General features: G+C 43.6%; 3 protein-coding genes across 3 annotated transcripts; 2 read left to right on the plus strand and 1 right to left on the minus strand.

Moving 5' to 3' along the window:
- The first annotated feature begins 5,225 nt into the window (after positions 1–5,225).
- On the plus strand, positions 5,226–9,976 carry LOC125543809 (pectin acetylesterase 5). Its single transcript, XM_048707285.2, has 12 exons — positions 5,226–5,542; positions 5,733–5,815; positions 6,287–6,416; positions 6,994–7,073; positions 7,150–7,239; positions 7,790–7,914; positions 8,488–8,548; positions 8,663–8,713; positions 8,838–8,915; positions 8,995–9,100; positions 9,196–9,341; positions 9,709–9,976. The coding sequence occupies exons 1-12, from the start codon at positions 5,317–5,319 to the stop codon at positions 9,829–9,831; spliced, it is 1,299 nt and encodes a 432-aa protein (XP_048563242.2). The 5' UTR covers positions 5,226–5,316; the 3' UTR covers positions 9,832–9,976.
- Positions 9,977–15,784: 5,808 nt separating this feature from the next.
- On the minus strand, positions 15,785–19,690 carry LOC147988654 (uncharacterized). Its single transcript, XM_087535352.1, has 4 exons — positions 19,302–19,690; positions 19,116–19,237; positions 16,003–16,448; positions 15,785–15,877 (listed from the first exon to the last, which is right to left on the minus strand). The coding sequence occupies exons 1-4, from the start codon at positions 19,688–19,690 to the stop codon at positions 15,785–15,787; spliced, it is 1,050 nt and encodes a 349-aa protein (XP_087391478.1).
- Positions 19,691–34,220: 14,530 nt separating this feature from the next.
- LOC147988655 (uncharacterized) lies at positions 34,221–38,592 on the plus strand. Its single transcript, XM_087544591.1, has 10 exons — positions 34,221–35,218; positions 35,359–35,550; positions 36,337–36,444; positions 36,527–36,568; positions 36,685–36,780; positions 36,850–36,939; positions 37,049–37,165; positions 37,263–37,292; positions 37,977–38,048; positions 38,133–38,592. Exons 1-10 carry the CDS (start codon positions 34,361–34,363, stop codon positions 38,220–38,222), a joined length of 1,695 nt encoding a protein of 564 aa, XP_087400717.1. The 5' UTR covers positions 34,221–34,360; the 3' UTR covers positions 38,223–38,592.
- The last annotated feature ends 33,497 nt before the right edge of the window (positions 38,593–72,089 follow it).

Below are 72,089 nucleotides of genomic sequence, written 5' to 3' on the forward strand. Positions count from 1 at the left end.
TGCCAAGCTTGACTATCTTAATTTCATTTTTCATGAATCGAATGGACGCCATTAAAACTCGCTTTAAACATTTTCGAACCCATTGCTAGTTACCAAAATTAAATCATCGACCATTTTGGAAGGCGTTTAGTTTTTGCCATGAAATTAATGGGCATAAATCATTTAGCAGGATTTCCTAGCAAAATCTCAGTAGTGGTACCACCACAGTATCGACCACTCCCCTGTTTTTCGCAGTCGATTTCACGCGATCGGATCCAGCCGCCCCATGCTGCCGTCCCCCGAGAAAGGGCAATGCACGGTACCATAGAGGCTAGCAAATTACGGAAAGGTGAGAGTGCGTATGATCCATGGACTCACATTAGTCATAAAGAACTCATATACTTATTGCAAAAGTCTATTATCCCTCGAAACAAAGTACTACTACGCATGTCCCTAGAGGGATAGATTGGTAGGAAAAGACCATCGCTCGTCTCCGACCGCCACTCATAAGGAAAGCACTCAAAGAACACCCCATGCTTCAAATTTGTCACACAATGTTTACCATACGTGCATGCTACGGGACTTGACAACTTTAACACAAGTATTTCTCAATTCCAAAATTGCCCAACTAGCACGACTCTAACATTACCACCTTTATATCCCAAAATATCTATCAAGAAACATAGTATTCAATGCTCTCTATATGATAGTTTTTATCATACCCATCTTGAATGCCTATCATATTAGGACTAATTTTATAGCCAAAGAAAATTACCATGCTGTTCTAAAAGACTCTCAAAATGATATAAGTGAAGCATGAGAAATCAATAATTTCTACAAAATAAAACCACCACCGTGCTCTAAAAATATAAGTGAAGCACTAGAGCAAAATTATCTAGCCCAAAAGATATAAGTGAAGCACATAGAGTATTCTAATAAATTCCGATTCATGTGTGTCTCTCCCAAAAGGTGTGTACAACAAGGATGATTATGGTAAACTAAAAAGCAAAGACTCAAATCATACAAGACGCTCCAAGCAAAACACATATCATGTGGTGAATAAAAATATAGCCTCAAGTAAAGTTACCGATAGACGAAGACGAAAGAGAGGATGCCTTCCAGGGCATCCCCAAGCTTAGGATTTTGGTTGTCCTTGGATTTTACCTTGGGCATCCCCAAGCTTAGGCTCTTTCCACTCCTTGTTCCAAAATCCATCAAATCTTTTTCCAAAAACATGAAAACTTCACAATACAAAACTCAACAGAAAATCTCATGAGCTCCGTTAGTATGAGAAAACAAATCACCACTTAAGGTACTGTAGTGAACTCATTCTTTATTTATATTGGTGCTAAACCTACTGTATTCCAACTTCTCTATGGTTCATACCCCCGATACTAGGCATAGATTCATCAAAAATAAGCAAACAACACACGAAAAACAGAATCTATCAAAAACAGAACATTCTGTAGTAATCTGTAGGTTTCGAATACTTCTGTAACTCCAAAAATTCTACCAAATTAGGACGACCTAAATAATTTGTATAGTGGTCTACTGGAGTTGGAATCAGTATTTTATCGCTCTCTGGTTAAAAATGAAAAAATTATTCGCGTGAGCGCATACTTTCTGTTTTTTTCAGCAAGATCAAATAACATTCATCCAAGAAGATACGTTGGAGGCATATCAGCTATCAAACGTCACAACGTAACTGGGTGACTATGAAGATGCTCTACATGTGTCTCCAATGGTGTTTGTTGAGTTGGCATAGATCGAGATTAGGATTTGTCACTCCGTGTATCGGAGAGGTATCTCTGGGCCCTCTCAGTAATGCACATCACTATAAGCCTTGCAAGCAATGTGACTAATGAGTTAGTTGCGGGATGTTAAATTACGGAACGAGTAAAGAGACTTTCCGCTAACGAGATTGAACTAGGTATTGAGATACCGACGATCGAATCTCGGGCAAGTAACATATCGATGACAAAGGGAACAACATATGTTGTTATGCGCTTTGACCGATAAAAGATCTTCATAGAATATGTAGGAACCAATATGAGAATCCAGGTTCCGCTATTGGTTATTGACTGAAGATGAGTCTCGGTCATGTCTACATAGTTCTCAAACCCGTAGGGTCTGCATGCTTAACGTTCGGTGACGGCCGATATTACGAGTTTATGTGTTTTGATGTACCGAAGGTAGTTCGGAGTCCTGGATATGATCACAGACATGACGAGGAGTCTCGAAATGGTCGAGACATAAAGATTGATATATTGAACGGCTATATTCGGACACTGGAAGTGTTTCGGGTGATTTCGGAAAAAAACGAAGTGCCGGAGGGTTACCGGAACCCCCCGGGAACTAGTGGGCCTAGATGGGCCTTAGTGGAGAGAGAGAGAGAGAGAGAGGGGGCTGCCAGGGCAGGCCGCGCGCCCCCTCCCCCTTTGGTCCAAATTGGACTAGGAGGGGGTGGCGCCCCCCCTTTCCTTCCTCTCTCCCACTCTTTCCTTCCCCTTCCTAGTAGGACTAGGAAAGGAGGAATCCTACTCCTACTAGGAGGAGGATTCCTCCCCTCCTTGGCATGCCCTAGGGCCAGCCGGCCTCCCCCCTTGCTCCTTTATATACGAGGGCCGAGGGCCCCCTAGAACACACAAGTTGACATTGTTTAGCTGTGTGCGGTGCCCCCTCCACCATAATCCACTTCGGTCATATCGTTGTAGTGCTTAGGCGAAGCCTTGTTCTGGTAGCTTCATCATCATCGTCATCACACCGGCGTGCTAACGAAACTCCCCTCGACACTCAGCTGGATCTAGAGTTCGCGGGATGTCATCGAGCTGAACGTGTGCAGATCGCGGAGGTGCCGTACCTTCGGTGCTAGGATCGGTCGGATCGTGAAGAAGTTCGACTACATCAACCGCGTTGTCATAACGCTTTCGCTTACGGTCTACAAGGGTACGTGGACAACACTCTTCCCCTCTCGTTGTTATGCATCACCATGATAGATCTTGCGTGTGCGTAGAATTTTTTTGAAATTACTGCGTTCCCCAACAAATTAATGTTTATTTCCTTTGAAATACAAAGGATATGAACTAGAGGAATATGACTATATTCCTGCAAACCAAAGGGCTCTAAAGAAAATTTTCTACAAAAATAATTTCCTATAGAATTCGCACAAAGTTTTCTCGCAGAAAAGAAAAATTATTCGTACAAAATTCATGCAAACCAAAGGAGGCCTAAGTGTATCTCCATCCCGGGATATGTTTGAACTTCCACCTGACAATCATAAGTTCCTATAACCAAAGGATTTTTTTAGTGGACTACATTGAAGCCTCACCATACATTACTTGCAAACTATTCCTCCAACACCACTGCTTCGGGCCGTGAGGCAAGCTCCTTATCCTCGCCAAGGGGATAAGGAACTTTTTCATACTTGTGGAAAAATTCATGTGAATTTTATTTTTGTAATGACGAAGGAATGGGGTTCGATGAGTTTTTGAAGGTACAACAAGGGGATCCGCAACAATACCATGATGACATCTCCATCATCTCATTGGAGGGGAAGATATGGAGATCTTCAGCCTGAAAATTGATCAAGATCATAATGGATTCTAGTGATAGCTTACATGTTTTTCTTCACGATTTTCAAGGATTAGCTCATGAGCAAAGTAGTGCATATCGAATTTTGTACTTGTAGGGGATGATTTTTTTTTTCTTGTTTGGATCATGCTTTACATGATTGAACATTTGATAGTGAGATTCTTCAGGTAAATCTACAAGTTTTACCCATAAATGCAAGACCGATGGATCAAGATCGTAAGTTTGATTTTGGAAAATGTCGCTAAAGAATCAAGAAGTTTCATCATGTTGGCGCTTGCCCTCTCGTGAATCAAATTATTTCTCAAAATATTGTCATCTAAATAGACTAAACATTGAATCTGAATTGATATCATCAAATGTCTACATGGATCTACAACATTGAGGGGTGGTGGGATGCTCACGACCATACATAATTGCCAATGTGCCTTTTATGGCAGTATGTGGAACTACCTGAGGCGCATCTATTGCATGGTTGTTGCATCACATGATGGTGTGATATGTCAATTTAATGGTGCCCCTATTTAACTGTGGGAGAGAGATGAAATAGGATCAAAATAGCATATCATTCATACCTAAGGTACAACAAGGGGTAGAGCTTAATCGTTTGTAGGTCCAAACCGGAAGACATCACATAGATAACATACTCAACTACCAGACATCACATAGAGATTACTTTCTGATGCTATTTTGTACCCACAACATCCTAAGATTTGGAAGCATCGGGACATATAACCACTGAATACTTCAACAAGTTCGTACCGTACTATATAACTGACCATACTATTACTAAGGCCTCCTTCGGTTCACAGTGGAATGCCATAGGAATAGGAAAAGCTACAGGAGGTGAGATGTCATCTATCTCAAATCCTATGAATACTATATGTATCTCAAATCATGTGAACACGAGGAATCAACATCTCATTGAAGGGGAAGATATGGGTATCTTCAACCTGAATTAATCATGATTGATTGGAGATTGTAATGGACTCTAGCGATAGCATACATGGTGGTATTCCGTTTTTCAAGGATTAGTCCATGAGAAGGGTAGTACACAACAAAATTTTGAACTTAAAAGGGATTTTTTTTGTTATTGGTAAAATCATGCTTCATACAATCGAATGCGTGATCTTGAGATTCTTTAGGTCAATCTACAAGTTTTACCCATAAATAGTAAACCAATAGATCAAAATTGTAAGTTTGATTCTGAAAAATGTTGCTATAAATAGTATGTCTCAAAATGTGCACGCTTACCCTCTTTGGTTCAAGTATCTCTTCGGGTACTTCGCCCTCCCTGCACTATAAGAACTGCGTAGAGGCTTCTTCCCTCTCGCTGTTTCACTTGTGAAACACCGCTGACAGTTTTAGTAACATGCGAGACAATCCGTAACCCTTTTACTTTCCAATTTTAGAATCGTCTGGTTCGGACTTCTTACCGAAACCGAGCCGGACCTCTCTCAACAAAGGGAACATTTGCCAAGCTTGGCCATCTCATTTCCATTTTCCATGAATCAAATCGACGCTATTAAAACTCGCTTTAAACATTTTCGAACCCATTGCTAGTTACCAAAATTAAATTATCGACCATTCTGGAAAGCATTTAGTTTTTGCCACGAAATTAATGGGCATAAATCATTTAGCAGGATTTCCTAGCAAAATCTCAGTAGTGGTACCACCACAGTATCGACCACTACCCTGTTTTTCGAAGTCGACTTCACGCGATCGGATCCAGCAGCCTCCGGCCGCCCCATGCCGCCGTCCCCCGCCGCGTCCGCCCCGGCGAGCCGCCACCTGCGACTCTGGTGGCGCCGCCGCGGCCGGGCCGGCGCCGTCGCGGCCACCTTCGCCGCGGCACTCCTCGCCGCGGCCCTCCTCCTCTCGCTCTCCTACTTCGCCTCCCTGCCCCTCGCGCCCGCCTCCTCCTCCGCCCTCGTCGGCCTCACCCTCCTCCGCCGCGCCGAGGAGAAGGGCGCGCGTGAGTCCCCTCCTCTCAGCTCCTCTCTCCCCTTCCGTTTCCATTATCTGTAGTACACTTCGGTTACTGCAACGCTGCTTGCTAGCAGTACTGTACTCAGCTCTTAGTCTGCTGGTGCTTCTCGTGCTTGACTGAATTTTTTTCAGGGTTTGAGTGTGATTTCTGAAATTTCCTGCTTTGGATGATGCAGTGTGCTTGGATGGGAGCGCGCCGGGGTACCATCTGCAGCGAGGGTCAGGGAGTGGCTCTCAGAGCTGGCTCATCCACTTGGAGGTATGCAGATTATCATTACCAAATTTTTGATACAGAACCATGAGTTTTCTTGAAAGCTTGGTGTTGGTCAGTGCTCAGCTTAGCTTGGACAATGACTTGTTTGGATTGGTAGTCCCTGAAGAAGTTGTTTCATGTCTCAACAGTGAGGAGTGTTCAGATTAGGACAGTGTTGAAAAACAAATAGGCACTATTTGTATATTTTAAAATATATCGTTGGGTACATACATCATTAGTGTATAGGGATGTCACTTTCGTGTGGATATTGACACCACATGGTTATTCATATATAGTGAAACATAATGCTATGGCTGGTACCCAGAGGGACTATCACTTGCTAATTTGATGCGCTCAACTGTCAGTTACTAGTTTCCACAGTAGTTTATGGTGCTAGTGGTTGTTTGTTTGTTGCCATTGGTTGTCCCATGGTAATGCTTTCATGTTCTTAGATTCTCTATGTTGTATGAGCGTCAGGGTGGAGGCTGGTGCCGAAATTTGAAATCATGCGCTTCACGCCAGAAATCGATGTTGGGTTCTTCCCATTACATGGAACATCAGGTTGAGTTTGCTGGGATGTTGAGCGATGATGAAGATCAGAATCCAGGTAACTACGTCTCATCTTATATATAGATCAAAGGCCTAACCCCATTTTTGAGCTAAAGCTAAAGATTTGCTCTTTAAAGTTACATTTTATTGATGTGCAATGCCGCTAATTTTTTATGACCAAATTAATAAAAAGTTCAACCATTAGCTCAATCTTAAAGTAGTATTTGCAGCACCAAGTCCTCATTGATTTTTTCCATCAGTTCTTGAATTTTTATCTTGCAGCAGCAGATCATATTTCACTGATCAGTTTTTGAGAAAAATAAAATATTTAACTATCATGTTTGTACCTAGCAATGTGTTTGTTTATATCATTTGTATTGGAATGTTAAGTTATAATTGCTCTGTTTTAGTAGTATACGAGTTATACATTTGACCTGATGATCTCTGTTTCATTCCATATTATTCTCATTGACCATTTGCGCTGATGGGACCTTATGGAATTTCTCAACAAAAATATTAAGCTCCTTATGCCATATATACTTCACTAGTAAAGTCGCCATCTTAAAGTATTGCAACACTCTTTTCAGTTACCTATAATTCTGAGGTTCTCATTTAACATATGATTCAATGTGCAGATTTTCACAACTGGAATAAAGTGAAGATAAGGTATTGTGATGGGGCATCATTTTCTGGGGACGTTAAAGACGAGTTGCAGGTCTTCTTTGCCTATTTCCAACATATGCTGATTAATCACTCAACAGGTATTCTGAGAATTTTGTTATTCTTTGCAGAACGGCACAAAATTCTTTTTCAGAGGCCAGCGTATCTGGGAAGCAGTTATGGACGAACTTCTAATGAAGGGGCTCAGACATGCTAAACAGGTCATTCTTGCAAGCACAACCATTCCTTTCGATTTTCTTGTGGATGCATGATTCAAATGTATGAATCAACAGACATCTTAAAGATGTAAATCTGTTTCTTGCTCTTCATGGATATGCGTTTGACTTTAGCACCTTTGGGTTAACTGGATAGAAGTATGGAAGGTTGGATCTATCTGGTTATTATTTTGTGTACCAGTTGATATTGTTGTACGAAAATCATGCGGCAATGTTACCAAGAATTACAATTAGGAGTGATTTGTGGCACTGTTAAATAAATAGCATAGATCTACCAGATGTCAGTGACAGTAATATTGCTTTATTTTTATGTTTAGCGACATTATCTGTTCAGTCTTTATGACTGTTAGTGAACTATTATATTATTATTTCAATATTTTGACCGGTCTTTTTTCTTACTACATGATATGCACTTGCATGTTTACATAATGACTGGATATGATCTGATATTCGCATTATTTTGTCTTTTGCCCATACAAGCATTTTGAGTACTGTAGTGATGGTGTGATGCTGATATGCTATTTCCAGCCTTCAGGCTTTTCTAACAGGATGCTCTGCTGGTGGGTTAGCCACTTACATTCACTGTGATGGTTTTCGGGCACTGCTGCCAAAAGATTCTAGGGTTAAGTGTCTTGCGGATGGTGGTTTTTTCCTTGATGTGTATGTTTTCAGATCACCTTCGACTGCTTTGGATGTTTCTTCAAAAGACTTCTTTTGATACCATTTGCAACCCCCAGCCTTTATTTTGATGTCAGTTTTTCACATACATGAATGAAATAATTGATGGATGTCCTCTCTAATACTCAAAAGTACTTGCATCTGTTAACATTCAAATGTCAGCTAGCACACTCCAAACGTTAATCAAGAGTTTGAGCATAAAGACTTTGAAAGTACTTGAAAAACAAAACTGACGATATTCTGTACATCTAATTCTTAAATCATCAAATGAATCATCCCTGGGTGAAAGAGAGGTGACGCATGGGCCGTGTTTCTCACATATACTAGTTCATTTTGAGACATTGCCCATCAGCAAGCACCAAGCAGAAACATTGCATGTATCCGTAAGTTTAACTCTTATTGTAGGTCAGGAATGAGAAAGCATCTATATCCTATTATCCTTGTGGTGTTAGTCCTTTTATGCCGTAAAGGAAAACTGTATAGAGCAGATATTGTGCTGCTGTGCTGTTATCCTCATATTCTATCTACCTGTTTATGTTGTTTCATCCATTACAGAGAAGACATTTCCAAGCAAAGGACCTTGCGGGCTTTCTACAGTGACGTTGTCCGCCTTCAGGTCCTTTTCTCCTCGAAGAATCTTCAGTTTCGACATCCAAAATTTCTTCTCTGAATGCTTTGTTTCCGTATCTGAGAAGGAAGTAAACATTTCTTTTCGAAATGCTTTGTTCAGGATCTTAAGAGGAAGTTTTTGCACTGCAGTTCAAGCATGGATCCAGGCCAGGTTAGTCTCTGCATTCCTGGCAAATGACACTGCAACCATCCGTGACATTTCTATCATTAGTGTTGCAGCCCTGCTACCATGGAAGTTATGTTATGCTAAACACTGCCTTTATACTGTTTGCCAGTGCTTCTTTCCTCGTGAGGTTGTTAAAGACATCAGAACACCAGTATTTATTCTTAATCCAGCATATGATGCCTGGCAGGTATGGTCATCTGTTCCATGAGAAACATTCTATTATTGTGTTGCATTGTCATTATTCAACATAGTAAGTTTTGTTTCAGGTACAACATGTGTTGGCACCAGAAGCATCAGATCCCCAACATTCATGGCAAGACTGTAGATTGGATATTAGCAAGTGCAGTCCTGACCAACTTGAAATACTCCAAGGTTGATTCACCTTGCATCTTTTGACAGACAGAATGCACGTTGCATCTTTCAGGGTCTTCTTACATGTTTTCCTATGTCAAATAAAATCTTCGCAGGTTTTAGGGAAGAACTGCATGACGCGATGAGAGAAATCAAGCAGAAAAAGGACTGGGGTATTTTCATTGACTCCTGCTTTATACACTGTCAGACGTTGAACTCTTTGACTTGGCACTCTCCATCTTCTCCTAGAGTCAACAACAAGGTATCACTTCTATCCTCTAGAGATTAGAAAACAGAACGGAAGAAAAGTAAACATTATATTCATGTCAAGTTGGCAAAGTATATGTTATCCTGTGTTTCACAATTGTGTTGACCATAATCTGGCAGTGTTTTAGAGATTGTTGATCTGGGTTTAATGAGGACTCACGGTGTGTAGAAAAAAAATGCGAATGTCTTCATTTTTACACCAGCCCTTGATATGCCCACATGTTGTAGACTGCATGCCTGAACTTAGCTTACATTTTCTGCATAGAGTGCTTACCAAACCGATTATGACAGTAGTGATATTCTCAGTCTTCAGTCATGCAAAATTTACCAGCGAAACATTAATCATTCTGGTGAATATGCAGACCATGGCAGAAGCAGTTGGAGACTGGTTCTTTGACAGGAGAGAGGTGAAGGAACTAGATTGCGAATATCCGTGCAACCCAACGTGCCACAACTTGGTTTTTTCCAAGCCCTTCAAGGGATAAATTTACGATTCTTTTTTTTTAAATCTTTTCACGGTGATGTATCACCTAGCAGTTGTAAAAATAGCAAATTATACATATGAATATATCTGGACCGCAGGTAAATGTTACCGACTTTTCATAAAACAATATAGAGACCATGGCTTCATATGTTGTCTATTAGTTTTTTCTGTTTTCTGTATAGTTTTTAGTTGGATTATATCTCCTGTCCTGTGGACTATTCGCAGTCATAGGAGCCAATTTCATCATCTCAAAAAAGAAAGGAGCCAATTTCAGTGTCAAACGGAGAGGAGTCAGAAGCTGATTTTGGTGAATTCATTCCAGAGGAGCCGTATAGTGTACTGTAAACCTTTTTAAAAGATTTCGGGGTGTAATGATCTATATATAGTACACACCTTAAAACTGCAGTCTCTAAATTGCTTCTCCCTTGTGGGCCCCACTTGTCAGTGGGATACCTTTTTTCTTCTTCTCCTCCCCCTTCTCCCTTTCAGTCTTTCCCCTTCATTGAGAGAGGTGGCGGGATGCTCACGACCATACATGAATGCCCATGTGCTTCTTATGGCAGTATCGAACTACATGAAAGCATCCATCTCATGGTTGTGGCGTCACATGGTGTTAAGGTGTCAGCATAATGGTGCCCTATTAATTTAAGCATGAGAAGAGAGATGAAATGGGATATAAATTTCAGAGGCCAACCTTCGTACCTAGGGCCAACCCAACAAAGGGGTAGAGCTTTAATAGTTGGTAGATTCAAATAAGAACACATAGCATATGCAAGTATTGGACTCTGACAAGATTACTTTTTCGATGCTAGTTTTGAACCCACAAACATCCTAGGATTTGGAAGCATTGGGATTTATAAGCACCGAAGGTGCCTGTGAGGTTGTAGTTGCTCCCAAGATACAGCATCCGCGCGCGTCCTTGTGATCAAACGCGCACCCTCACTTGGGTCGTGGGCTTCATTCAGTCGCGGCCCATGTAGTGCTGCTAGGTGCTGACGACTTTTCTTTCCAGTTAGTTCTCCAATCGGACATTTCTTTCATTTCAACCAGTTATTTTTATTAAATATGTTCGTGAAGTCACAAACAAAAGAATTTGAAAAAGTTTCGAATTCGAATTTTTTGGGTAATTTGAAAAATATTTGCGAACACTAAAAGAATGTTTGCAAATTTAAAAACATTCATGACTTCAGAAAATGTTCGCCTTTGCGAAAAGATTCATGAATTCAGAAACTGTTTGTGAATTAGAAAAATCACTGAAACGTTAATCATGCTGATGAACGCAAATGCTCTCAACTTTTTTATAAAAAAGAATAGGTTTCGTATCAGTAAAGCTTTGGATGACTGGATATAATTTGTACTATTTATCAAAAAGAAGAAGAAGAAGAAGAAGAAAACTCGCAAAACTTTCTGACGAAACTGAATTTGAAACAAAGCAGGGAATGTAAATTTGAAACTAAACCTAACACAAGAGATTTGAAACTTTCTTCGCCATCAGGTAAAGAAGAGAATGCAATTGGATCCTTCCTAGAGTTCGCTGTCGAAGCAGATGAAGAAACAGCAAGTGGTGTCAGAAGATGAAGAAGGGCAGTAGCAAGGGGTCACAGCCGCTGTGTTGTACTTCCTCCTTTTTCTAAATACAAGCCCTTTTAGAGATTTCAATATGAACTATATATGGATGTATATCAACATATTCTAGAATTTAGGTTCACTCATTTTGCTCCGTATGTAATTCATATTTGAGTCTCTAAAAATGATTATACTCAATCCGTAAAGAAATATAAAAGCGTTTAGATCACTACTTTGGCATAATATAAGAGCATTTCTGACACTACACTAGTGTAAAAAAACGCTTTTATATTTTTTTTCAGAGGGAGTAGATGAAAAGGAGCAGCAGCATGAATCGCAGGTGATGAGACGGCCCAGCTAGGCGGGGCGCCATCAGCAGCAAGTTGGCGCAGGGGATCAGACACCCAGCGTGCCATGTCTGGTGGATGGCGTGAGCAGCAGCAGCAGCAGCAGGAATCGCAGGCGATGAGACACCCAGCTTCTTTTTTTTTTTAAAACGAGGCAAAAGATTTGCCATTTTTATTGAATAAGAAGAAGAGAGAGTTTTAATGACATCCCGCCCCGTGAAAACGGGAAAATTACAAAGATCTACTCTCGTGGCATGAAATTACACAAATGTTTAGCGCCCGCCAGAGCCCATAGAAAAGCCTCCTCTTTAATAGCTCGCACGATCACCATCACCCGGCGCTGCCTTATTCCTGAACACGCGTGCATTTCGCTCATTCCAAACCACCCAGCTTACAAGATGAAGAAGGGAGGCGAGGACTTTTGTCGACAAGGCATTGTTGGTGAGGACCCCATCCCACCAAGAATCCACCTTGTCGTAAATCATCCTTTGCGAATGCTGATGTAGTCTCCTCATGTATGGTACTGTGAATCTCAACTTCTGCTTCCGTTTTATTTTAGGAATCAAGTTGTAGAAATTTGCTGATAAACGGCCATTTAGCACACAATTGACATGAGAAAAGCTCCATGTTGGGGACTGATTCGATCATCTGAGAACAGCTTTATTTAGCAAGCTGTCCTCTGAGCCTCTGAATAATGATGGAAACGATGAGAAAGAAAGAAAAAAACATGGAACTTTTCTCATTTTACCTTACTACTACACGGTGGCGATTTCTCCCCGTTGCCAACTTACTTTTCCTCTACAAGGACGGTAACGTGTTGTAACTCAGCGTAATTAAGAGAGACTGATGACAGGTGAAAAAACAGTGTTCTTTATTCATGATCAACGTCAACAGCTCAAACACACACACACACACACACCCCACACACACACCACACACACACACACACAGTGAAGGGGTGCCTCAGGAGCGTCTCCTGAAGCATGGATTAAGGTTAATTAACATGTGTTAATTAACCCTAACAATTTCCACTGGCATGACACCGCGCCTCCCTTGTTACATGCAACATATCCTCGCAGAAAAAACAAAAAAGTTCGACCAATCTACAAAAATATATTGTGCATACAGCGACTCCAGCTGGCACTTGCGGGGGAGGCGCGAAACCAGCTTGTTGCCTTGGAACACCTGCACACAAAGCCAACGACAACCAGCCAGAATACCACACCGGGGAAAACATCACATGGTACCATGACACCACTCCTCAAAATTCAAATTTAATAAGTGTCTAAATTTTTTGAACAAATGTTGTGAGTGTTCACAAGATGCATGCTTACGACCCCCTGAATTTCCAGAACCAGATCAGAAATAGACACGGGAAAAACAAAAAAGAAAAATCCAGCATGAATAGTGCCACAAAAGGATAAAAGCACAATGTTCACTATTCACATATGGATTTTCCTTTCTGCTTCTCTATGTGTATTTCGAATTTGGTTTTGAAAATTCAAGGGGTTGCAAACATTTATCCTAGGAACATTCACACAAAAAAACTCATTTTTTTAGAAAGTTGCAGGTTTGAATTTTGAAATGTGGTATCATGGTATCACCTGATATCCGCCCCCAGAATACGCCCCCCCGCCCCCCCCCCCCCCCCCAATCCCGGGGCTTACCTGTCCACACGGGAAGCTACGAGGTACATATACATAAATAAATAAAGCTAAATGGCACAAAGGTTGAACCGGCGAGTACCCAAAACCATCCTCAAGCAATGCTACACAGAACAAGCACCATGGTAAGCAGTGAGCAGACTAAAAGGAGCGGCGTATCATGTTCACCATAGGCAATGAACTTCTCAAGGAGAACTAGTTAGTGATGGCTTTCAAAACTTCTCTGCAAACCAGCCCTCCTACAATAGCTACCATAAGGAGAGCCAATATCCGTGACTGGAAACAAAAGCAAACGCTTGTGTCCAACATCTCGTGTGGGTGAGCGCAGCAGCATATAGTATATCCATCAGTGTGATGCCATTTGAACCCATGACATCTACAATCAGCTACACAGTGATGGCTTTCAAAACTTCTTGCAAACCAGACTTCCTACAATCAGCTACCATAAGGAGAGCCACAACATGCGCGACTGAAACAAAAGCAAATGCCTGTGCCGAACATCGTGAGTGAGCGCAGCAGCATATGGTATATCCATACAGTGTGATGCCATTTAAACCATGACATCTCTCAGGAGACGGGTAGGTAGCGCGCTAGCTTACAGTGGCTGGGTGGTTCCTGCTTGCAGCTGTGTTAATGGTTAACCTAACACCTTAAATAGGTTAGTCGGTCTGTATCAGTAATCAGACTACCAAATTCTGTTGCATATGTCGGCAGATCATCAAGACCTGCAAAGTCAGTATGTTAAATCGAACCCTCTGCAGCTGGCCGGTGTCATCTACTTGAGCATCAAATGCAGCAGACAATATGAGGTACCTAGAACTGAAACAACAACACATATATGTAAGCTCTTGAAATGAAGTTTGCAGTGAATAGGGATGCATTCTGCTCTTGACTTAGCTTGTGATTCACATATAGTATACATCTGAATTCTTCAGCATGTCTAGAGATTGCCAGATACAAGATTTTGTACCATCGATAATTGATAATGTCTAGCAATTGAAGCACACACAATAACAGATAGAACCAGTTACTTGTTTGGCTTCACTCCTAAGGTTGGTGTCGTAGTTTTTAACTAAGGTTAGTTCAAAACTGAGACACTTATTATGGATAGGAGGGAGTACTATATTAACAACAGATTTAAATGTATAGTTAATTGAATTTGACAGCATGGTAGGAATTAAATATACTACTTGTGTAAGTGGTAATGACTAATGACTAATGAGTACTGCATGGATGAAATATAGAATATTAATTTTACAAAAATAGGTGTTCATTGCAAAGTCAAAGTCTTTTCAATATATGAAAAAAAGAACTACTACTGCTAAAACGTCAGAAGCTTGGCACTGCAACTTTTAGAATTTCTGTAGTACAAAAATAGGTGTTCATTGCAACTTTCATTGCAAACATATATTGATAAATACCTGTTTGCAATGAACACCTACTTTTGTACATAGGTGTTCAAGAACTTTCTAAAAATGTGTTGTGTTTGCTGGCCTAAGACTGCTATTCAGAAAGGGGCTGGAGGCATGGGATTTAGGGAAACACAGAAATTTAACCAGACTATGTTGGCTAAACAAGGATGGAGGCTTTTGACCCATCCTGGGTCTCTCTACGACAAGGTAATCCGTGGCAAGTACTACCACAATAAAGGGTTCCTGGAGGCTGGCAAAAAGAGGAACTCCTCCCATGTTTGGCGGGCTATTCTCTTTGGCAGGGAAGGCCTCATGAAGGGCCTATCTTCTGGAGCTAATGTGGTGAAGGCTGAGGAACTGATAAAAGAGGGCATGACTGAGTGGGATATGCCGAAAAATTGTAGCTAACTTCGGTGAGTCAGACGTGAATGCTATTGGTTGTATCCCCCTGGGTAAATGCTTTGAAGATTACTGGGATTGGTCTCATGAGAAGAATAGTTGTTTCTCTGTTTGCTCTGCTGTCTATGAATCTCTATCTCTATTAAGAAAATACATAAGGTTCCCTTTCCTGCCATCTGACCACGTTCTGCCGAGGTTTCATCCTCCACTCCGTCTAACGTACGCGAAAAAACAGAAAAAGAACAACGAACAAAAAAACGGCCTGGAAAGGAAAATCCCCGCAGCCCCGCACATCCCCACGCCCTCTCCTCGCACCCACGCCGTACGCCGCCACCCTCTTCCACCCATCGTCGCCGCCCCTTATGAGCTATCTCCTTACTCCCCGCCACCACCATCCATTCCCGCGGGCCCCTTCTTCCCTCTCTGTCACCACGCGCGGTTCCCTCCTGAATCCTCTCCTTTGTTCGGTACTCTTAGACTCATCATACCCCAACTCCATGCCCCACGTCTCCGGACTGCATCTGAACCATCCGGTGGAGGAATAGTACTTACATTGATGACTTAACTTAAGCTTCTAATGCCTCGTACAAATTACACCAGATGCCAGGACTCCATTGCTCCATATACCGGAGGAAAGATGGAACATCAGAACAATCTACCTGTGTATAAACAACATATGAGATAATGATAATCTTATACTAGTGCTAGATACATCGATTTCAGCAACAAGTAATTCCAGACGGAGGAAGTAATTACCAATTACATAATTTGTATTTACGCATACCTTCAGATATTTTGGTAGAGAGTCCCAATGTTTGATGACATTACGACACAGTCGCAGATAATCGTAGGGGTCATTGATTTTGTATTTTGATTTAGTCTTCCTTTCCTGATAGTTTCTTAGCATATAGAATAACCAAGGCAATTTCCCTGAACTGTTCATTGGCCAGTGAAAATCCTTAATGGAACGAACTTTTGGGCCCACATATGCCTTTCTACCAGACATAACGTGTAGAAGATATCCGACTTTATCTTCATCAGTCCAAGTATCAGGATAAGACTGAAGCTTTTTAGAACTAGCAAATCCTATGCACTGGAAAAATCTTGAAGTATCAGGATGAATAACACTTGTAGCACCAATTTGAACACAGTCTTGCACGACACCTCTCAACTGCTCCCAAATTAAATCCTCATGAGACAATCTATCAGATTCATTCCAAAATTCCACCACTACATTGAAAAGACAACTTTTCAGTGACAAATTAAAAAAAAATTAACTTTGAGCTGTAGACAGATAGCAGTATGTCCTAGACTGTGGCAAAAGATTGCACTGAGTTGTCCTAGTTTATTTACTCCCTCCGTCCCAAAATTCTTGTCTTAGATTTGTCTAAATACGGATGTATCAAGTCACATTTTAGTATTAGATACGTCCGTATCTAGACAAATCTAAGACAAGAATTTTGGGACCGAGGGAGTATTAAGTATTGGTAGCATAGTCGGTTTGGCTAGTCCTATAAAAGGACATGTACCCCTGTTTGTAGAAGTAAGCTTGTGCTACTGATATAAACCTACAGAGCTACATAGTAATTCCTTGTGTGCATGTGTGTGTGAGAAAACAGTGAGTGAATCCTGGTTTGAGAACCTGCAGTTCTAACAATTGGCATCAGCGCCCTGTGTATTAGCTTGAGTGAGATATGGAAAAAGAAGAGATTGCTTCCCTTAGATATCCTATGCTCACAAAGAGCAACTACCTAGCATGGTCCATCAAAACGAAGGTGTCCATGCTGGGGACGGCTCGCAGGAATCGGTTGACGATTTTGCTGCCCGGTTGACGACCATCGTCAATAAGATCAGGGCACTCGGTGAGAAGTTTGAGGAGACTTGCGCTGTCAAGAAGTTCCTGCGAGCCGTCCCCAGCAAGTTTCTCCAAATTGCTTCCACTATTGAACAATTTAGTGACCTCAAAAGTCAAAACCATGACGGTGGAAGAGATTATTCGACGATTGAAGGCACATGAGCCTCTAGGAGGAATGGGTGATGCTGGCCAGGAGCACTTGCTGCGCTGAGTGGGATTCCAAGTTCAAGAGGAATGGAGGCAGCAACGCTCTGGCGAGAAAAACCGCAAGTTTGATAAGGCAAAGGTTCGCTGCTACAATTGTGATGACTATGGGCAGTGGCGATTCTAGTAGGTAGCTTTAACAGGCTGAAGCCTGCCCTAAAAAAACTTTTTTTTTTTGCTACTACTCTAGATACAGCCCATGTACACACGGAGGACAGATACAAAATAGAAAAAGGTGCTTCCTAGAGGAGTCGAACTCGAATAGATATAGCTACGTAACAGCCAGATAACCAACTCGCTTAACTCACATGCTTGTCAAAATGGAAAAACTGCCATATGTGATTCCTTGCTACTACGTTATTAGTACACATAATATCTTTTTTATGCCAAAAAAACAAACACTAACTCTTCTTGGTATGCATGAACGTGGTATTTTTTCCAATCCTAAAAATTTCAATAAATACTACATGTGCCCATTTGTAATCTGGGAAAATGTGAGCTTATTTGTACAACACGATTGAGAGATAATGGCTATTTTAGTAGATAGAACCAATTTTTTGTTCAAAATTTTATATTTTTGAAAAAAATGGCAAACAATTCCAGTAAACAGTACATGTTCCCGTTAGTAATTTGGAAATTTTTGGGCTTAACAGTGTTTAGTTTACATGACGTTAACTTTGAGCCCACCCTCTATTCTCTTCCTGGATTCGCCACTGACTACGGGCATTTCTCCAAGGAGTGCCGCAAGCCAAGGAAAGAAAGCAATGCAGAGGCGTATTTTTCTCAAGCATGTGCAGAAGATGAAACAACCTTGTTCTGATTGAGAAAGGAGTTGTCCGGTATATTGTGTCGCCGGCAACGAGGAGGTAGTGCACCCGTAAGTTGTGCCACCGGTGGCACAAGTCTGTGTTCTTGTGTAAGTTGCGTCCACGAGACAAGTCTGTGTTCTTGTGTAAGTTGCGTCCACGAGACACTGTGTGTGGTTATGTGAGTCCTTGTGCTAGATGTGCCCACAAAATCACATGTGTGATCAAGATCTTGTGTCAGTTGTGTCCACAAAAATCGCGTGTGTGATCAAGATCTTGTGTCAGTTGTGTCCACAAGATGCATCTTGTGAGTTACGTCCACAAGAAGTTGAATTCTCGTGTCAGCTGCGTCCACTGAGATAATAGTCTTGTATTAGGTGCGTCTACATGACAACATGTTTCTTGTGTTAGTTGTGTCCACAAGAAACAGAGTTCTTGTTAGATGCGACCACTAGAAAATGTGTGTGGATTCGTCAAGGGGATGCCATATGCAGCAGATGTGATCATGCAGTATCAGATGCCCATCCCAGATATGCAAGAGCAAAGAAGATCCGTACAAGTGAGTTAATATGACAAGATTAGAGGGAGAATGTTATTGTTGATCTTTGTCATGGTCAGTTATGTGAAAGTTGTATCATGGCATGCAAAATTACCCAGCTATGCATATGTCAGCAATGAGCAGAAGCTAGACCCTTCAGATACATGATATAGCTGTCAGTAGTAAAAAGCAAAGTCTAATTTGACTTTGTTGTAATAGACATATGGCACAGTATGTCCTAGACTGCAGTATAAACTTGCACTGAGCTGTCCTAGCTTCGCTATTGGTAACATAGTTGGTTTGGCCGCATGTATCCCTGTTTGTAGAATTAAGCTTGTGCTAATATAAACCTATACAGTTTCGTTCTAATTCCTTGTGTGCATGTGTGTGAGAAAACAATGAGTGATCTTGATTTGAGAACAGTTCTAACATTATACTTCAATGTCAAGATGGAAAAAGAAGGAAATTGCAGAGACTTTGTTTAGTATACGTACCTTCAGAGATGAGAATTTTCACAGTTGGGGATGCATGATTAACAAGGTAAATATCGGCCAGTCTGATAGATTTAGGGTAGATTCCAATTTTAAACATACTTTCCAGAACATCACACATGCCGCTGTGAGAAGAACATATATAGAGGCCCGAGAAAGAACAGAATAATGCACCAATGCGTAACTTACATAACCATTTTTCTAAAGACCTTCGAAAGCTTGCTACTCATATAGGTTGACTCAAATGCCTTCAACTTTCGTCCTCCACGTCGCACTTTCAACAACCAGCTTCTTAGAGTTTGATCCACCGAGGACAGGACCATGCATCCATTACCATGTTTATCCAAATAGAAATTTTCAACAGAAACAATGTTCAAATGCCTGAAGTTACTGAGAACTGAATATGACATGAAGTTCGAGTGCTCCTTGACCATGCACTCAATTTCAAGTGGCCCAACTTTATACACCGCCCGATGTAAATCTGTCTCTGAGTTGTTGTTCTCCTTAACTGACACAGTAAATACACCCTCAAATGAAGTTTTCAGATACACACCCGTGTAATCTTCCATGTAGCCCATAGCTACAAAATTAGTCAAAGGTTATTATTAGTATATCCGAACAGCTTGTGACATAATCAATTGAACAGTATTGGCATGATTAATCCCCGAAAAATTAGTGAGAGGTGAAGGTGAGATATATATTTTCATGGTATTTTAAACATACAAGCAGGTGTAGGTAATTTTGAGCACAGTTGTGCCGAATTCACCTGTAGCTACCGTAATATAGTTTTTCTAACCATAATATAGGAAGTAGACCTTTCAACCAGAGCGCTTAACAATAATAACATCATGAGTGGTTTTATAGAAATGTGAAGTACCTTAAAATGAAGTTTTGTTGCTGACCAAGCCTTCTGATTGAGATCCTTGGGACTTAAAAACTAGAACAGCAACCTCCTCAGCACAATAAGTCCCAGGAAACCTTAACATAATATAACCAAACATGAGTTAAAACAAGCAAATCATACATACAAGAGGCTGGAAAGAAATAGGGCACCCCCAGAAAAGTAAGAGCAATAAGAGCAAATCATATTCCACTAAAGACCAACCAAGGAAGAGCAAGGAGGGGCAGGAAAAATAACAACATGACCATAAAAGGAAAGGAAGACAACCGACCATAAAAGGAAAGGAAGACAACCGACCATGAAAGGTGACCTGTGTCCTCACCAAGATTGGACTTCAACGATCTTAGATAATCTATCAACCGGCCTCTATACGGTTCGGTCCAAGCTACAAGATAGGGATACTCTTCTTTAACCACCTTCACATGCAGTATGTTTCTATGAGCACAGGTCATCATTAATGTCAAACAATGGAAATCATCTGGACTTTTTAGATCCATGACAACTCTAGGGAACACCCGATGTAGATTATCAAAACTTCGGCCTGAGGGCATCTTCAAAAAGCTTTCGGCCAACATTGAACTTTCATAAAAGCGAGGATGCACTAGCTGATAACGAAGTGTATGAACAACCTACAAATTCAAAACTTGCCCGTAAATCAAAGACCAAATTGTGAAATGGTATCTGATGCTGAACTATGAATACTACCCATGAAACTATTTGTACTACACGTTTGACTCCACTAATCATGAAGATGTTTGTACCTCGTTCCTCTCGTCTTCCATTATGTTCTGCCTTGTTTTGAATTGAAGACCGTTGCTTAGAGGCATCCAAACAACTGCCCCGAGCAGACGAAACTTCGCCTGCGCCGCATCATGTTCATAGGCATACAAAAAGTTACTGAATTTCAGTCTATGCATAGCGCTAATTATATCTCCGCAAAAAAAAGTGCAAATAATACACTATTATAAGCAAACAGAACAATTTTGCCGAATTCACCTGTAGCTACCGTAATATAGTTTTTCTAACCATAATATAGGAAGTAGACCTTTCAACCAGAGCGCTTAACAATAATAACATCATGAGTGGTTTTATAGAAATGTGAAGTACCTTAAAATGAAGTTTTGTTGCTGACCAAGCCTTCTGGTTGAGATCCTTGGGACTTAAAAACTTGAACAATAACCTCCTCAGCACAATAAGTCCCAGGAAACCTTAACATAATATAACCAAACGTGAGTTGAAACAAGCAAATCATACATACAAGAGGCTGGAAAGAAATAGGGCGCCCCCATAAAAGTAAGAGCAATAAGAGCAAATCATATTCCACTAAAGATCAGCCAAGGAAGAGCAAGGAGAGGCGCAGGAAAATAACAACATGACCATAAAAGGAAAGGAAGACAACCGGCCATAGGCCAAGGTTGGCCCAGCGTAGATGCAGAAGGAAGGCACAAACAAATGGATTAAACTACGGGCACAGAGAGCAGGCAACATGCAAAGCACAGGGTAATAATCATGTCCAATACAGAATGAAAGAAAGAAGCACGACATATCAAATAACATAACTATATACTACCTCCATTCCAAAATATAAGATGTTTTAGTAGGCTAAACTAGCCAACCAAAACGTCTTATATATTGGAACGGAGGTAGTAGAACGCATGGACGCGATGAAGTGTGAATACAATAAAGGCCGGTCAAACTGCGGCTGCAGCTAGCAGCGCTGGAAAGAACCTCTGGATTTTACGGATGCAACGCCAAGGCGTCCGATATCTCCAAACGGCAACATGACAGATGGCGGATGCTGCGCCGGAAACAGCAGAACGCATAGAATCAATCTTTACATACCATCGTACAATCATAGTTATAATCTCGAATGCATGGATACTTCACTGACCTCATGTATCCGTATTCGATACTGATACGTGGTGGATACGCATCCTGGAGTATCCAGAACTAAACGATTTTTAAAAAAAAAATCCGATACCTGTTGGATACTTGGCGGGTGCTTTTTGGATACAGCCCAGCCCACGTAACAAGACATAACAAGTAACCAGGCAACCCTAGCCCCGACGCCCCATCCTTTCCCTCTCTCTCTTTCCTCACGAGCTCCACAGAAGGCAGCTGCTGCTCACCCAGGAGTAAATAGCATAAAACTACTACTTTACGGGTTAGGGTTTCAAAAAACTACCGAATTTATTTTTCGCTGATAACTACCAAGTTAGGGGTTGGCTGTTTCAAAAAACCCCAAATCCTCTTTGTTCAAAAGTTACACATGTTTATGACAGGTCGGGCCCGCCACTAAATGCACCGTTTGGTTGACCATTTATTTAACCGTTAACTGACATGTGGGGTCCACATGTCAGTGTCTCATCCACAGATTTTTATGGATTAGCCCATACAAATATTTTTATAAAGCAATCGGGTCCCTGCAATCATTTAAAAAAAGCAATCAGGTCCTTGAACTGTCGACGCCGCGCCTCCAAAGGGCTCTGCCCGTGGTCGCCGTTGCGCCTCCATGGGGCTCTGCCCGTGGTCGTCGCCGCCATGGGCGGCTTGTGTGCAAGCCGCCGCCACCACCACCAGCCAGAGTAGCTCGAGCCCCTCCTCGTCGGGCACAGGAGCCGCAGCAGCGACTACCTCGTCGGGCACAGGAGCCGCCGCGCGGGTGTCCAAGATCCTGGGCCTGGCCAACGCGTGGGCTGGCCCATTCGCCGGCCGCCTCCGCCACCATGGGTCCGGCAAGGAGCAGCAGCAGCATTCGGCCACGCGGCTTCTTCGGCCTGGCCCGCGACCTGGCCGCCGGCGCCGTTGCTCAAGGCGAGGCCGGCAAGGAGCAGCAACAGCGTTTGCCCGCGCGGCTTCTTCGGCCTGGGCCGCGTCCTGGCCGCCGGCTAGCCGTCAGCGCTGTTGCTCAGGGCGGGGCCAGCAAGGAGCAGCAGCAGCATTCGGCCACACGGCTTCTTCGGCCTGGGCCGCGACCTGGCCGCCGGCGCCGTTGCTCGGGGCGGGTTGTGCAGCTTCTTAGGGACCCGACTTGCTCGGGGCGGGTTGTGCAGCTTCTTAGGGACCCGACTGCTTTTTTCAAAAACATATAGGGACCCAGTTGCTTTTTTCAAAAAACTTACAAGGGTTATTCTGGAAAAATGAGGAAGAGACACTGACATGTGGACCTCACATGTCAGTTAACGGTCAAACAAACGGTCAACTAAACGGTGCATTTAGTAGCGGGCCCGACCTGTCATAAACATGTTTAACTTTTGAACAAAGAGGATTTGGAGTTTTTTGAAACAGCCAACCCCTGACTCGGTAGTTATCAGCGAAAAAGATAAATTTGGTAGTTTTTTAAAACCCTAACCCGTAAAGTAGTAGTTTTATGCTATTTACTCGCTCATCCAGTGTGCTCACCCAACGGCAGCGGCAGGCGGGTGGCGAGCCGACGAGCAGCTCCTCCTCCTTCCTCACCGACTCCCCCTCATCCCAGCCCCACTCACGCAGCAGCCCAGAAAAATTTCATCGAGCTCGATCCCCGGCGGCAGCCCGACGGTTGAGGTCGGCACAACCACCAAGGTATGTACACTGAGCCGTTCAGCCACAGTAAGCAGCACTAGGAAATTAAACACACTCACACAATGTTTGAAGAATCCGGGACGAGGCAAGAACAATCGGTAAGCAATGCATGGTCGAGAGACAAACCAGTCAGAAAAGGGAGGACTTACAACTTGATGCAGCCGAGCAAGCACACCAGCAAAGGAAAGCAAGCCTTGGGGATCCTTGCAGCCCTGGAAAGCAAAGGAAACAATTGGAAAGCCGAACACATACACACAAGCAAGTAGGGGCAGCATGGAGCCAAGATAGCGCACCTGAATATCGAGTCACAGTCTTGCGGAAGAGGAAGAAGGACAGCAGAACACCACCAATCTTAGAGTTAGCAAGAGCAGCGTAGCGGCGTAGCCCTGCATGGCAGGCCAAGAAAAAGGATCAGCTACCAGAAGAACTGGATAGGCAAACCAATGCCAAGAAAAATAGCAGTCGACTAAGTACAGGCACAAAGGAAAAGTAAGCCTGCGAGATTCTCGCAATTCTGGGGAGCAAAGAAAAGTATTGCAAAAAGTAAACTAGATGTCGAACACATACAAAGAAGCAATCAAGTGGAGGCAGCACAGAGCGACCAGAGCACAATTGTGTATGCAGTCACGGTGTCGTGAAAGAGGAAGAACCACTGGACACCGATCTTAGAGTTATGAGGAGCAGCGTAGCCCTGCATGACAAGCCAAGAAAGAGGATCATCCAACAGAATAACTGGATAGGCGAACCAATGGCTAGAAAAACAGCAGTCGATTAAGTACAGGCACAGAGGAAAATCAAGCCTGCACAGCACGGGAGAGACAGAGAGGGAGCAAGCAGCAGCACGGGCACGGGTAGGTGGGCAGCCCTGCACAGCACGGCAAGGAGATGAGCCGGCCAAGGAATCCAATCCAATCCAATCCAGATGGTATGGTAGGGGAGAAGAGGGAAACAAACCAGAAGCCGCCGACGGGCGAAACCTCGGCGCCTCGTGGCTCCAATGCCGGAGAAGAAGAAGATGATGATGATGGATCCTCGCGAGGGGGATTTGGGAAGCAAGGAAGCAGCGCGAGAAGCCGCCGCGCCGCTCCGCTCCGCCGCTCCCGTCCCGTCGTCCCCTCTCCTCTCCTCTGCTCTCCTCCTCTCTTTCTTTTTTCTTTTCTTTTGAGGATCCTCTCTTGCTCTCCTCCCTCTTCTCTCAGCAGCAGAGCAGCGTGGGCTACCTCCTCCTTCCGAGCAGGCCAAGCCCGAAGGTTGCGGCCCAGTCTGGGCGTAGAAAAACAAATATAAGGACCCACGAGCACCGAGCCCAGATCCTATTAGGCAGTTTCCCAAGTACTCCTTTCAAATATCACTTCCACCCTTCTCAGGATGCGAGCATGTGTGTCACTTGTCACAACCTGAAAGTTTTTCCTTTTTTATAGATATGTTTATTCAAAACGGTTTATCTCTTATAAGCAGTGCGTCCAAATCTCAAATCCCTCTCAGCACGTACGTGGTAAATGGGCCGGCCCATGTAGTTTTTTTAGTTTTGCAAACTTTTTCCTAAATTCCATGAGATTTTATTTTCAAATTTACAAACTTCTTTCAATTTTTGTGAACTTTTTTAATTCACAAACTTCCTTTGAATTTGCACCATTTTTAATTCCGTGCTTTTTTTTGCATGTTCGTGAACTTCTTTCAATTTTTGTGAACTTTTTTAACTCGCAAACTTCCTTTGAATTTGTGATTTTTTTAATCCGCTAACTTCTAATTGGGAAGAGAGAGAGAGAGAGAGAGAGGATGTCATCTAGCTACTGCTATGGACACTCAAGTCTTAAGAAAACTACTCACACATGATCATGAAGGCAACAGGTGATTGTGTTCTGGGCTAGGGGGGGGGGGGTGCTCACCACATCGTCTCCTAGCCAAGTGGGCCAGGCCGAGGACCCAATGATGATTTACTGGTGGGCCCTGTTTGACAAACCCATGAAGAGATGAACCCGAAGGCTTGGCGCATACTCCAAGACTTAGAGACCATCTATGATGCGATTACCTTAGATATAACTAGCCTTTGGGTAAACCCTAGACCTCCTAGTATCTATATAAACCAAGGGGTAGGACTTGTAGACGAGAGAGGGACTCGTACACACGATCTCGTGGTAGATCAACATGTACTTTGTACCCTTCGAAATCAATACAATCAAAGGAGGACATAGTGTATTATCTCTTCAAGAGAGCCCGAACCTGGGTAAAATCTTGTGTCTCTGTTACCATTGTTCCAAGGCTACCCATCGGGACCCCCTACTCGAAATCGGGTGGATTTAGTTCCACCATTAGTGGCCCATGCAGGAAGATCCTCGACGACGAGAGGAAGCAGCGAAACCTCGGCGCCTCGTGGCCGCAATGCCGAAGAAGAAGAAGAAGAAGAAGAAGATGATGGATCCTCGCGAGGGGGATTTGGGAAGCAAGGAAGTAGCGCGAGAAGCCGCCGCGCCGCTCCGCTCCGCCGCTCCCGTCCCGTCTTCCCCTCCTCTCTCCTCTCCTCTCCTCCTCTCTTTCTTTTTTCTTTTCTTTTGAGGATCCTCTCTTGCTCTCCTCCCTCTCTCTTCTTCTCTCTGCAGCACCGTGGGCTACCTCCTCCTTCTGAATTCTGACCAGGCCAACCCCGAAGGTTGCGGCCCACTCTATCCAGTCTGGGCCTAGAAAAACAAATACCTCCTCCTATTAGGCAGGTTTGAAATAGCATGCGTATTTTTCCTCTAGCTAGGGTTTGCTTCTCCCAGAAGGCGACTCTGTCGCCACCGTCGAGTTTTTGACCTTCCCTCCTCCGATCCCCCTGGCTTCTTGGATTGAGATAGCGAATCCCGATATGGGCTCAGGGCAGAGAAGAGAGATAGGGTCCCCCCTGTTTTACTGCCCGATCTGAGTTTTCTTCTCGAGTAAGGTTTTGTCTAATATGGCGGCAGATGGATCTGGAGGTGCTTCTGGATCAAACTCTGCAACCGAGGTGGAGCGGATGATGGCCAAACTTGGCCTTCGGGAAGAAGATTTTGATGATGTTGTGTATGATGAGAAAGATGTGCCGCCGGATGCAGCAAGGTGGGTAGCTCTTGCTCGGGTACACATTGATAAGCCGTATAGCCAATCGTGGTTCTTCAAGAACATGCGAGCTGCATGGGATCTACCGCATGATGTGAAGTTCCGCCCTCTGGAGGACAATATGTATTCTCTGCAATTCTCTTGTCTTGGTGACTGGGAACGTGTCATGCAAGAAGGCCCATGGAACTTCAGAGGCAACGCAGTGGTGCTTGTTCCTTAGGATGGTGTCATGAAACTGTTGGGGAACGTAGTAATTTCAAAAATTTCCTACGCACACGCAAGATCATGGTGATGCATAACAACGAGTGGGGAGAGTGTTGTCTACGTACCCTCGTAGACCGGAAGCGGAAGCGTCAGCACAACGCGGTTGATGTAGTCGTACGTCTTCACGGCCCGACCGATCAAGCACCGAAACTACGGCACCTCCGAGTTCTAGCACACGTTCAGCTCGATGACGATCCCCGGACTCTGATCCAGCAAAGTGTCGGGGAAGAGTTCCGTCAGCACGACGGCGTGGTGACGATCTTGATGTTCTACCGTCGCAGGGCTTCGCCTAAGCACTGCTACAATATTATCGAGGAGTATGGTGGAAGGGGGCACCGCACACGGCTAAGAAAACGATCACGTGGATCAACTTGTGTGTCCATGGGGTGCCCCCTGCCCCCGTATATAAAGCAGCAAGGGGGGAGGAGGCCGGCCCTAGGAGGGGCGCGCCAGGGGAGTAGGATTCCTACTCCTAGTTGGAGTAGGTTTCCTGCTTTCCTAGTCCAACTAGGAGAAGGGGGGAAAGGGGGGAAGAGGGGAAGGAAGGGAGAGAGGGGCCGCGCCCCAAACCCCTTGTCCAATTCGGACTGGGCTTGGGAGGGGCGCGCGCCACCTCTTGGTCCTTCCCACTAAGGCCCATTAAGGCCCATTGCTTCTTCCTCGTATTCCCGTAACTCCCCGGTACCTCCGAAAATACCCGAATCACTCGGAACCTTTACGATGTCCGAATATAGTCGTCCAATATATCGGTATTTACGTCTCGACCATTTCGAGACTCCTCGTCATATCCCTGATCTCATCCGGGACTCCGAACTCCTTCGGTACATCAAAATATATAAACTCATAATGAAACTGTTATCGAAACCTTAAGCGTGCGGACCCTACGGGTTCGAGAACAATGTAGACATGACCGAGACACGTCTCCGGTCAATAACCAATAGCGGAACCTGGATGCTCATATTGGCCCCCACATATTCTACGAAGATCTTTATCGGTCAGACCGCATAACAACATACGTTGTTCCCTTTGTCATCGGTATGTTACTTGCCCGAGATTCGATCGTCGGTATCTTAATACCTAGTTCAATCTCGTTACCGGCAAGTCTCTTTACTCGTTCCGTAATACATCATCTCGCAACTAACTCATTAGTTGCAATGCTTGCAAGGCTTAAGTGATGTGCATTACCGAGAGGGCCCAGAGATACCTCTCCGACAATCGGAGTGACAAATCCTAATCTCGAAATACGTCAACCCAACATGTACCTTTGGAGACACCTGTAGAGCTCCTTTATAATCACCCAGTTACGTTGTGACGTTTGGTAGCACACAAAGTGTTCCTCCGGCAAACGGGAGTTGCATAATCTCATAGTCATAGGAACATATATAAGTCATGAAGAAAGCAATAGCAACATACTAAACGATCGAGTGCTAAGCTAACGGAATGGGTCAAGTCAATCACATCATTCTCCTAATGATGTGATCCCGTTAATCAAATAACAACTCTTTGTCTATGGTTAGGAAACATAACCATCTTTGATTAACGAGCTAGTCAAGTAGAGGCATACTAGTGACACTCTGTTTGTCTATGTATTCACACATGTATTGTGTTTCCGGTTAATACAATTCTAGCATGTATAATAAACATTTATCATGAAATAAGGAAATAAATAATAACTTTACTATTGCCTCTAGAGCATATTTCCTTCAGAAACCAACTATGGTCAAGCTAGATACGATTGATATCTGGATACAGATTCATGATGTTCCTGACAAATATGCATACTGCCTGTAGTAATTTGAAGATATATATATATATATATATATGCTTTATTGTTATACTTACAAATGCAAATTATTCGATGATATGCTTAATGTAGAGCCCAATGATATGCTTTAGTGTAGAGTCTGATCACATGCTCTTATTAGTGTAGAATCCAATGAACTATTAATAGTGTAGATAATCCATATATACTTATTAGTAGAATTCATGATTAGTTAGTACAAATGCGTAGTACTGTGTCTTTTGTTAGTGTAGAAATCTAGACTTAATAGAAATATATTTGCAAGAGTATGTGCGAGGCTATTTATTAATTGATATGTTTTTCTTATTCAGAAATTGCCAAAGAACCTATTGTTGGGGAACGTAGCAGAAATTCAAATTTTTCTACGCATCACCAAGATCAATCTATGGAGTAATCTAGCAACAAGGGGAAGGAGAGTGCATCTACATACCATTGTAGATCGCTAAGCAGAAGCGTTCAAGCGAACGGGGTTGATGGAGTCGTACTCGTCGTGATCCAAATCACCGATGATCCTAGTGCCGAACGGATGGCACCTCCGCATTCAACACACGTACAGCCCGGTGACGTCTCCTACGCCTTGATCCAGCAAGGGGAGAAGGAGAGGTTGGGGAAGACTCCATCCAGCAGCAGCACGACGGCGTGGTGGTGGTGGAGGAGCGCGGGACTCCAGCAGGGCTTCGCCAAGCACTACGAGAGACGAGGAGGAAGAGGGGTAGGGCTGCGCCAACAGGGAGATTGAATCGTGTGTTGGGCTGCCCCTTTGCTCAAGTATATATAGGGGAGGGGAGGGGCTGCGCCCCCACCTAGGGTTCCCTCCCTAGGGGTGGCGGCAGCCCCCAGATCCCATCTGGGAGGCGGCCAAGGGGGAGAGAGAGGGGGGCGCACCTAGGGTGGGCCTTAGGGCCCATCTGCGCCTAGGGTTTGCCCCCTCTCCTCTTGAGGACGCCTTGGGCCTTGGTGGGAGGCGCCCCAGCCCACATAGGGGCTGGTCCCTTCCCACTATTGGCCCATGTAGGCCTCCGGGGCTGGTGGCCCCTCCCGGTGGACCCCCGGACCCCTCCGGTGGTCTCGGTACACTACCGGTGATGCCCAGAACACTTCCGGTGGCCAAAACCATACCTCCTATATATCAATCTTTACCTCCGGACCATTCCGGAACTCCTCGTGACGTCCGGGATCTCATCCGGGACTCCGAACAACATTCGGTAACCGCATACATACTTTCCCTATAACCCTAGCGTCATCGAACCTTAAGTGTGTAGACCCTACGGGTTCGGGAGTCATGCAGACATGGCCGAGACAACTCTCCGGTCAATAACCAACAGCGGGATCTGGATACCCATGTTGGCTCCCACATGTTCCACGATGATCTCATCGGATGAACCACGATGTCAAGGACTTAATCAATCCCGTATTCAATTCCCTTTGTCCAGCGCTATTGTACTTGCCCGAGATTCGATCGTCGGTATCCGATACCTTGTTCAATCTCGTTACCGGCAAGTCTCTTTACTTGTTCCGTAGCACATCATCCCGTGATCAACTCCTTGGTCACATTGTGCACATTATGATGATGTCTACCGAGTGGGCCTAGAGATACCTCTCCGTTACACGGAGTGACAAATCCCAGTCTCGATTCGTGCCAACCCAACAGACACTTTCGGAGATACCTGTAGTGAACCTTTATAGCCACCCAGTTACGTTGTGACGTTTGGCACACCCAAAGCACTCCTACGGTATCCGGGAGTTGCACAATCTCATGGTCTAAGGAAATGATACTTGACATTAGAAAAGCTTTAGCATACGAACTACATGATCTTTGTGCTAGGCTTAGGATTGGGTCTTGTCCATCACATCATTCTCCTAATGATGTGATCCCGTTATCAACGACATCCAATGTCCATGGTCAGGAAACCGTAACCATCTATTGATCAACGAGCTAGTCAACTAGAGGCTTACTAGGGACATGGTGTTGTCTATGTATCCACACATGTATCTGAGTTTCCTATCAATACAATTCTAGCATGGATAATAAATGATTATCATGAACAAGGAAATATAATAATAACCAATTTATTATTGCCTCTAGGGCATATTTCCAACACCTATCTGTGAGTTGTGGTATCGAGCCTAATGAAGAAGGCTCAGGTGGACTACGCCTTACCGCAAGGGGCTCCGTCACCACCTGTATTTACCGCATGGACACAGACGGTCGCACACACTTAAACTCGGTTGGGTGGAAGAGATTCCTCGTTGGCAAGAATCTTCGTGTTAAACACGCCATCCTAATTACTATCAGAAACACCCACCGCCCAGGCTTGAGGATGATGATCGTCGTCGATATCATCTTGAACTACATGTGTGTGTGTGGCTATATCATCTAGAACTACATAGGATGATCGTCGTCGATATCATGTAGAACTACATATGATGATCGTCGTCGATATTATCTAGAACTACATATGATGATCGTCGTGGATATCACCTTGTACTGCTTGAGGATGCATGTTGAGTATATATGAAATTATTATCTAGTACTCCCTCGGTTCCAAATTACTCGTCGTGGTTTTAGTTCAATTGAACTAAAACCACGACGAGTAATTTGGAACCGAGGGAGTACAACCTAGTACCTATAATGCTTAATGAAATTGATATCTAGTAGTACCTAGTATCTGGAAATTGTTGTTTATTGAAGCTGAAATGGGTTAGGAAGCCGCGCGGGGGGGGGGGGGGGTGATGAAAGATATAGCAGTAGCGCGGGGCAAGGAAATCGCTACAGCTAATTAATAGTAGCGCATTCCGAAAACGCGCTGCTGATACAGTCTAGAATAGTAGCGCGTGTACAGACCGCGCTACTACTATCAGTTAGCTGTAGCGCCTTATTGATAGCGCGGCTGCCCGCGCTGCTAATAATCCCAAAACCCGCGCTACTACTAGGGTTTTCCCTAGTAGTGTGTTATGCCTATTGCAGCAGTTCATCAGTTCAAGCCCAACACTAAGCTCAGAATGGACGTCGAGCTAGGGGATAGGATGATCACCATCGATAACAAGCCTATCAAGCTCTAGATTTGGACATGGTCTTTTATGTTCTCTCATTTACTATAGCAATTAGTACCAGCTACATATGGAAAGATGTGCCACTTCAAACTACTTCATGACATATGAATTTGAGTTGCACAAGGTGGGTGATGACATAAACCTGTAGTGTCGCATTCAGCTATCAAGGCAAATAATCACCTTCCGTGGTTGCTAAATGAGTGGATCTTCTAAGCTACCATGTTGCTGCACCTTCTATCTAGGCCACTCAACTTTGCATCAAGATCCGTGTTGTCTTTACAAATTACATCCGTATTGTGCTATTTTTTTCTTTCAAACAAGAGAACATGTGATCATATTATTGAGATTCTCATATTCTTTTAGACCAATTCACACGCATGTTCATGCTAGTAGTAGCTGTATGTTTTAATTATTGTTTTTCTTGAATGACGTATTCCATAATGTTATTCTGGTTCGAAGCTGCATGTCTCACCCTTTCTTTGAAGTTTTCAACAAAAAAGAGAGAAAAAGAAAGGGGAAGATGGGCCGAGCCCAACTAGCCGCGCCATTCGGGCGCCCGTTGCGAACGGGCGCTTAAGCACCAAATAAGATCCGTTGGCGCCCCCCCCCCCCCCCCCCCCGCTCCCCCAACGTAAGCATGCTATGTGGGTCCACTTATTACAGGGTTTCATCTACCTCTTTTTCTAGCAGGTTTTCATAAGTTTCGTTGGACCAGGTTTTCCTTTCTTTTTCTAGTTTTTTTCTTAATTTCCCTTTTTTGGTTTTATTATTTTAATTCATGGACTTTTTAGATACGTTTTCTTTCATGTTCTGTTCTCCTTTTATTTTCCTTTCCTTTTTCATTTAGAAATTCAGGACATTTTTTAATTCATGCACTGTTTTCAAAACTCACGAACATGTTTTGTTGCAGACCTTTTTCATTTGCTGAACATAGTTTAAAATTCTTAACAATTATTTTGAATTCATGATCATCTTTCAATTGGTGATTTTTTTGTAATTTGGGATTATTTTTTTGACTCGACAAAGATTTTTTTGAAATTAGAAACATTTTTTAATTTCGTGATTTTTAGAAAATCAGGAACATTTTTCAAAAAGTATTTTATTTGAATTCATGAATATTTTTAATACTCGAAAATATTGCTTTAAATACAGCAGCATTTTACAAAATTCCAAAGATTTATAAAAGTTCTGAATATTTTAAGAATTTAAAATATTTTAAAAATTCATGGATATTTTTAAATAAGCAAAAATAAATAAAGGGACACAAGGATAAAGAAAAACAAAAAATAAAAATAAATAAGAGAAATGAAAAAATAGGGTCGTGCAACGCCGCACATGGGCCAACCGAAATTCACGCATGGAGGAGTAGGGATGCTTGTAAGCACAAGCTCCTCGCTAACACATGAAGGGATCAACTAGAGCCCGCTGACCACACTCATCTCTTTGTTAACAATATTTTTTTTGAAGCTTGGACAGCTGAAAACGCCTACAGGCTCACATGAAATAATGGCACCCAAAAGAGTTCAATAGAAGGGAAAATTGGTTGCCGCCAGTTTGAGAGGTTTGTCAAAACTAATGTTGATGCAGGTATTTCGGTTGATCACAATCTCGGAACTGGTACGTCCATTTTGTCATGGTAGCGACGGGAGCTACTTGGGTGGCACTGTCCTAGTTGGCAACGGTCTCACTGAGCCAGCCGCACTCGAGGCGCTGGCCTGCAACGAGGTACTCTTCTTAGCACAAGAGTTGGGGATACAGAACATACAGGTGGCGTAGACTGTAAATAGGTCGTAAATTATATCCACCAGTGGAGGAATTATTAGAGAGATTAGTGAGACATCAAAAGGTTTTAATTCTTCTGCATTTAGTCATGAACAACTTCGAACTTTGAAGCTAATAAGATAGCTAGGCTAGGGTTATCCCTTGCGCCTGGGAGGCATGTTTGGTTAGGATTTCCATACGATTCAGTTGTAATCCTTGTGAATATTCTCAATGATCAATGATAAATGTTAGCAAGAGCTCCCAGTTGGAGCGCGTGGAAGCATACGGGCCGGCCCAACTGCGTTTTTGGTTAATTGCTGGACCAGCGACCTTTTACTGTCGAACGTTTGACAAGGGACCGCTGGCCATGGTGAGTTGACAATTGACTTTTTGGAAAAAGGGAAAAAGTTCACAAAAATAAATAAGGCTCCAAAATTTTGAAAAAATTCATAAATATTGAAAAAATCATGAAACAAAAAAGGTTCATGGTATGTATGAAAATCAAGTCATGGAAAATTTGTAATTTATAAAATCAAAATAAAAATACAAAATTTCATTAAATTTTGATACAATTTTAGTTTGGAAAAGTTCATGAAATGGGATTTTTTTTGAAAAGATTTCAATTTTTTGAGAAAAGAAAGACTAAAAATCTCCCTTCGCTAAAAAAAGAGACTAAATTCCCCAACTCCGCTGTGGCCGTGACGACTCTCAACGAATCCCGATTTGACGACGCGCTCCCCGCCTTCCCTTGACCCGCCCCGCCTCCATCAAATCGGACCGGCAGGGCCTTAGGAAGCTCCACAGTCGTTGCTAGGGTTTGGAGAGATGCCGCGGAATCAGATCGGCGACACGGTCTCCGGTGAAGTGATGCCGCCGCCGAACCAAGTAGGGAATCGGAGGCTCGGCCCGATCTCCGGTGCAGAGGTGCTGCCGAAGCAAGTCAGTAATCGGACGCCCGTGACGGTCCCTCCGCCGTCGAAGCAACGCAAGGATCAGACGGTCCGCACGGTCTCCGGTGGAGCGGTGCTGCCGACGCAAGTTGGGGGTCGGACGCCCGTGTCAGTCCCTCCGTCGTCGCCCAACCAACTTGGAAATCGGAGGGTCAGCACCGTCTCCGCTGGAGAGGTGCCGCCGAAGCATGCTGGGAATCGGTCGACCTTGTCGGCCCAGCTGCCGCCAAAGCAATGCAGGGATGATCGGACGGTCTCCACGCTCTCCCATGGAGATGTGCTGCGGAAGCAAGTCGGGGACCGGACGCCCGTGTCGATCCATCCGGCGCCGAAGCAACGCAGGACTCAGACGGTCGGCCAGGTCTCCGGCAGACAACCCTTGCCGCAGCTGCACACCACACAACAAGGCAGACCGGCCAGCTCCTCGAAACCTAGTGCATGTACGGCTCTTCGTGGCAACACTAGTGCGCAAGCTCGTAAGCCATGTGCTGCTGCAACAAAAACTGTTGTACAAGTTAAGTCGAAGAAGAACAAAGATATAGAAGAAGGGGAGGACGAAATCCGAAGGCTGAACGAATTGGGATTGGGAGATAATGTCAGCAAGAAAGATTATCGTGTTTATCTCAACCAGCTGCCTGGCAGGCCTGATGTCGATATTTCCACTAAGCTGGATGCTGTGCAGCTCAAGGAGCTCAATGTTCGCCATGCGTTGTATCGCCTCAAGTATTATCAGGTTTGGTTTGTAGTCCCATACACTTTATTTATAGGTTGCTTGTGTTACTATTAAATTACTTGTTCTGTGCTGTGCTGCGTATGCTGGTTTGTTAATATACACAGTAAATTTGGTGTCATCACTGATCTCATTGTCTATAGCTGTCACAAAACGTGCCTGAGGATAAGCTTTGCTATGATAAATTGAAAGAGGACTACCCCCCTAGCCGTCTTGAGGAGGAGAGATTCTTTAAGTGCTATGAGGAAGATGGCAAATTAGATTGGTCTTTCCACACTGATTACTGCAAGCTTGCTGGCCTGGAGGACTACCAACGGCTGGTCCCTCAAAATTATGTACGTATTCTTTTTTTTTTTGGCAAGTTGTATGCATCTGTTTATGTTTTGTTGATCTAGTATGATAGACCAGTGTTTAAGCTCAGAAACTTCTCAACAAAACGACTTACTTTTGGTAGATCCAAATCTTTATACGGTGAATCAGTTATTAAACCTTGTATAAAACGTGAAAAGAAGTGGCGTTTCAGTATTCTAAGCCTTGTAATAAAAGGTAAAAAGGAATTACAGTTTCAATATTCCTGGCATATTATTTTGATTCTCATATCCTTTTAGACCAATTCGCACGCATGTTCATGCTAGCAGTAGTTGTACGTTTTAGTTATTGTTTCCTTGAATGAAGTGTTCTGCCTACCCCAATTTGTTTGGGACTAAAGGCGTTGTTGTTGTTGTTGTTGTTGTTGTTGTTGTTGTTGTTGTTGTTGTAATGAAGTGTTCTATAATGTTATCTAATTTTTTAAGCCCGACAGTAATACTTATCAAATTCCATGACAAATTGGCCAGTTTGCATAAATTCAAATATAGTGACAATCTTGTTTCACCTTTTTATTCTGTGAATGACATAAATTGGTGAAACTGTTCCTAGTTTTCTTTCTTTGATCAAGGATGGCAGACTATATTATTTCCTTTTAGATGTCTTTTGGCAAATGTAACTAAGTATGTTTTTCTGATAAATTGCATCCGCTTGTTTATCTGATTATAAAATGTTCAACTATTATTATTTGAGTTATGTGATTGTTTGCTAATCTTTCCTTTTTACTGTTGTCTCCCTCTAATTTTTTATTGTAGGGTGGTTATGACTATGTTCGTTGGGATGAATACCACAAGGAATTTCATAGCTATGAGATTGAACAAGAATATGTCAAGTATTGTGAAGAATTGTCCAAGAAACTTAAGGTACGCACCATAGATATGATAAAAGTTACCCAAATGTTGATTGTTTTTTGTACTAACAATCTTTTTTTTTGTCTCGCAATAGTGGATGGAAGCTTATGTGCTAAAAGAACAAACATCACTTATGGTAAGTATGAGTGAGATCTCTTATGCAAAACGCATGAGTAACATTATGTCACTATGTATACTTTAGCACCATTCATAATGCCTCTTTTTTTTTAACTTATGCCTCTCCTATTTTAGCGGGGAATGATTTTGACCAGAGGAACTTACCAAGCAATGAAGATCGCCACTGACTTCTCGAAGATACATGCGAACTTAGCCTTTTCTGGCTTCTATGTAGGGTCCCTTGTGCACTTTTTATTTCATTTAGGTGTTCTGTATTTAACAATTAGACTCTTAATTCAGGAGTGGTTCAAGAGCATGGCTTTTGATGTTACGAACTACAAAGAGTTCGATGTACTCTATTATGAGATTTGGCAGAGGTGCAATCAGGAGGTCAGTAATGTACCCTGGTCTTCTGAACAACTTAGCAATCATTGAATGGTGATATGTGTTTTGATGCTTTGTAATGCATTTTCTTTTTCTCCCCTTGAACAATTCTCAGAAGAAATTCAGAGATGCTTTGGATGAGGTGTATGAACTTAACAGGTTCCCATTGAGCCAAAACAGAATGAGATGTGCACTGGAGAATGACACATTCTGCTCGGAATTCGAAGAGGAGGTAACTTGTTTTCCTTATTCAGATGTTTTCCAAATTCACATGGTATTCATGGTTATAGATCTTTATAACTTATCTTTTTCATACTTCTCATTTTCAGTTTCTTGGTTTCACAGCTTGCCTCAAGGAAGTAAGTTCTGTTCTGTGTGTCTCCCACTCTTATGCCATGTTTGGATGCAAAGTATTTTTAGAGTATTTTCTGAATACCATGGTTTCTGAAAAAACTATAGTTGTACATACTTTTGGGTGTTTGGAGTAGTAAATACCATACTTTTACAAACTGCAGTATTCCCAATACTATGATATTTTTGGAGTATTAAAAAAATCTACTCCTGCCCTCTTTTTTCTTAAAGAGAGAAACAATTGCATGGGTTGTTTTAGTTAGTCTGGCTGCTCTGATTTTACGTCTACTAGGTTGCGCACCATCTTGACGCAAGTCAGCTACTAATGCATGTTAGTTTATATACAACACATGTTGCTCTGAATCAGTGTCACATAGAGGATATAGAAGTATAGATCCTATACGTTAGTTTATATATGGAGCCAATTAACCAAACAGTTGTCTTCAACGTGCATGTGCATGCCCAAAAACTAGTTTGATTTTTTTATGATAGCTATGGAATGCAAAATAAGAAGAGTAAATACTGCTCGCCACACGCTTCATTGTATCTGCACACTTTTTCCTACCTACAAGTCATAGTACTTTGATTTTCAAATAGTGTAGGTTTTTTAAGTAGTACTCAGCATCTAAACAGAGGCTAGATTGAAACTATTGGAATGTTGTTCTTGTGTCTGATGCTCTACCTGACCATAGTTTGCAGAGGACAAAAGCAAGATCACTGAGGATAAAGCCCTGGAGTTGATTGCAGAGGCACTTAGAAAGGAGGTACTTTATTATAAAACTGCATCCGCATGCCTTTTTCAAGTTTCAACTATATAGTTTACTTAAGTGAAGTTCCTTTTCTTTCAGACGCCGAAACCAAAGTTCTATGAGGATTATTGTAGGAAGAAGATAGATATTGCTCAAGCTATTGGAATAATTCCCAGCGTACCGGCTTAACTGTTGATCTTCCTGATTCACACCATTTCATTTATCAAGTTAGATATGCAGCCCAACTGCCACTATTAGACAGTACGGAGTATATACTAAGTAAATGGCACGTGCCATGCACATGTAGAATTCAGGGAATGTAACTTAAAAAGTTGGATATTTTTCATGCTCCCTTTTTCTTGGTGATTACTCTTCATCTGATGACCATCGACTGTACAGAAACGCTACAAGAGTGTTTAGCTTCTGTTGGGTACTTAAGCCACTACGCGAGCATGGTGATCAAAAGCTCCTCCAGTCTAAGGACTTAGTCTTTAATCCAACTGCAATGGCAACTCACAGGACCATTCATTACCACCCACATGACTCCTGTAACGTTGAAATTTTGGCTGGCTTTTGAAAGGGCTTCTTGTTCCCATTTGAATTAATCTTGTATTATTCACATCACATACTAACTTATTTTGCTGTTATAGACATACCTTGTTAAAAATAAGAGGTTACAAATTATCACAGAAATATCTACAAGGAGTTGTTGTAATTGCTTTACTAGTCGAGAACATACATATAAAAGTATGATTATACTAGATCATCATGGAACATGTTGCTGCAGCTGTCAATTTTGACGATAAATGTTTGAAATTTACACAAATATATGGAAGTATGCTGTTCGAAAGTTAAATTTTCATGAAGATATTTATTGTTATTTACACAAACATAGGAAGGTATCCAACATAAAATTACGTTGATTTTTATCGAGTTATATATAAACTAATCAGCAAAAAATAAATATGTTTAATCTCTACTAAATCAGACACAAGTCCATTCTAGCAAAGTCACCCTTCTAAGATCCAAATTCGACTGTTGATCAAATGTGTTAACATGTGTTAATTATGAGGTAAATCATGTTGATTAAATATGTTAACATGTGTTAATTACGGGGTAAATCTCCCTTGTTAACCGTCAGGCAGTTCGCACTAATGCTAGCCCTCGCATTCCTTTGGCTGCGTCCCCTCAACTTGTATATAAGCATAATCTACATCTACATCTACACTATTATTAAAAGAGTAAACATGTGTTTCTCTAAAGAGACATCACAAAGCGTACATGGGATTAGCAGAACCTTCAGATCTAATTGATTAAGTGAAATCTAAGAGCCCATAATGTTCCGGTGGTCTATCAGTCAATCGAACGGTTCAGATTGGATGTTCTGCAGGCAGACCATCCTCACGAACCTTTTATTTAGGAAAAAGTTCTAACTGATTACTCCCCTGGTTCCGTTTAGTGTGGGTTTTTTTTGCCAAATATAATCCATGGTCTGCACGATGAGACATTTCAACGATTCTTTCCAACTATGCTCCTCTACCTCCGCTTCCGTTGTAATTCCGGCACTAATTACTCCAGATCGCACGCCTCCTCCTCCTATCTTTTCACCTTTCATCTTTGTCCACCTCTTCTCCTGCCCGTCAAGCGCATGGCCATGGAAGATATCCACTTGTGGGAACTGGGAAGACGGTAGCTTGCTTGCGGAGGACGGCATCCACCCGAACGGCGGCGTCCACCCGCACAGCGGCGTTCCTGCGGAAGGCGGCATCCAACAAGGCAATGGCGGCATTCCCGCGGAAGGCGGCGTCCACCCGCACAGCGGCGTTCCCGCGGAAGGCGGCATCCAGCAGGGCGATTTTTTTTGAAACTATGATGATTTTTGTAGCAAATTCGGAAACTATACGCCCTAATGCATAAAAATTAAAAGTATCACCCTGTCGGCCTCCTGTTGGCCGAAGAGGGACTTTTCGGCCAACCGTTGGACGAAGAGGGTCTTTTCGGCCAACCGTTGGCCAAAGAGGACTTCTCGGCCAACCGTTGGCCAAAAAGTCCCTCTTCGGCCAAAAGTAGGCCGAAAAGTGGTCTTCGGCCAACACCTGCTCTCCTGTTTTAGAAAATTCATATCAATTAGGATTTTTAATATTTTAATTTTATTCTTTTTGCATTAGATTAGAAATTTTTTGAAGTTATTGTAAATATCAAGTTTGACTAGATTTGAAAATTTGAATTTGAATTTTCATGAATTTTCTCAAATCACTAGATTGCCTATAATTTGAGCTATGTGTATTTTTTAGATGATTCTTTTTTGGTACTGGTTCTTTGTGACTTTGTTTATCAGTAGTAATTAATTGGCAAATTTTAGGATTATTTAAAATTAGGTTTTTATGAAAACAGTTCTGTTTTAGTGTTTTATAGGTTTTGGGCTATTTCTTTTAATTTTAATTACTCTAAATTGTTTTCTTTTGCTTTTTCTAAACATATTCTTTTAGTTTCTGTTAATTTATCAGTAGCTATTTTTTTGTATTTTATTTCTTTTATCCTACTAGAAAACTTTGAGCTAGATAGGAGTTTATATTTAAAAGTGCCTTATAAATCCTGTACAAACATTGCCCTTTTATACATGAAAAAACTATACTTTCCCGCAATCTTTTTCCCTCCATTTTCTTTCCCTCCATTTTCTTTCCCGCCATTTTCTCTGCTGTCATTTTCTTTCCCGCCGTTCTCTCCCGCCACACTAAGGAGGCCAGTGTAGTCTCGTCAAGATGTATCTACTGTTAACTTAACAGAAACTAAAAGAATATGTCAAAAAAAAACTAAAGAAAACAATTCAAAGCAATTAAAATTAAAAGAATATGTAAAAAAAACTAAAGAAAACAATTCAAAGAAATAAAATACAAAAAATACTACAAATAAAATATCTACTATTAACTTAACAGAAACTAAAAGAATATGTCAAAAAAACTAAAGAAAACAATTCAAAGCAATTAAAATTAAAATAAATAGCTCAAATTAAAGGAATCATCTAAAAAATACTCCTAGCTCAAATTATAGGCAATCTAGTGATTTGAGCAAGTTCATGAAAATTCAAATTCAAAGTTTCAAATCTAGTCAAACTTGATATCTACAGAAACTTCATAAAATTTCTAATCTAATGCAAAAAGAATGAAATTAAAATATTAAAAATCCTAATAGATATGAATTTTTTAAAACAAGAGAGCAGGTGTTGGCCGAAGACCACTTTTTGGCCTAGTGGTGGCTGAAGAGGGACTTTTTGGTCAACGGTTGGCCAAAAATCCTCTTTGGCCAATGGTTGGCCGAAAAGTCCTCTTCGGCCTACCATAGGCCGAAAAGTCACTCTTCGGCCAACAGGAGGCCGATGGGGTGATACTTTTGATTTTTATGCATTAGAGTGTATAGTTTCCTAATTTGCTATAAAAATCATCATAGTTTCAAAAAAAAATCCAGCAGGGTAATGGCGGCGTTCCCGCGGAAGGCGGCGTCCAGCAGGGCAACAGAGTCGTCCACCCGCATGACAGCGTGCCCGCGGGGGGCGGCGTCCACCAAGGCGACGACAAGGTCACAGACGGACGTCACGGCTTCGGCCATGCCGTTCGGAGGATTGCCGCCTCATGCAGCCCAACGATGGTAACTATGTGGCGCATATGAGCGGCCAACATGCCAGTGCTGACGATGGCCTTGCATGGCGCAGGTCGACATCCAGCACTCGCACGCCTTGTGGAGTCGCGGGCGTCTACGGACTCCTTCAGGTTCCCGCGGATGACGACCAGGGCGTCGTCACAGCTGTCCTGGAGGACGGTCGCCAAAAGCAGGCCGAGAATGGCGACGACGTGTCGCTCGCGGGCAACCAGCATGCAGGCGCTGATGATGGACACTGCATCGCGCAAGGCGACGACCACCACATAGGCATCCACACACTTGAGACACAGGCGCAGTCGCTCAGCACCGCATCCATCAGGGATTCAGGGGCTCCGTTTTCGCCATCTAATCATGGACCAGCGAGTAAGTGTAAAGAAGAGTGAGGAGAGAAGATCACAGTAAGGACAGGGTGTGCAAGGGATTTATAGCAATGTTCTTCTGTGTTATAGACACCGCACTAAATAAAATTTCTGAAATAAACTTTATATAGTTTAAGAGGGAAAGGGTTCTGGAGAGGGTTCTTTCCTCCCTTCGTTCAAACCAGAGTTTAAGGACGATGAGTAAAACTGAAGCTCTAATAAATTGCGGATTAAGAATTGAGATCTAGAAAATGCATTGTTCATTTTCTTCATTGAAAAATTTGACACGCCACACATAAATAGAAAATACTAAGTTATAGCTAGATTTGTTCATGGAAATATTTTTGCTGAAGAGACAACGATATTTAGCTTCAGGCTGCGTCATCTTTTTGTTTTATACTCCCTCCGTTCTAAAATAGATGACCCAACTTTGTACTAACTTTGAACGGAGGGAGTAGTTGTTTAAACTTTGTGGCGCTGCTGCTCTTGTTGGCCTTCTTTAGGTTGATGTACTCTCCCCTTCTCAATATGTTTACATCAATTCTCATGCGTGTTCCCGGAAAAAAGAAATTAGTGTTTGCTGAATTGGAGCATTGCATTTTTAAGTAAGTTTTCAACCATTATTATTTTTGCATAAATTACTTATCTATACGCAAACGATTTCTCTGATTTTAGTAGTTTTGCAGGACATCAGAGAGCAGATAACACATTGGCCACATCTCCAGTAAATGTGGCAATCATACTAAATCATAAAAGGTTGGAGACTTTTGGATATTGAAAGAATCATACTTTTTGAAGTAATATGAGTATTGATTAACTCATTTTTTGCGTTTCTAGGCTGCCTTGATTTTTCTAATATCTATTTTGCCGTTTCTCTTGGCAGGAAGTATCAATGCAATGCTTAAGAAGACTAGGACTCTGAAAATTGTAAGTGTGGGAGATTGTGGTTTCAAAGTTATTGATAAAGATGATTATGAATAAAATCATACTTATCTTAAGGTTATTAAAATACTTCATATGAAATTAAAATTTTCTTTTCTTCATTAACATATAGGACACGAAGCAGATTTGTGTGCTTGTATGGAGGGAATATTCATTGCCATTCAGAGATCAGAGTTGCCTATTTGTGTGAAACTAGACACGCTATCAGCAGTGAACGTGCTCAAGGAGAAGGATCTGGACAGAGCAATGTTTGCATCATTGATTGCTGAGATCAAACGTCTTTTGTCTCTTCGTTTTGGTTCCGGCTTGCCACAGATAGTAAAGCAGATTGTGATGATGATGCTATTTGAGTAATGCAAGATTTTACCCCTAAAAAAGAGACATATAGGACAAGATGTTCTCAACACGCATGCTGATACTACCATTAGTTTGACATTCCATACCTTGTAAGCTCCCAGGCAATTCGTTAACCATGTTTGGATCCCTGGTCACTACTAGGGAAAAGCCTAGCAGCAGCGCGGGTTTTAGGACTATCAGTAGCGCGGGCAGGAGCGCTACTGATACGGCGCTATAACCTAAGGTTAGCAGTAGCGTTGGTTAACCCACGCTACTGCTACACCGACTTAGTAGTAGCGCTTTCTTGACGCGGCGCTACTGGTAATTACTAGTAGCGCTTCTTCCAGCCTGCGCTATTCCTATTATTCCGTATTTTTTTTATTTCATGTTGTATTCATACACCTCTATACAAGTTTTCATACAGCAGCAAGTTAGAGATTGTTTTTACATCATAATGAGTTATTACATCGTTGGGTGAAAGAACCGTGGACTAGTTTCAAGTGGATGGACATCCACTTGAAACTAATCCGCGGTTCTTTCACGCAATGATATAATAAATATCACCATCATCATCATCATCATCATCATCATCATCATCATCATCATCATCATCATCATCATATCATTAACAACTTATCATTATAATACATCATTGTCATATAACACCTCCTCATGATCATCGTTTTCATCGATGAGACATCACATAGCAAGTTGGTCACTAGTCATAATCACAACTACTCCTCATCATCAACTCCTCATAGGACCTACTACATTCTCTTAGGACCTACTATATTCTCTAAGGTAAAATAGCAAAAAACAAGATAGCCCCTGGCTCTCCATTATGGAGAATGCAGATTATCCTGTCTCCAATTCTTGCCTTTCGCTTAATGTTGCTTCCAAGAACCTCCTTACGAATATCCAAACATTTTTTCCACTCTTTGATTAGCATGTGTTCACTGGTTTCAGAAATCCGATATGCACAGGTGAGATCCGTAGGATGACCTGGCTGTATGTTCAGAACTCAATCCATCGGAATTTTCTGTTGAAAAACATAGTAATAACTTCGTAGTTAGCAATGATGTACTAGTTTTAGAAGTATACAAAAGATGCACGGATGTCATAATAGTAAAAAATCTTACCAGGGTATCTCCATAGAAGTTATCGTGGTTCAACACGTGCACTAGTGGCACGTATTCACCATAATTTGGAGGAGTTCGATAATAGGTATTGTAATTCTCAAAGAAAGTACAAAATGCGATCAGATGATTTTTCTCCTTATAAGTTAATTCGAAGCCATCGGTGTAGTGGGTTTTGTCTACCATCTTCTACACATTCTTTGAAGAATGAAAATAAGCTGTCAATGGAAATAAGTTGTCAACTATTTTGAAATAAACAATATAAATTAGTTAATAACTATGTTTGAGAAACTCACATAGCGGTAGAATCGGAAGCGTATCAACAAGGACCCAAATGTCCATATTGTTTTACTCGATGTCAGGATCACCAAGATCCATGGTGACAATCATACCCTCATAAAAACCATACATTTTGCAAAGTGCTTCCCAATTTTGGCAACCAAAATGGGTTACGCTCTGAGAATTGTACATATTTACTTCAAAATCCATATCATGATGGGTCCTTAGATGTATTTTCTTTGTTTCAAAATTTTCATGGTCTTCAAAACACATCCTCTCCAAGAAAATAGCGTCTTGCATGGCATGGGATAAGCTAGTCGAATTGTAAAAGATGAAAATTACACGTTGAAATAGTTGAAGTCGTGCTTAATTACGAAAAAAACACTTGTCGTCGTTGCGTACCGTTTCAACGTCGAAGGTCTCCTCGAGCTTAATGCTGAAGCGCCGATCATCGTCCAGGTGAGGGCACCTGTCTCACAGACCTCGATCGTCGTGGCTCCAGCTGCACTCCCCCGGGAGACTTTCGTCACCCGAGTACGACATTTCCTACGTTCATAATTCAAAGATTAAACTTGTATAATTAAATATATGTACTAAAAACCCTAAATTAGATCATTATTTTTCGAGAAAATCCAGGCCACTCGATATTTCCTACATATTCTAGCACAAGTCATGCCAGAATTCATGGAAAAATCCGGCATGACCTTTGCTAAAAAGGACATATTGAGTGCCTGAAATTTGCCGGAACGGAAATTAATCAACACTCTGGCAAAACATAGGCCACTTGGAGGTGTAACCTAAACATGACGGGCCACTTGGGCAACCACATATCCTATTTGAGCAACACAGGATATACATGTTTTTATCTACGTCATATATATCTTATAGGACTTATATTGACATGCAGATTTGGCTGGTCTCACCTCGAGGTCGGAGGGGGTCGGTGACGGGGACGACGGCGGGGATGATGGAGGGGCTCCTTGATTTCTGCAAAAGCAAAAACCCTATAAGTTATCACTAAATACATCCCGAATAATTGCTTAAACTAAAAAAATAACAACAAATATGACATGTTCAACTAGTTCTATTAATTCAACTAGTTCTTACTAAATATAAACTTACTATAAATAGAAAACAACTAGGTTCTTTCTAAAAATAAAGTAGTTCAACTAGTTATATTAATTTTCTTACTAAAAATACATTATTTATATTAATTCAACTAGTTCAACTAGTTTATTAATTTACTTACTAAACTTGTTCAACTAAAACTAAACGAGTTCAACTAGTTTATTAATTTACCTACTAATTATTTTAAACACTTACTAAATAAACTAGTTCTATTAAGGACTTACTATAAATAAACTAGTTCTATTAAGCACTTACTAAATAAACCAGCTCTATTAATCACTTAATATAAATAAACTAGTTATATTAATCACTTACTAAATAAATTATTTCTATTAAACACTTGCTAAAAATTCTACTACGCTAGTTCTATCCTAAATTTTCTTACTTCTATTTTATTCAAAACACCTAAAATAGTCAAAAAAATTATTCTATTAAAAAACCTACATTCTACAATGTCTACATTCTAAAATCTACATTTAAATTACCTATAGTTTGCAAGAACAGAGACAAGGGAGGGAGGGAGGTGAAGGAAATATGCCCTAGAGGCAATAATAATGTTATTATTTTATTTCCTTATATCATGATAAATGTTTATAATTCATGCTAGAATTGTATTATCCGGAAACATAATACTTGTGTGAATACATAGACAAACCAAACGTCACTAGTATGCCTGTACTTGACTAGCTCGTTAATCGAAGATGGTTATGTTTCCTAACCATGGACAAAGAGTTGTTATTTGATTAACGGGATCACATCATTGGATGAATGATCTGATTGACATGACCCATTCCATTAGCTTAGCACCCGATCGTTTAGTATGTTGCTATTGCTTTCTTCATGACTTATACATGTTCCTATGACTATGAGATTATGCAACTCCCGTTTATCGGAGGAACACTTTGTGTGCTACCAAACGTCACAACGTAACTGGGTGTTTATAAAGGTGCTCTACAGGTGTCTCCAAAGGTGAATGTTGGGTTGGCGTATTTCGAGATTAGGATTTGTCACTCCAATTGTCGGAGAGGTATCTCTGCTCCCTCTCGGTAATGCACATCACATAAGCCTTGCAAGCATTACAACTAATGAGTTAGTTGCAAGATGATGTATTACGAAACGAGTAAAGAGACTTGCCGGTAACGAGATTGAACTAGGTATTGAGATACTGACGATCGAATCTCGGGCAAGTAACATACCGATGACAAAGGGAACAACGTATGTTGTTATGCGGTCTGACCGATAAAGATCTTCGTAGAATATGTAGGAGCCAATATGAGCATCCAGGTTCCGCTATTGGTTATTGACCGGAGACGTGTCTCGGTCATGTCTACATTGTTCTCGAACCCGTAGGGTCCGCACGCTTAAGGTTTCGATGACAGTTATATTATGAGTTTATGAGTTTTGATGTACCGAAGTTAGTTCGGAGTCCCGGATGTGATCACGGACATGACGAGGAGTCTCGAAATGGTCGAGACATAAAGATTCATATATTGGACGGCTATATTCGGACACCGGAAGTGTTCCGGGTGATTTCGGAGAAAACCGGAGAGCCGGAGGGTTACCGGAACCCCCCCGGGAGATGTAATGGGCCATATGGGCCTTGGTGGAGAGAGAGAGGGGCGGCCAAAGGTGGGCCGCGCGCCTCCTCCCCCCTGGTCCGAATTGGACTAGGAGAGGGGGGGCGGCGCCCCCTTTCCTTCTCCCTCCCCACTTCTTTCCCCCTCCTAGTAGGAGTCCTACTCCTACTAGGAGGAGGACTCCTCCTTGGCGCGCCATAGGGGCCGGCCGGCTTCCTCCCCTTGATCCTTTATATACGGGGGCAGGGGGCACCCCTAGACACACAAGTTGATCCGCGTGATCATATTCTTAGCCATGTGCGGTGCCTCCTTCCACCATAATCCTCGATAATATTGTAGCGGTGCTTAGGCGAAGCCCTGCGACGGTAGTACATCAAGATCGTCACGACGCCGTCGTGCTGACGGAACTCTTCCCTGACACTTTGCTGGATCGGAGTCCGGGGATCGTCATCGAGCTGAACGTGTGCTAGAACTCGGAGGTGCCGTAGTTTCGGTGCTTGATCGGCCGGGCCGTGAAGACGTACGACTACATCAACCGCGTTGTCATAACGCTTCCGCTGTCGGTCTACAAGGGTACGTAGATCACACTCGTCCCTCGTTGCTTTGCATCACCATGATCTTGCGTGTGCGTAGGAAATTTTTTGAAATTACTATGTTCCCCAACAGTGGTATCAGAGCCAGGTTTTATGTGTTGATGTTATATGCACGAGTAGAACACAAGTGAGTTTTGGGCAATATAAGTCATACTGCTTACCAGCATGTCATACTTTGGTTCGGCGGTATTGTTGGACGAAGCGGCCCGGACCGACATTACGCGTACGCTTACGCGAGACCGGTTCTCCCGACGTGCTTTGCTCAAAGGTGGCTAGCGGGTGACAGTTTCTCCAACTTTAGTTGAACCGAGTGTGGCTACGCCCGGTCCTTGTGAAGGTTAAAACAGCACCAACTTGACAAACTATCGTTGTGGTTTTGATGCGTAGGTAAGATTGGTTCTTGCTTAAGCCCGTAGCAGCCACGTAAAACTTGCAACAACAAAGTAGAGGACGTCTAACTTGTTTTTGCAGGGCATGGTCAAGACATGATGCTAAATTTTATTGTATGAGATGATCATGTTTTGTAACCAAGTTATCGGCAACTGGCAGGAGCCATATGGTTGTCGCTTTATTGTATGCAATGCAATTGCACTGTAATGCTTTACTTTATCACTAAACGGCAGCGATAGTCGTGGAAGCATAAGATTGGCGAGATGACAAAGATGCTACGATGGTGATCAAGGTGTCGCGCCGGTGACGATGGTGATCACGACGGTGCTTCAAAGATGGAGATCACAAGCACAAGATGATGATGGCCATATCATATCACTTATTGATTGCATGTGATGTTTATCTTTTATGCATCTTATCTTGCTTCGATTGACGGTAGCAGTTTAAGATGATCTCTCACTAATTATCAAGAAGTGTTCTCCCTGAGTATGCACCGTTGCGAAAGTTCTTCGTGCTGAGACACCACGTGATGACCGGGTGTGATAGGCTCTATGTTCAAATACAACGGGTGCAAAACAGTTGCACACGCAGAATACTCAGGTTATACTTGACGAGCCAAGCATATACATATATGGCCTCGGAACACAGAGACCGAAAGGTCGAGCGTGAATCATATAGTAGATATGATCAACATAGCGATGTTCACCAATGGAACTACTCCATCTCACGTGATGATCGGACATGGTTTAGTTGATTTGGATCACGTAATCACTTAGAGGATTAGAGGGATGTCTATCTAAGTGGGAGTTCTTAAGTAATATGATTAATTGAACCTAAATTTATCATGAACTTAGTACCTGCTAGTATCTTGCTTGTTTATGTTTGATTGTAGATAGATGGCCCGTGCTGTTGTTCCATTGAATTTTAATGCGTTCCTTGAGAAAGCAAAGTTGAAAGATGATGGTAGCAATTACACGGACTGGGTCCGTAACTTGAGGATTATCCTCATTGCTGCACAGAAGAATTACATCCTGGAAGCACCGCTGGGTGCCAAGCCTGCTGCTGGAGCAACACCAGATGTTATGAACGTCTGGCAGAGCAAAGCTGATGACTACTCGATAGTTCAGTGTGCCATGCTTTACGGCTTAGAATCGGGACTTCAACGATGTTTTGAACGTCATGGAGCATATGAGATGTTCCAGGAGTTGAAGTTAATATTTCAAGCAAATGCCCGGATTGAGAGATATGAAGTCTCCAATAAGTTCTATAGCTGCAAGATGGAGGAGAACAGTTCTGTCAATGAGCATATACTCAAAATGTCTAGGTATAATAATCACTTGATTCAATTGGGAGTTAATCTTCCAGATGACTGCGTCATTGACAGAATTCTCCAATCACTACCACCAAGCCACAAGAGCTTCGTGATGAACTATAATATGCAAGGGATGAATAAGACTATTCCCGAGCTCTTCGCAATGCTGAAAGCTGCGGAGGTAGAAATCAAGAAGGAGCATCAAGTGTTGATGGTTAACAAGACCACTAGTTTCAAGAAAAAGGGCAAAGGGAAGAAGAAGGGGAACTTCAATAAGAACAGCAAGCAAGTTGCTACTCAAGAGAAGAAACCCAAACCTGGACCTAAGCCTGAAACTGAGTGCTTCTACTGCAAGCAGACTGGTCACTGGAAGCGGAACTGCCCCAAGTATTTGGCGGATCAGAAGGATGGCAAGGTGAACAAAGGTATATGTGATATACATGTTATTGATGTGTACCTTACTAATGCTTGCAGTAGCACCTGGGTATTTGATACTGGTTCTGTTGCTAATATTTGCAACTCGAAACAGGGACTACGGATTAAGCGAAGATTGGCTAAGGACGAGGTGACGATGCGCGTGGGAAATGGTTCCAAAGTCGATGTGATCGCAGTCGGCACGCTACCTCTACATCTACCTTCGGGATTAGTATTAGACCTAAATAATTGTTATTTGGTGCCAGCGTTAAGAATGAACATTATATCTGGATCTTGTTTGATGCGAGACGGTTATTCATTTAAATCAGAGAATAATAGTTGTTCTATTTATATGAGTAATATCTTTTATGGTCATGCACCCTTAAAGAGTGGTCTATTCTTATTAAATCTCGATAGTAGTGACACACATATTCATAGTGTTGAAGCCAAAAGATGCAGAGTTGATAATGATAGTGCAACTTATTTGTGGCACTGCCGTTTGGGTCATATCGGTGTAAAGCGCATGAAGAAACTCCATACCGATGGGCTTTTGGAACCACTTGATTATGAATCACTTGGTACTTGCAAACCGTGACTTATGGGTAAGATGACAAAAACACCGTTCTCCGGTACTATGGAGAGAGCAACCGATTTGTTGGAAATCATACATACAGATGTATGTGGTCTGATGAATGTTGAGGCTCGTGGCGGATATCGTTATTTTCTCACCTTCACAGATGACTTAAGCAGATATGGGTATATCTACTTAATGAAACATAAGTCTGAAACGTTTGAAAAGTTCAAAGAATTTCAGAGTGAAGTTGAAAATCATCGTAACAAGAAAATAAAATTCCTACGATCTGATCATGGAGGAGAATATTTGAGTTACGAGTTTGGTGTACATTTGAAACAATGTGGAATAGTTTCGCAACTCACGCCACCCGGAACACCACATCGTAATGGTGTGTCCGAACGTCGTAATCGTACTTTACTAGATATGGTGCGATCTATGATGTCTCTTACTGATTTACCGCTATCGTTTTGGGGATATGCTCTAGAGATGGCTACATTCACGTTAAATAGGGCACCATCAAAATCCGTTGAGACGACGCCTTATGAACTGTGGTTTGGCAAGAAACCAAAGTTGTCGTTTCTGAAAGTTTGGGGCTGCGATGCTTATGTGAAAAAGCTTCAACCTGATAAGCTCAAACCCAAATCGGAGAAATGTGTCTTCATAGGATATCCAAAGGAAACTATTGGATACACCTTCTATCAAAGATCCGAAGGCAAGACTTTTGTTGCTAAATTCGGAAACTTTCTGAAGAAGAAGTTTCTCTCGAAAGAAGTGAGTGGGAGGAAAGTAGAACTTGACGAGGTAACTGTACCTGTTCCCTTATTGGAAAGTAGTACATCACAGAAACCTGTTTCTGTGACACCTACACCAGTTAGTGAGGAAGCTAATGATAATGATCATGAAACTTCAGAACAAGATACTACTAAACCTCGTAGATCAACCAGAGTAAGATCCGCGCCAGAGTGGTGCGGTAATCTTGTTCTGGGAGTCATGCTACTAGATCATGATGAACCTACAAACTATGAAGAAGCGATGGTGAGCCCAGATTCCGCAAAATGGCTTGAAGCCATGAAATCTGAGATGGGATCCATGTATGAGAACAAAGTATGGACTTTGGTTGACTTGCCCAATGATCGGCAAGCAATTGAGAATAAATGGATCTTCAAGAAGAAGACTGACGCTGACGGTAATATTACTGTCTACAAAGCTCGACTTGTCGCAAAAGGTTTTCGGCAAGTTCAAGGGATTGACTACGATGAGACCTTCTCACCCGTAGCAATGCTTAAGTCTGTCGAAATCATGTTAGCAATTGCCGCATTTTATGATTATGAAATTTGGCAAATGGATGTCAAAACTGCATTCCTGAATGGATTTCTGCAAGAAGAGTTGTATATGATGCAGCCGGAAGGTTTTGTCGATCCAAAGGAAGCTAACAAAGTGTGCAAGCTCCAGCGATCCATTTATGGACTGGTGCAAGCCTCTCGGAGTTGGAATAAGCGCTTTGATAGTGTGATCAAAGCATTTGGTTTTATACAGACTTTTGGAGAAGCCTGTATTTACAAGAAAGTGAGTGGGAGCTCTGTAGCATTTCTGATATTATATGTAGATGACATATTACTAATCGGAAATGATATAGAATTTCTGGATAGCATAAAAGGATACTTGAACAAAAGTTTTTCAATGAAAGACCTCGGTGAAGCTGCCTACATATTGGGCATCAAGATCTATAGAGACAGATCGAGACGCTTAATTGGACTTTCACAAAGCACATACCTTGACAAAGTTTTGAAAAAGTTCAAAATGGATCAAGCAAAGAAAGGATTCTTGCCTGTGTTACAAGGTGTGAAATTGAGTAAGACTCAAAGTCCGACCAATGCAGAAGATAGAGAGAAAATGAAAGATGTTCCCTATGCTTCAACCATAGGCTCTATCATGTATGCAATGCTGTGTACCAGACCTGATGTGTGTCTTGCTATAAGTCTAGCAGGGAGGTACCAAAGTAATCCAGGAGTGGATCACTGGACAGTGGTCAAGAACATCCTGAAATACCTGAAAAGGACTAAGGATATGTTTCCCATATATGGAGGTGACAAAGAGCTCATCGTAAATGGTTACGTTGATGCAAGCTTTAACACTGATCCGGACGATTCTAAATCGCAAACCGGATACGTGTTTACATTAAACGGTGGAACTATTAGTTGGTGCAGTTCTAAACAAAGCATTGTGGCGGGATCTACATGTGAAGCAGAGTACATAGCTGCTTCGGAAGCAGCAAACGAAGGAGTCTGGATGAAGGAGTTCATATCCGATCTAGGTGTCATACCTAGTGCATCGGGTCTAATGAAAATCTTTTGTGACAATACTGGTGCAATTGCCTTAGCAAAGGAATCCAGATTTCACAAGAGAACCAAGCACATCAAGAGACGCTTCAATTCCATCCGGGATCTAGTCCAGGTGGGAGACATAGAGATTTGCAAGATACATACGGATCTGAATATAGCAGACCCGTTGACTAAGCCTCTTCCACGAGCAAAACATGATCAGCACCAAAGCTCCATGGGTGTTAGAATCATTACTGTGTAATCTAGATTATTGACTCTAGTGCAAGTGGGAGACTGAAGGAAATATGCCCTAGAGGCAATAATAATGTTATTATTTTATTTCCTTATATCATGATAAATGTTTATTATTCATGCTAGAATTGTATTATCCGGAAACATAATACTTGTTTGAATACATAGACAAACCAAACGTCACTAGTATGCCTCTACTTGACTAGCTCGTTAATCAAAGATGGTTATGTTTCCTAACCATTAACATGTGTTGTCATTTGATTAATGGGATCACATCATTAGGAGAAAGATGTGATTGACATGACCCATTCCATTAGCTTAGCACCCGATCGTTTAGTATGTTGCTATTGCTTTCTTCATGACTTATACATGTTCCTATGACTATGAGATTATGCAACTCCCGTTTACCGGAGGAACACTTTGTGTGCTACCAAACGTCACAACGTAACTAGGTGATTATAAAGGGGCTCTACAGGTGTCTCCAAAGGTGAATGTTGGGTTGGCATATTTCGAGATTAGGATTTGTCACTCCGATTGTCGGAGAGGTATCTCTGCTCCCTCTCGGTAATGCACATCACATAAGCCTTGCAAGCATTACAACTAATGAGTTAGTTGCAAGATGATGTATTACGAAACGAGTAAAGAGACTTGCCGGTAACGAGATTGAACTAGGTATTGAGATACCGACGATCGAATCTCGGGCAAGTAACATACCGATGACAAAGGGAACAACGTATGTTGTTATGCGGTCTGACCGATAAAGATCTTCGTAGAATATGTAGGAGCCAATATGAGCATCCAGGTTCCGCTATTGGTTATTGACCGGAGACGTGTCTCGGTCATGTCTACATTGTTCTCGAACCCGTAGGGTCCGCACACTTAAGGTTTCGATGACAGTTATATTATGAGTTTATGAGTTTTGATGTACCGAAGTTAGTTCGGAGTCCCGGATGTGATCACGGACATGACGAGGAGTCTCGAAATGGTCGAGACATAAAGATTCATATATTGGACGGCTATATTCGGACACCGGAAGTGTTCCGGGTGATTTCGGAGAAAACCGGAGAGACGGAGGGTTACCGGAACCCCCCCGGGAGAAGTAATGGGCCATATGGGCCTTAGTGGAGATAGAGAGGGGCAGCCAAAGGTGGGCCGCGCACCTCCTCCCCCTGGTCCGAATTGGACTAGGAGAGGGGGGGCGGCGCCCCCCTTTCCTTCTCCCCCCCACTTCTTTCCCCCTCCTAGTAGGAGTCCTACTGGAGGAGGACTCCTCCTTGGCGCGCCATAGGGGCCGGCCGGCTTCCTCCCCTTGATCCTTTATATACGGGGGCAGGGGGCACCCCTAGACACACAAGTTGATCCACGTGATCATATTCTTAGCCGTGTGCGGTGCCCCCTTCCACCATAATCCTCGATAATATTGTAGCGGTGCTTAGGCGAAGCCCTGCGACGGTAGTACATCAAGATCGTCACCACGCCGTCGTGCTGATGGAACTCTTCCCCGACACTTTGCTGGATCGGAGTCTGGGGATCGTCATCGAGCTGAACGTGTGCTAGAACTCGAAGGTGCCGTAGTTTCGGTGCTTGATCGGTCGAGCCGTGAAGATGTACGACTACATCAACCGCGTTGTCATAACGCTTCCGCTGTCGGTCTACAAGGGTACGTAGATCACACTCTTCCCTCGTTGCTATGCATCACCATGATATTGCGTGTGTGTACGAAATTTTTTGAAATTACTATGTTCCCCAACAGGAGGAGAGAGGAGGGGGAGGGGGTGTCCGGAGGAGGAGGGGGAGGGGCCGGCCGGAGGAGGAGGAGGGCGGGGCGGTGGGAGGAGGGCTGCCGGCGGAGGAGGAAGGAGGGAGGAGGGGGCAGCCGGAGGAGGAGGGAGGAGGGGCGGCTCGAGGCGGAGGGAGGAGGGCACGGTGGGAGGAGGGAAGGAGGGAGTACCTCGATGGAGGACGGACGATGGGTATCGGCACGGGCGAGAGTGACTGAGAGGGAGAGTGAGTGAGAGAGGGTCGGCCGCGTGGGGAGGATATATAAGGTAGGGTTAGTAGTAGTGCGTGTGCGAGAAAAGCGCTACAGCTAAGGAGAATAGCAGTAGCGCTGGGCGAGGATACGCGCTACTGCTAAGTTGGGCTAGCCATGTGCGCCCAGTTCAAACATAGCAGCAACGCTTTTTACTAGTACGCGCTACTGCTAAAGTTATAGCAGTAGCGTGGTTTATTTACAGGCGCTGCTACTAAGTAGCAGTAGCGCATGATTTGTCCAGCGCTACTGCTAAGATGCTGTGTATAAGGTTTTCCCTAGTAGTGGGTATTTACTTTCTGATCAAACGAATCAGTTATGTTTATGTTTATGTTGAAGCAACATTAATATGAAAAGGGAAAATGATGCAGAAACTCAACCTCATGACAATTGTACAAAAAACCTAGTTTGCAGGAACAAGTGATGCGATTGCCACAATACAACTGGCCAGGCAACTAGATAGGTGGTCAAGTCTAGAGAAAAATGGGTGAAGGTAAACAATTATTCTTTTCAATTCTTTTTTCACAAAATAATGACCAACCACGTGAGTGGTTGCAACCACAAAGGGTGTGTGTTACTTACTGTTGCTCTATACATCTAGAGATGAAGCAACGTGGCGAAAGCTGAAGTCAGAGCATAGGTGTGTTGTTAGGAAACTGATTGCACATGACATTGCAAACTATTTATTAATAGATTGTTGTTTCCACTAAAAGAAAAAAAGACATGAATGGTGTATTGTCCAATTTTTTGGGTGGTGGACGAGAGCGGGTTGTACTATTTTCATGCAATGATATCCTCATCATGCTGGAGTCGAAGCACCCCCCCGGTTTGGAGCAGTGAAATATGTATGAGGGGACCCACTATCTCAACGACAAAGAGAGGGGCAAACTATCACCGCCATTTTCCCCTTAGTTGGACAAGTTAGGAGGGAGTGAACCATGACTCTTTGATGATACATGTGTTGCACGTGCATGCTTACTAGTTATCAATGAAAAGATACATTGATTCACTTTACACCTGAGTGCGGCGTTTCAGTGCCCAGACTCATCTGCACCTGGTTAGAAAAAAATCACAAAAAAATCAAAAAAAAATCCAAATGTTTTTTCATGGTAGAAAATTCATCGCGCGGGGTCCGCTCCAATTTTTAGATTATTTGGACATCTGAGCAGCTCTCAGCAAAAAATACAAATCGGGTCAGAACAATGCATGAACAGTAGACATTTTTACAGACCTTGAATTTGTCTTTTTTTGCCTAGAGCTTCTCATATGTCCAAATGATTTAGAAATTGGAGCGGACCCCACGCATCAAATTATCTACCACACATAAAAAATTGGAATTTTTAAAAAATTTATAGTATTTGTTTTGATTTTTTCGTGAGGGTGGGTGCAGCCGAGCCTGAGCTCAGAAGTGGATTACCCAGCCGCTCTCTCGCGGGGCAATTTCATCGTTAAGGCTCTCCCGCGGGAACACGGAACCGGCGGCGGGCCATGCACGGCGAGTCTCTCGATACCCTCTTTAGTGGAATTCTTCACACGTATCAGAAAAAGATCATGGAGGAACAAGAAGAAAAAACATAGAAGGAGAACCCCATCAATTTGTAGTGATGCAAAAATAAAAAGGTACCATGTGTTCTTCAAATTTCCTTGCAGTGGATCAAGCGACAACTGCGGCAGCTTCCTCTCGCACCAGCCACCCCTACCTCCCCTTTCCCTGCTCTCACGCAAGGCGAAGAGGGAAGCGACCAAGCACTAGTAGAAAACAGGGCTTTGGTTCGGGCAGGGCAAGCCCATTAGTCCCGGTTCAGTCACGAACCAGGACCCATGGGGGCATTCGTCCCGGTTCGTTAGCCCATGGGTCCGGCCGGGGCCTCATGGGCATTGGTCCCGGTTCGTGGGGACCCATTTGTCCCGGTTCTAGGCACGAACCGGGACCAATGGGCCTCGCTCCTGGCCCACAACCATTGGTCCCGATTCCAGCCACGAACTGGGACAAATGAGTTGCCTATATATACCCCATCTCCTCGGCAGAGCACTCCATAGTGCTCTGTTTTTTCTGGCCGGCGAGGGGAGGGCATTTGGGTGCTGTAGCGCCCCGAGACCGATGTGCCAGGTGTCCTCCAGTTATTCGCTGTTGTTGCCTTGTCATTGCTTGCGTGTCATGCATTGCATATCATGTCATCATGTGCATTTCATTTGCATACATGTTCGTCTCATGCATCCGAGCATTTTCCCCGTTGTCCGTTTTGCAATCTGGCGCTCCTATGTCACCCGGTGTCCCTTTCTACCTCTTTTCGTGTGCGGGTGTTAAACGTTTTTGGATTGGACCAAGACTTGTCATGCGGCCTTGGTTTACTACCGGTAGACCGCCTGTCAAGTTTCGTGCCATTTGGACTTCGTTTGATACTCCAACGGTTAACCGAGGGACCGAAAAGGCCTCGTGTGTGTTGCAGCCCAACACCCCTCCAAAGTGGCCCGAAACCCACCTAAACCTCCTCCATCATCTCGGTCGTTCGATCATGATTGCGTGGCCGAAAACCGCACCTCATTTGGAGCTTCCTAGCTCCCTCTACCTATAAAAGAGCACCCCTCCCCGAAATTCCGGATTATTTCGCCCCTAACCCTAGATCCCTTCATCCTCGCGCCACCGGACAAACATCCCGCCAACGGACTGAAGGAAATATGCCCTAGAGGCAATAATAAAGTTATTATTTATTTCCTTATATCATGATAAATGTTTATTATTCATGCTAGAATTGTATTAACCGGAAACATAATACATGTGTGAATACATAGACAAACAGAGTGTCACTAGTATGCCTCTACTTGACTAGCTCGTTAATCAAAGATGGTTATGTTTCCTAACCATGGACAAAGAGTTGTTATTTGATTAACGGGATCACATCATTGGATGAATGATCTGATTGACATGACCCATTCCATTAGCTTAGCACCTGACCGTTTAGTATGTTGCTATTGCTTTCTTCATGACTTATACATGTTCCTATGACTATGAGATTATGCAACTCCCGTTTGCCAGAGGAACACTTTGTGTGCTACCAAACGTCACAACGTAACTGGGTGTTTATAAAGGTGCTCTACAGGTGTCTCCAAAGGTACATGTTGGGTTGGCGTATTTCGAGATTAGAATTTGTCACTCCGATTGTCGGAGAGGTATCTCTGGGCCCTCTCGGTAATGCACATCACATAAGCCTTGCAAGCATTGCAACTAATGAGTTAGTTGTGAGATGATGTATTACGGAACGAGTAAAGAGACTTGCCGGTAACGAGATTGAACTAGGTATTGAGATACCGACGATCGAATCTCAGGTAAGTAACATACCGATGACAAAGGGAACAACGTATGTTGTTATGCGGTCTGACCGATAAAGATCTTCATAGAATATGTGGGATCCAATATGAGCATCTAGGTTCCACTATTGGTTATTGAGCGGAGACGTGTCTTAGTCATGTCTACATTATTCTCGAACCCGTAGGGTCCGCACGCTTACGGTTTCGATGACAGTTGTGTTATGAGTTTATGCATTTTGATGTACCGAAGTTTGTTCGGAGTCCCAGATGTGATCACAGACATGACGAGGAGTCTCGAAATGGTCGAGACATAAAGATTGATATATTGGAAGCCTATATTTGGATATCGGAAGTGTTCCGGGTGAAATCGGGATTTTACGGAGTACCGGGAGGTTACCGGAACCCCCCGGGAGGTATATGGGCCTTAATGGGCTTTAGTGGAAGAGAGGAGAGATGGCTAGGGTTGGGCCGCGGGCCCCCTAGTCCGAATAGGACAAGGAGAGGGGGGCAGCGCCCCCCCTTCCTTCTCTCTCTCCTCCTTCCCCCTCCCGAATCCTATTCCAACTAGGGAAAGGGGGGGAATCCTACTCCCGGTGGGAGTAGGACTCCTCCTGGCGCGCCCTCCTCCTGGCCGGCCGCACCCCCCCTTGATCCTTTATATACGGGGGCAAGGGGCACCCCAAGACACACAAGTTGATCCACGTGATCATATTCTTAGCCGTGTGCGGTACCCCCTTCCACCATAGTCCTCGATAATATTGTAGCGGTGCTTAGGCGAAGCCCTGCGACGGTAGTACATCAAGATCGTCACCACGCCGTCGTGCTGACGGAACTCTTCCCCGACACTCTGCTGGATCGGAGTCCGGGGATCGTCATCGAGCTGAACTTGTGCTAAAACTCGGAGGTGCCGTAGTTTCGGTGCTTGATCGGTCGGGCCGTGAAGACGTACGACTACATCAACCGTGTTGTGCTAACGCTTCCGCTGTCGGTCTACAAGGGTACGTAGATCACACTCTCCCATCTCGTTGCTATGCATCACCATGATCTTGCGTGTGCGTAGGAATTTTTTTGAAATTACTACGTTCCCCAACACGGACACGTCCGACTTCGCCGTCCGCCGCCACGTGGCGTTGTCTGATTCGCGCCGCCCGTGTGCCCACTTCGCCACGCCGCCGGACCCGCCCGAGGCCCATCGCCGGCCCACCTCTGGGCCGAACCGGGCCAGATCCCGCGTGCCGCCCGAGCCACCCCGCTACGGTCGCCGCACCACCGCCGCCGGCGAGCGCCGCCACCGGGCCTCTCCGTCTCCGGCGACCGTGCCACCGCCGGCGCACCCGCCTCGCTCCGCTTCGGAGAACCCCGCACTCGAGCCCGGCCTTCTTCGCGTCTCCTCACCCGCTCGCAGTGCGCCGCCGCTCGTCGTCGCCATCACCGACGACCTCCATCGCCAGAGCAGCCACCAGATCATGAACCGCCTACCTCCTGCACCGCCCCGCGCCCCTACCTCGCCACCCGTCGCCTCCGAGATGAGCTCCAGCTCGGATTCGGCGAGATCCGGTGGAGGAAGCCCCGGATCCGACCTCCCCGGCCTTCTCCGGCCAACTCCGGTGGAATTCCGGCGAGATCCGCCGCCCGTGTTGACTTTCCGCGAGGTCCAAAATTTCCCAAAGTCATTTTGTCCCACCAACTTTTAGGCATTTTCATCATGGCATAACTATGTATCCGTGGCTCCGATTTGCGCGTGTAGCATATCAAAATGTTTGTCTCAGAGAGTACATCATTTCATCTCATTGCATCATTTTCTTTTGAGCTCATCTTGATGCCTGAAATGCTGTTGGAAGAGGGCTATTTGAGATAATTGTCAGATCTGCTGCATCAAATAGCTATTTGTCATTTTTGCCATGATTAATGTGTGCATGATATGCTCCTGAGCTCTACATGTGTTTTGTTATCTGCCATGCCATCTTTACAGAGGTGCTTGCCATGTATTTTTGTGATATTTGTGGTTACTAGCACACGCTTGCAAAGTAGCGTAATCGGTAATGCTGATTTCAGGGACTTAGAATTTCTCTAAGTCCTTGTCCTGATTTTGTCGGTATGCCATATGTTCATGTTGTTTCCTAGTGATCCGTGCCTCTTTTGAGGATGATCAGTAAGGATGATTTGTTAACATTGTGGTGCTATATCCATCCTTGTCTTTTTTTGCATTTATGGAGCACCGTAGCTTGAGTCAATCGAGCTCTACTTTTGCTATATCGTGAATCCTGGCAGATTGTTGACTTGTTAGCAATTTTGCCGAGCATGTTGTTATTGATCCGTGCATGCTATGTTGTTTTTCTTGCCATGTCTAGATTCTATGGTATGTATTCTTGATGGGTGTATGCTTAGTTTGTCATGCCATGCTCTGTAGTGAGTGCGTCGAGGTCGTAAACATGCCTACTCGTTAACAGATTTGCATGCTTAAGTTTTTCACTAAGTCTGTAATCTGTTTATGTTTTTGCCATGTTCACATGCTTGCAATTGTATTTTCTGTCCCCTTTTGGCTCAAGGTCACTAAGGGACTTTTGTTAAGTGCTTTGAGTAGCTTCATGCCATGCTTTTATTTTCCATGCTTAGTTCCTGTAGCATATAGTTTTCATGCTCCAAAATATGCTTCCTGATGATAAATTCTAGACTTGTGTTAATTTCACTAAGTCTGAAACCTGTTATCATTTGCATTTTTGCCATGCTTGTTTGAACCTGTTAATGGATGAATTAGTCGTAGCTCAGTGTTCATCTTTTGTCAAGCATCATGAGTGGATCCCTGCCATGTATTTTTTTGTCATGTTTGAGTGCTGTAGCATATTTATTTTGTTGCATTTATATGGCTACTTGCTGTTTATCGCAGACCGGTGCCATATTTGTTTTGCTTGCCATTTCCAAACCGTGCATCCGATTCCGGTGAACTTTATATCGATTTCAACTGAAATCCCCTCACATTTCCAGTGGCACTCTTGGATTTCCAAGTCGAGGCCAGGTTTAATCATTCCTTTGCACATCATGCATATGTATCACATACCCCATCCCGCAGATCATACCATGATCATGTATTGGTTGTTTACTATGTTGTGTGCTTCTTTCCGGTGTTGCTTCTTCGGGTTGGTTCCGATAACGTCGCGTTTGTGAGGACCCGTTCGACTACGTCCATTTGTCTTCTTCATGGACTCGTTCTTCTTCCTTGTGGGATTTCAGGCAAGATGACCATACCCTCGAAATCACTTCTATCTTTGCTTGCTAGTTGCTCGCTCTTTTGCTATGCCTATGCTGCGATACCTACCACTTGCTTATCATGCCTCCCATATTGTTGAACCAAGCCTCTAACCCACCTTGTCCTAGCAAACCGTTGATTGGCTATGTTACCGCTTTGCTCAGCCCCTCTTATAGCGTTGTTAGTTGCAGGTGAAGATTGAAGTTTGTTCCTTGTTGGAACATGGAGATCTTGTTCCTTGTTGGAACATGTTTACTTGTTGGGATATCACAATATCTCTTATTTAATTAATGCATCTATATACTTGGTAAAGGGTGGAAGGCTCGGCCTTATGCCTGGTGTTCTGTTCCACTCTTGCAGCCCTAGTTTCTGTCATATCGGTGTTATGTTCCCGGATTTTGCGTTCCTTACGCGGTTGGGTTATAATGGGAACCCCTTGACAGTTCGCCTTGAATAAAACTACTCCAGCAATGCCCAACATTGGTTTTACCATTCGCCACCTAGCCTTTTCTATTCCCTTGGGAGTCGCGCTCCTGAGGGTCATCATTATTTTAACCCCCCGGGCCAGTGCTCCTCTGAGTGTTGGTCCAAACTAGAGCCCCTTGCAGCGCCACCTCGGGGAAACTCGAGGGCTGGTTTTAGTTGTACGGACTGCTCATCTGAGTGTGCCCTGAGAACGAGATATGTGCAGCTCCTATCGGGATTTGTCGGCACATTCCGGCGGTGTTGCTGGACTTGTTTTACCATTGCCGAGTCTTGTAACCTGGATGCCGAGTCTGATCGGAATGTCTTGGGAGAAGGAATATCATTCGTTGACCGTGAGAGCTTGTGATGGGCTAAGTTGGGACACCCCTGCAGGGATTTGAACTTTCGAAAGACGTGCTCGCGTTTATGGACAGATGGGAATTTGTTAATGTCCGGTTGTAGAAAACCTGAAGTTGACCTTAATTAAAATACATTAACCGCATGTGTAACCATGATGGTTTCTTCTCGGCGGGGTCCGGGAAGTGAACACGGTGTTGGAGTTATGCTTGACGTAGGTTGTTCTAGGATCACTTCTTGATCATAGTTGTTCGATCGTGCTTTGCCTTCTCTTCTCGCTCTATTTTGCATATGTTAGCCACCATATATGCTAGTCGCTTGCTACAGCTCCACCTCATACCTTTTACCTTACCCATAAGCTTAAATAGTCTTGATCGCGAGGGTGTGAAATTTCTGAGTCCCCGTGACTCACAAATACTTCCAAAACCAGCTTGCAGGTGCCGATGAGTCCGTGCAGGTGACACAACCAAGCTCAGGAGGAGCTCGATGAAGATCTTGTCCTTTGTGTTGTTTCGTTCTAGTTGATCAGTAGTGAAGCCCAGTTGGGGTCGATCGGGGATCTGTGTAGCATTTGGGGTAGTCTTCTTTTATTTTGGTTCCGTAGTCGGACCTTGATTGTATTGGATGTTGTAATGTTTTATTCATGTAATTGTGTGAAGTGGCGATTGTAAGCCAACTATGTATCTTTTTCCCTTATGTATTACACGGATTGTTTGCGAAGATTACCTCAATTGCGACATTGCTTTCAATGCGGTTATGCCTCTAAGTCGTGCTTTGACACGTGGGAGATATAGCCGCAGTGAGGGTGTTACAAGTTGGTATGAGAGCCTTCCCCGAACTTAGGAGCCCCCTGCTTGATCGAATCGCTGATGTTATTGAGTCTAGAAATGTTTTGAGTCATTTAGGAATTATATATATCGGAGAGTTAGGACTTCTTTTTACTCATCAGTCCCTTCGTCACTCTGGTGAGGCATCCTTTGACTCTTCTCTTCTCAAATTTCACTAAAAAAATTTTAGGATCACGCGGATATCTTGGAATCGTTCCAATGGTTTTGTGACGAGAACATTGTTCTTGGTGCGTCCTGTCATTTAGGGGTTGTGGCAGTGTCCCGGTGAGTTGAGCTCCGAGGTGTTGTCGTCACAATTTTATCGTTGCAGTTCTGGAATACCTGAGTTTAGTTTCGCCGACATCGAAAAACTCTTTTATGCAGTTGTTGGTGAGATAACCTCGACGCCACCAAGTACTGGGGCGGGAGTTCGGGAGTATTGCCATAACTCGTATAACGGATGCTTTTCGAAGGTTGAGGTAGACGATTTCCGAAGGTTTCTTGGTTATGTGTTGAAGGATGGATACATCTGGATGTAGGATTTGCTAGTTTTGGGTGAGATATTATGCTTCCCCTGTATCCCCAACACCTGATTGCATAACTGGAAAATTTCGGGAGTTTTTAAGTTGGAATTCAAGTAGCTCTTAGGATATCTTTCCGAAAGATGTATGATATGAAATTGGGGTTCGACGTTTAGTGGTCCGCCTATGCACGGTTGGTTTTACAGTGGTCTCGTTGTGTCTTAAAGAGTCCTTGGCTATGCCGACTCGGGGACGCTTCGTATGTCATGTGCACTGCCTTGTACATGATGGTGCTGTACAATCGAGCCCGTGTAGGCCCCACCACGAAAACTTCGGACGAAATCTCTATCATATGTTTGTTCCGGCTTATTCTGCAAGCCAATCCTTTGTTTTGCATTGAGTTGTGGTATTCGAGTTGCTTCAATGTCAAGTGTTTGATTCCATACCTTCCCCAAATGGTGTTCTCATACTCCGATGTGAATACTAATCCTTCATGATAATCGAGATTGTCATGTCAATCCTTTTTAAACCGGTGTGCTTCTCTTCAAGTGGATCCGATCATTGCAACATCCGCAAGATCAAGTATCAGTTCTTCTCAACGGTGTTTGTTTCATCCTGCCTTTGTTTTCCCACCCTCCCACCCTTTTCCCTTCAAGAACTCGGATTTCTTAATTCGTTATCCATTTTAGGGATGGGAAGTCTCTTCTTTCTTTTCAATCAATGTTCTTTTCCGGTGATGCTCATTAAGATACTAACGGAGCCTCAAGCTCATCATTACTCATTCTCTTTTCTTCTCCGGTGGACCAATTCAAGCTTTTGGTGTTGATCATATCCCTTTTTCCTCATTTCAAATACCTTCTCTTGCCGGTGCTCCTCATATTCATTCATTTCTCGCTATTCTATTGTTCCGGAGAGCTAAAGATATCTCAAAGATTCATGTTTCCACTCTGCATTCGTTCAAGATCCTTCGAGGTTGTTATCTCATTCAAGTCATTTAATTCAACCGGTGCAACCTCTCTTTCAAATCATTCAACGGTGTTTTCTTTTGAGTGGGACCTAACCCACAGGTCTTTTCCCAGGATCTTACCTGACTCTTCTTATTTTCCCGGAGCTATCCTTAAATTTCTTTTCGATTTGACGTAAGAATGATTTATCATCAGTCAAATGCCTTTCTCCAAGATCTTTCAAATTCTTTTCACCATTGGCTCAACCTTTCCATTCTTCATTCCGGAGTGTCTCAACAATTCATGGTGTTGTTTCTCATCATCATTCTCTGCGTTTGAAGACTGAAGAAGAGTTTCTCTTAAATCTTGCTCCATTCTCTTCAAGATTCGTGATTCTAGCTTGTTGCCATCCTCTCATAATTATTTTCGATTGTGGGAATTCTTTTCACCCATCCGGTGCAATTCAGGAGTCTTTTCAGGTTGATTATCCAGAGTCCATCAATTCAGGTTTATTCATTCTCAGCTTTCAGTTATCATTCTGCAATCTTACCGGTGCTTCGTTCAAGTGATCGCTAATCGGCTCGTGATCTCTTCGTTCTCATGTATCTAAATCCTCTCAAGCATCTTTGTTCATTTTATAATTCTTCCCGGTGTTTCTTTATCTTCTCTTCATTCATTTTCAGTTCTTACGGTGGTTCGTTCAAGATGTCTCTTCCTTCATTATCATATCAATTCATTCGTTCTTTTCGATCCCGACCGGTGATTCGTTGAAGATCTTACCAAGTTTGCGCTATATCTCTCTTAATCCTTTCTACGTAAATAAGTAGTGTGCCAAATCCATTGGTGGTCATCAATTTAATTGGTGAAGGATAAGCATAACGCAATTCTTATTCTTATTTCTTCCAAATGATTAATTCCCTATTCCGGAGGTTCATCAAAATTCTTGATCTAAATTATTCATCTTATCTTTTTCCCGGAGTTCCTACCTCTCGCAATTATATCACCACGGAGATCCATCTAAATCATTACAAGGTTTCACCTTGTGTTTCCAACTTCTCTTTCTTTTCGTTATCCTTTTGTTACCGGAGTTCTTCATGGAGGTTCTACATGATGGTTCATCAAGGATTTAATTCCTTCTCGAAGTTTTTCATCAAGATTCTTTTCTAAGGAGCTGAAGCATTCTTCATCTTGCTATCCGGAGTGCAATTCTTTTTTCCATATCATCGTAGGTGGTATTATGTCATTCTTGATAATTTGAGTTCATCTTTCATGATTCACATGTTGTTAAGAATGAGATATTTTAAATCCATCAACCTCTTCGTTGGAGTTATCTTGGATTATATTTCACCTAAAGCTTTCCCTAAGGATTGTTGCTAATTAGGGTGCTTATTAATGATCCAAGTTCTTCATTTATCCTCCCGGTGAGATGGTTTCTCGTCTCCTTGTTCTTTCCAATCAAATCTATTCTATGAGCGGCAAGTTGTCACCTCATAATTTTGAGATATCTTCTATAAGTCCATATCAAGCTTATCTTTTCGTTGTTGGTTTTTCCAACAACTCCGTTCGAACCTTTTCCCAAGGATGCATGTTCAAGCTCTTTTGTGGCAGAAATTGGCATTTTCTTCTCCATTCTCCTATTTCAATTATCTATCCTCTATTCTTTTGTTCTGGAGGCATTATGATGTTGCTCTTTTCAACACATCATCTCGTTTTAACCAGAGTGCTTGCATGTACTTCTGCTCCTTTGTAGCCTTTTGTGTCTTTCAACATACAGGGTTCTCGTGTTGTGCCTTGTTCCACTTTTCTAACGGAGGTTATCAACTTTATTCATCTTCATTGTATTATTTCTTTCAATTTGTTCAACTTTTCAAGGTTCTTTGGTCTCACTCGTTTGTCAAAGAAGCTTCTTCGGCCTGGGCCGCGTCCTGGCCGCCGGCTAGCCGTCAGCGCTGTTGCTCAGGGCGGGGCCAGCAAGGAGCAGCAGCAGCATTCGGCCACACGGCTTCTTCGGCCTGGGCCGCGACCTGGCCGCCGGCGCCGTTGCTCGGGGCGGGTTGTGCAGCTTCTTAGGGACCCGACTTGCTCGGGGCGGGTTGTGCAGCTTCTTAGGGACCCGACTGCTTTTTTCAAAAACATATAGGGACCCAGTTGCTTTTTTCAAAAAACTTACAAGGGTTATTCTGGAAAAATGAGGAAGAGACACTGACATGTGGACCTCACATGTCAGTTAACGGTCAAACAAACGGTCAACTAAACGGTGCATTTAGTAGCGGGCCCGACCTGTCATAAACATGTTTAACTTTTGAACAAAGAGGATTTGGAGTTTTTTGAAACAGCCAACCCCTGACTCGGTAGTTATCAGCGAAAAAGATAAATTTGGTAGTTTTTTAAAACCCTAACCCGTAAAGTAGTAGTTTTATGCTATTTACTCGCTCATCCAGTGTGCTCACCCAACGGCAGCGGCAGGCGGGTGGCGAGCCGACGAGCAGCTCCTCCTCCTTCCTCACCGACTCCCCCTCATCCCAGCCCCACTCACGCAGCAGCCCAGAAAAATTTCATCGAGCTCGATCCCCGGCGGCAGCCCGACGGTTGAGGTCGGCACAACCACCAAGGTATGTACACTGAGCCGTTCAGCCACAGTAAGCAGCACTAGGAAATTAAACACACTCACACAATGTTTGAAGAATCCGGGACGAGGCAAGAACAATCGGTAAGCAATGCATGGTCGAGAGACAAACCAGTCAGAAAAGGGAGGACTTACAACTTGATGCAGCCGAGCAAGCACACCAGCAAAGGAAAGCAAGCCTTGGGGATCCTTGCAGCCCTGGAAAGCAAAGGAAACAATTGGAAAGCCGAACACATACACACAAGCAAGTAGGGGCAGCATGGAGCCAAGATAGCGCACCTGAATATCGAGTCACAGTCTTGCGGAAGAGGAAGAAGGACAGCAGAACACCACCAATCTTAGAGTTAGCAAGAGCAGCGTAGCGGCGTAGCCCTGCATGGCAGGCCAAGAAAAAGGATCAGCTACCAGAAGAACTGGATAGGCAAACCAATGCCAAGAAAAATAGCAGTCGACTAAGTACAGGCACAAAGGAAAAGTAAGCCTGCGAGATTCTCGCAATTCTGGGGAGCAAAGAAAAGTATTGCAAAAAGTAAACTAGATGTCGAACACATACAAAGAAGCAATCAAGTGGAGGCAGCACAGAGCGACCAGAGCACAATTGTGTATGCAGTCACGGTGTCGTGAAAGAGGAAGAACCACTGGACACCGATCTTAGAGTTATGAGGAGCAGCGTAGCCCTGCATGACAAGCCAAGAAAGAGGATCATCCAACAGAATAACTGGATAGGCGAACCAATGGCTAGAAAAACAGCAGTCGATTAAGTACAGGCACAGAGGAAAATCAAGCCTGCACAGCACGGGAGAGACAGAGAGGGAGCAAGCAGCAGCACGGGCACGGGTAGGTGGGCAGCCCTGCACAGCACGGCAAGGAGATGAGCCGGCCAAGGAATCCAATCCAATCCAATCCAGATGGTATGGTAGGGGAGAAGAGGGAAACAAACCAGAAGCCGCCGACGGGCGAAACCTCGGCGCCTCGTGGCTCCAATGCCGGAGAAGAAGAAGATGATGATGATGGATCCTCGCGAGGGGGATTTGGGAAGCAAGGAAGCAGCGCGAGAAGCCGCCGCGCCGCTCCGCTCCGCCGCTCCCGTCCCGTCGTCCCCTCTCCTCTCCTCTGCTCTCCTCCTCTCTTTCTTTTTTCTTTTCTTTTGAGGATCCTCTCTTGCTCTCCTCCCTCTTCTCTCAGCAGCAGAGCAGCGTGGGCTACCTCCTCCTTCCGAGCAGGCCAAGCCCGAAGGTTGCGGCCCAGTCTGGGCGTAGAAAAACAAATATAAGGACCCACGAGCACCGAGCCCAGATCCTATTAGGCAGTTTCCCAAGTACTCCTTTCAAATATCACTTCCACCCTTCTCAGGATGCGAGCATGTGTGTCACTTGTCACAACCTGAAAGTTTTTCCTTTTTTATAGATATGTTTATTCAAAACGGTTTATCTCTTATAAGCAGTGCGTCCAAATCTCAAATCCCTCTCAGCACGTACGTGGTAAATGGGCCGGCCCATGTAGTTTTTTTAGTTTTGCAAACTTTTTCCTAAATTCCATGAGATTTTATTTTCAAATTTACAAACTTCTTTCAATTTTTGTGAACTTTTTTAATTCACAAACTTCCTTTGAATTTGCACCATTTTTAATTCCGTGCTTTTTTTTGCATGTTCGTGAACTTCTTTCAATTTTTGTGAACTTTTTTAACTCGCAAACTTCCTTTGAATTTGTGATTTTTTTAATCCGCTAACTTCTAATTGGGAAGAGAGAGAGAGAGAGAGAGGATGTCATCTAGCTACTGCTATGGACACTCAAGTCTTAAGAAAACTACTCACACATGATCATGAAGGCAACAGGTGATTGTGTTCTGGGCTAGGGGGGGGGGGTGCTCACCACATCGTCTCCTAGCCAAGTGGGCCAGGCCGAGGACCCAATGATGATTTACTGGTGGGCCCTGTTTGACAAACCCATGAAGAGATGAACCCGAAGGCTTGGCGCATACTCCAAGACTTAGAGACCATCTATGATGCGATTACCTTAGATATAACTAGCCTTTGGGTAAACCCTAGACCTCCTAGTATCTATATAAACCAAGGGGTAGGACTTGTAGACGAGAGAGGGACTCGTACACACGATCTCGTGGTAGATCAACATGTACTTTGTACCCTTCGAAATCAATACAATCAAAGGAGGACATAGTGTATTATCTCTTCAAGAGAGCCCGAACCTGGGTAAAATCTTGTGTCTCTGTTACCATTGTTCCAAGGCTACCCATCGGGACCCCCTACTCGAAATCGGGTGGATTTAGTTCCACCATTAGTGGCCCATGCAGGAAGATCCTCGACGACGAGAGGAAGCAGCGAAACCTCGGCGCCTCGTGGCCGCAATGCCGAAGAAGAAGAAGAAGAAGAAGAAGATGATGGATCCTCGCGAGGGGGATTTGGGAAGCAAGGAAGTAGCGCGAGAAGCCGCCGCGCCGCTCCGCTCCGCCGCTCCCGTCCCGTCTTCCCCTCCTCTCTCCTCTCCTCTCCTCCTCTCTTTCTTTTTTCTTTTCTTTTGAGGATCCTCTCTTGCTCTCCTCCCTCTCTCTTCTTCTCTCTGCAGCACCGTGGGCTACCTCCTCCTTCTGAATTCTGACCAGGCCAACCCCGAAGGTTGCGGCCCACTCTATCCAGTCTGGGCCTAGAAAAACAAATACCTCCTCCTATTAGGCAGGTTTGAAATAGCATGCGTATTTTTCCTCTAGCTAGGGTTTGCTTCTCCCAGAAGGCGACTCTGTCGCCACCGTCGAGTTTTTGACCTTCCCTCCTCCGATCCCCCTGGCTTCTTGGATTGAGATAGCGAATCCCGATATGGGCTCAGGGCAGAGAAGAGAGATAGGGTCCCCCCTGTTTTACTGCCCGATCTGAGTTTTCTTCTCGAGTAAGGTTTTGTCTAATATGGCGGCAGATGGATCTGGAGGTGCTTCTGGATCAAACTCTGCAACCGAGGTGGAGCGGATGATGGCCAAACTTGGCCTTCGGGAAGAAGATTTTGATGATGTTGTGTATGATGAGAAAGATGTGCCGCCGGATGCAGCAAGGTGGGTAGCTCTTGCTCGGGTACACATTGATAAGCCGTATAGCCAATCGTGGTTCTTCAAGAACATGCGAGCTGCATGGGATCTACCGCATGATGTGAAGTTCCGCCCTCTGGAGGACAATATGTATTCTCTGCAATTCTCTTGTCTTGGTGACTGGGAACGTGTCATGCAAGAAGGCCCATGGAACTTCAGAGGCAACGCAGTGGTGCTTGTTCCTTAGGATGGTGTCATGAAACTGTTGGGGAACGTAGTAATTTCAAAAATTTCCTACGCACACGCAAGATCATGGTGATGCATAACAACGAGTGGGGAGAGTGTTGTCTACGTACCCTCGTAGACCGGAAGCGGAAGCGTCAGCACAACGCGGTTGATGTAGTCGTACGTCTTCACGGCCCGACCGATCAAGCACCGAAACTACGGCACCTCCGAGTTCTAGCACACGTTCAGCTCGATGACGATCCCCGGACTCTGATCCAGCAAAGTGTCGGGGAAGAGTTCCGTCAGCACGACGGCGTGGTGACGATCTTGATGTTCTACCGTCGCAGGGCTTCGCCTAAGCACTGCTACAATATTATCGAGGAGTATGGTGGAAGGGGGCACCGCACACGGCTAAGAAAACGATCACGTGGATCAACTTGTGTGTCCATGGGGTGCCCCCTGCCCCCGTATATAAAGCAGCAAGGGGGGAGGAGGCCGGCCCTAGGAGGGGCGCGCCAGGGGAGTAGGATTCCTACTCCTAGTTGGAGTAGGTTTCCTGCTTTCCTAGTCCAACTAGGAGAAGGGGGGAAAGGGGGGAAGAGGGGAAGGAAGGGAGAGAGGGGCCGCGCCCCAAACCCCTTGTCCAATTCGGACTGGGCTTGGGAGGGGCGCGCGCCACCTCTTGGTCCTTCCCACTAAGGCCCATTAAGGCCCATTGCTTCTTCCTCGTATTCCCGTAACTCCCCGGTACCTCCGAAAATACCCGAATCACTCGGAACCTTTACGATGTCCGAATATAGTCGTCCAATATATCGGTATTTACGTCTCGACCATTTCGAGACTCCTCGTCATATCCCTGATCTCATCCGGGACTCCGAACTCCTTCGGTACATCAAAATATATAAACTCATAATGAAACTGTTATCGAAACCTTAAGCGTGCGGACCCTACGGGTTCGAGAACAATGTAGACATGACCGAGACACGTCTCCGGTCAATAACCAATAGCGGAACCTGGATGCTCATATTGGCCCCCACATATTCTACGAAGATCTTTATCGGTCAGACCGCATAACAACATACGTTGTTCCCTTTGTCATCGGTATGTTACTTGCCCGAGATTCGATCGTCGGTATCTTAATACCTAGTTCAATCTCGTTACCGGCAAGTCTCTTTACTCGTTCCGTAATACATCATCTC

The sequence above is a fragment of the Triticum urartu genome, chromosome 1A (assembly GCF_056163025.1).
Source record: "Triticum urartu cultivar PI428250 chromosome 1A, HENAU_Tu73, whole genome shotgun sequence".
Lineage (NCBI taxonomy): Eukaryota > Viridiplantae > Streptophyta > Magnoliopsida > Poales > Poaceae > Triticum > Triticum urartu.

Bases quoted from the DNA above. Each gene is read 5' to 3' on its own strand.
- LOC125543809 (XM_048707285.2), top strand. From the start codon at position 5,317: ATGCCGCCGTCCCCCGCCGCGTCCGCCCCGGCGAGCCGCCACCTGCGA. The intron at 7,240-7,789 runs GTCATTCTTGCA...TCCAGCCTTCAG, and splicing joins GGCTCAGACATGCTAAACAG to GCTTTTCTAACAGGATGCTC. The intron at 8,714-8,837 runs GTTAGTCTCTGC...ACTGTTTGCCAG, and splicing joins CAAGCATGGATCCAGGCCAG to TGCTTCTTTCCTCGTGAGGT.
- LOC147988654 (XM_087535352.1), bottom strand. From the start codon at position 19,690: ATGGGCTACATGGAAGATTACACGGGTGTGTATCTGAAAACTTCATTT. The intron at 19,238-19,301 runs GTAAGTTACGCA...TTCTTCTCACAG, and splicing joins GTCTTTAGAAAAATGGTTAT to CGGCATGTGTGATGTTCTGG. The intron at 16,449-19,115 runs GTACGTATACTA...TTTTCAATGTAG, and splicing joins GAAAATTCTCATCTCTGAAG to TGGTGGAATTTTGGAATGAA.
- LOC147988655 (XM_087544591.1), top strand. From the start codon at position 34,361: ATGCCGCGGAATCAGATCGGCGACACGGTCTCCGGTGAAGTGATGCCG. The intron at 36,781-36,849 runs GTAGGGTCCCTT...CTCTTAATTCAG, and splicing joins TAGCCTTTTCTGGCTTCTAT to GAGTGGTTCAAGAGCATGGC. The intron at 37,166-37,262 runs GTAACTTGTTTT...TCTCATTTTCAG, and splicing joins GCTCGGAATTCGAAGAGGAG to TTTCTTGGTTTCACAGCTTG.